Below are 72089 nucleotides of genomic sequence, written 5' to 3'. Positions count from 1 at the left end.
CGTGCGCAGGGCGATCTGCGCACGGCGCAGGGTCGCTCCCTCCCTCACTCGCCGCCTTCCCCGCCCGGGCGCGGGGCCCCCGGCTCTCTGGCTGGCTAAACCGGGACCTCTTAATGGTCCCGGTATACCCAGCCCGGGAGCCGTGAATTGGGGGCCAGAACCGTGAAAGTCCCGGGAGACCGGGACGGTCTGGCCACCCTAGGTTAGACTGAGAGAGAGACTTGTTCAAGATCACTCCAAAGAACTTCCATGGCAGAGTGAATTTTTGAACCTGGCTCTCCCAGATCCTAGTCCAAAATTCTACCTACTACCCCGTGCTCATTTGTATCTGGGTTACTATTTTGAGGTCTCGTAAGGTCTCGTAAGAACCAATACATAGCTGCAATCCACCAATCAGGAGTTACTGGGTGAAAGCATATGCATTACTTTTTATAATGCCCTAGGTTAATGCAGACAAATAATGGAAAGATAGCTCAGTAAGGATATGCTGCTTCTGAGATTCAAAAAGATACTTGGCATTGGGGTTTTAAAAACAGGACAAGTAGAATTTAAAGATAAAATGAAAAGGAGAAAAGTTGAGCAAGGTAGCTTAGGAGAATGTAGTGTAGAGGTAATCTGATTGATTGCAGGGTTGCCAACTTGAAATTCCTGGAGGTTTGGGGGTAGTGCCTGGGGAGAGTGGAATTTTGGGAGGGGAAGAAGCTCAGCAGGGGTACAATATCATGGAGTCTGTGCTCCAAAGTTGATATTTTGGCCAGTTGAACTGATCTCTGTAGCCTGGAGGTCAATTGTAATTCCAGGAAAACTCCAGGCTCCACCAGTTGGCCAGCAATCCTTGCTAGTAGAGCCCCCTATATGATGTAATTTATTTATTTAATTCCTTTATAGCCACCCTTCTTCCCCAATTTGAATCCAAATCAGCTTGCATCATTCTGCACTCCTCTTTATTATCCTTATATCAATCCCCAGGAGGCAGGTTAGGCCACACCCCCTAACATCACCATTGCTTCACACAGGGCTTTTTTGTAGAAAAAGCCCAGCAGGGACTCATTTGCATATTAGGCCACACCTCCTGACACCAAGCCAGGCGGAACTGCGTTCCTGTGTATTCCTGCTCCAAAAAAAAGCCCTGGGGGTGGTCAAAATTGTCTTAGGGCCTGGCTGCTTCTTCACCAAGTTGCACAAGGATCAGATGCACTTCCCAGGGGTGACAGCTGTGAGAGGAAATGAAACTGAGGTTGGACTTCATTGTCATTTGTTAACTACAGTTTCTGTGGAATCTGATCACTGTACCCCATTCCATTGTCTGATGAAGTATGAATGCATACGAAAGCTTACATTCTGAATAAAACTTTGTTGATTCACAGCCTTCCTTGGTGGTGTCCCATCCTAGCACTGATGAGACTGGCTATATCAGGAGTGGCCAAATTTGCTTAATGTAAGAGCCACATAGAATAAATGTCAAATGTCTGAGAGCTGTAAGACATGAATGTCAGATGTTTGAAAGCAGGCAGGCAGGCAGGCAGGCAGGAAGGAAGGAAGGAAGGAAGGAAGGAAGGAAGGAAGGAAGGAAAGAAGGAAGGAAGGAAGGAAGGAAGGAAGGAAGGAAGGAAGGAAGGAAGGAAGGAAGGAAGGAAGGAAGGAAGGAAGGAAGGAAGGAAGGAAGACAAGCAAATGGATGAGGGAGGGAGGGGGAGGACAAGGTGGAAAAAAAGCAATTTTAACCTTAAATGAATTGTCAAGCTGCTGGCTGCCATGGTTTGGAGAAAAGATTTAAAGAGACAAATGCCTTCTCCAAGCTGGTCAACAAGGTAGTGGGGGCTTCAAGAGCCACACAATACATGCAAAAGAGCCGCATGTGGCTCCTGAGCCACAGTTTGGCCATCCCTGGACTATATCATGCTATCATCCTCTTTTTACTGTTTAACAAATCTCAGCTAAATTCATCCCCTGCTTATTTGGGTTGTTTCCCTAACTGTAGAGTATGAAGCCAACTCTGATGGCCAAGCCTGTGTATTCCCCTTCATCTACAAGAGCTGGCATTCTACACCTGCACCAATGAAGATATTAAGTATGGGAGTTTCTGATGTGCCACCACTGGGGACTATGATATGGATAAGTGGAGCTACTGCGCTGATAAAAGTACAATAACTGGGCCTGTTATATTGGCAGATAGCAATCATGCCAAAAAGGAAGCATGTTGTGGAGGTGAGAGATGTTAGTGTCAGCTTGTGTTCATATCGATATTAACCAGAATGCCTAAACTGTTGTATTGCTTGTTGACCCCATGAACTGTAACTATAATTTAGCGGTGAGCGCCGGAGGAGTGGGGGGGGGGGGAGAGGAGCTTGGCGCCAGGAGCTGTGAAGGTGTTTGAAGTGCAGACTAGGTGGCCAGCTCTCAGCCGCTGCGAGGCCGCCTGCGGGGAAGAGAGAAGATATCAGTGTGGGAACTTCGCACCTCTTAGAAGTAGAATGCAAAGGTATTGTGAGAATGATTTAAACCCCCCTAGCTTTGATCCTGGGCCATAAAGGCCAGCTAGTTTGTGTGTACCTTATCACTTTCAAAGAACTCTCGTAGCAGTAACATGTATGTATCCAATAAATGAAACTTATTCTCAAACGGAAAGAGTCTGTCCATTGTTGGAGCGTCCATGAACCCTACGCTGACAGTTAGAGCCTTGAATAGTCAGTGATCTTTGAATTGGCTGAAAATCTACCTTCAAGTTTAGCAGACCTACTGCCTTTTATAGACTAGTTGCATAATAAGGACTAGCAGGGTTTTCTTTGTAGAAAAAGCCCAGCAGGTACTCATTTGCATATTAAGCCACACCCCCTGATGCCAAGCCAGCCAGAACTGCATTCCTGTGCATTCTTGCTAAAAAAAAAAGCCCTGAAGACTAGAGGGCTTAGCCAGCAGAACAAACTCAAATTAGAAGTGTCCCTGCAGTGCTGCTGAGTAGCTGAAGTTAATTCAAGGAAATCAACTGCAACAAGGAAAGGGGATGGCCCACCCCAAATCTACCTATCAAATCTTCCCAAAGGTAATATTCTTTGGTTGCAGTCTCATGATACCCACTTGTGGGCTGTAGCCATCCAGAATGTCTTGAAATATGATAGCAGAGAATACAGGACTTCTGAATGTTGTGTCAGGATGAGAGAAGCGTTATGAAGACACGATATTTATTGCTGGAATAGAAACAGACCTAGGGAGTGGATAATAGAAGATGTTTTGAGATATATTTGAACAAAAGTCTGTTTTATTTATATCAGACAGCAGCAGCTGTAAAGTTATGAGTGTATTATGTGTGTATTATAAGTTAGATGGCCACATGACAGCAATGCTGACTTTATGAATTTAGGCAGATCATGAGAAGGAGGACAGGAAGGGTTGCATCAGTGCTTAGTTCTTCTGGCCTTTTCTTACACCCCTGGGGAAATGCTGTTCACTGCTGAGACAGCAATTTTTTTCCCCAGGCCTGGAGGTTTTTTACCACTTTCTGGGCATGGAGCAGGGGTCACAAGGGTGTGTGTGGGGAAGTGTTTGGGAATTTCTTGCATTGTGCAGGGGGTTGACCCTGGAGGAACTTTCCAACTTTATGATTCTATAGTAAATGTTATAGAGTTTAGGATTTTTTTCCTGTAACTGTTGCCCCCCAAGTCGGAATAAAGAGACGGACACAATTAGATTGGTGAAACTATGGGCCACTTTTATTAAAATAACCAGCAACGGCAAGGGCAACCGAACTGCGGCCAGGTCAGGGCCAGGGGTCTCCTCAGACCGCTCCCCTGCCTTTTTCAGCGGGCGAGAGACCCGGCCCCCCAGCCGGAGCTGTGAGCCACAGCTCCCGTTAGGCAGGCCCAGCAGGGAGGCTTGCACCGGAGGGCCCAAACACCAGACGCGAGTCTCAGCAAAAGGCACCCATCCAATCGAGTCTCCAGGACAGTCTGCATTCACATACCTCGGGCCACACCAAAGGTTGATCCTGCCAGACCCCTAACTCCCCAAAAGGGGGAGGCTAACCGGTCCTCCCCAGGCCGCATGGTGCCATAAACCCCGTAAAACCTGCCACAACTAAGGCCAAGTCTCTACTTAGGGCTTAGCACCCACAGAAAGGCCCAAAGCCAACACAAGCCCTTGCCGTAAATCCCTCAGGAAAAGCATATTACCCTTTTCCGAGAGATGCACACCATCCCCTCTGTAGAGGTCGGGACATTCCTTAGAAATATCCGGATGGGGCAAATAGTGGCCCAAACCACCCTCCGAAACCTTGCGAATCTCCTTATTCGCTCTATAACGAGCCCTTTCTAATCCAGCTGGATTCCAAGCACTGCGCCACACCAAGCGCGGAATCATGGCCGACCAAACTATAATGGTACCAGGCCATCTGTTCCTTATGTACTTGAAATCATCTCAGGCCTGCAAGATCAAAGCCTTGCCTTTAATCAGCCCGAGATCATTCCCTCCCAGGTGAACAATTAATACCTGCGGAGGAGGGCCCAAACACCCATGAAATAAGAAAAGAGGGGGGGAGCAAGCCAGGCCGCTGAAGACCCCTGCTCCCCCGCCATTCAACCGTAACATATTTGCTGAGCCCCAGCTGAGAGCCAACAGCAGTTCTCCGAGCTTGACTGTGCCCGCAGATGAGAACTCTGCTCCTCCGGCCAGGAACAACAGCATCTAAAAGGAAAAACATACAAGTTAAAAAACCCAAACTTAAACTACCCCCCCCCCCCCGCTCCTAATAACAACTACCAGCGGAGCAAAGGGGCGAATAGCACTTTTGTAAGCCTGAGATCGCCAACGGCCAAGGCTGAATGGACGAAGTAGGATAACCCAGGGCAGCAGCCGTAGAGGCCGCGCCGATTCTAAGAAATGGATACAAAACCTCTCTCCAAATAACCCCGAAATTGATGTCTTGCCAGAGGGCTACCCTCAAAATGGCAGAACAACAACCTTTCGCAACCTCAGAGCTACCTTACCCCCTGATAACTTAACATCTCTACCTGAAACTAAAACTTTTAACAAATATAAACTGTCCCCCTTATGTGGGTACCTGCGAAGCCATTCCTCAAGAGGACCCACCTTCATTGAGCTGAGGCCTTTCTCCAGATTGAGAAGGCCCCCCCCGATCCTTTCTGACCCTTGCGCGGCCGGACTCTCGGGCAGTTGTTGAAAGAGTGTGGGCCGGCGCACAGGGGGCATTCGTGCTTGAACTGGCAAGCTTTACGACTGCACGCCCCCTGGGCCCCAAACTCCCAGCAGAGCAAGCGGTGCTGAACTGCCTGCCCCGCAGCGCTGCGGGAGGATACTGAAGCACTGGAAGGAGAAGAGGAATCCTTGGTTACAAGGTGACCACTGTCGGATCAATCCCCCAAATTGGGCCGAGCAGGTGACATCACCTGCAGCCACAACTGCTGGTGAATCCAATCCCAAGGGAGTGAAGGGTACAAAGCGGCCCTCATCCTGAACTCCTGGTCATATTGGATCCAGGCCGGGCCGCTGAACATCGTATACCCCTTGTATATGATGTCCATATACTGAATCAACTCTGTGTCACACAGTGGCCAAAACACCCAAATGCCATCAAGAGGTCCAGCTCCTCCTTGTCCTTTTTCTCCATTTCCCTAAATAAAAGGGGGAATACGTCCACGTATTCCCCTTTTAAGATTTTCTCCCTCGTGGCAGGCAGCAGGTGATCACCCAGTGGCAAAGCCACTTCCCCAAAAGCCATAGCACTAAAGGGGACCACCCTGTACGGAGATGGGCAACCCCAGCCTCCAGGCCAAGCTGCTGCTGCCCCCTGCTGCCCCACCCCGGGCCAATTACCAAACGGACCGAACTGACCCTGTGGCCACGTCCAGTTGCTCAGCTGCTCTAAACCTAGAGCAGAAGGAGCCCCAGCACCGCCTAACGGAGCACCTGCCCCACTAGGACCAGCAGACCCCCAAGCCCCCCAAGGCCATACAGGCTCAGAATGAGGCAAAGAGCCATCCCCCGACTTACCAGAAGGTAAAGCAGGCACCAAAGCTGATCTGGTACCGCCCGCACCGGACAACAGGCCCGCTCCAACATCAGAGCCAGCGGGCCCCACAGCTCCTCCAGCAGCAACCGCAGCAGATCTGCCCTCCAAAAGCAATAAGCGGGTCAATATATCTGCCTGCAAAGCACGCTTAGACAACCGCCCCTTCTTGGGCAACTGAGAAGGTGGAAACCCCAATGCCTGCTCAAGTGCCCGCAGCCTCTGAAAAATGGCTGCATTAACTTTGTCCCCTTCCTCGTTCGATGAAGGGGGGGCGGAGGCTTAGATGGAGGCTTAGGAGCCTTAGGGGCAGGCTGTTTCCCTTTTGACTTTCCACCGCCTTTACGACCCGACATGCTCACTGAAGAGCACAGCACAAAGCAGAATTTCTTTAATTAGCTTATCCAAGCCTGAGGCAAACAAAGTTATAAAGGTGGGAAAAAACAGCCTTCAAAATGGCCACTACCCCAGTGAACTCTAAAATGGCCACCGCCTCAACACCTCGTAAAATGGTCGCCCCAAGAGTAGGGTTGCCAAGTCCAATTTAAGAAATATCTGGGTACTTTGGGGGTGGAGCCAGGAGACATTGGGGTGGAGCCAAGATCATGGCTGTGACAAGCATAATTGAACTCCAAACGGAGTTCTGGCCATCACATTTAAAGGGACGGCACCCCTTTTGAATGCCTTCCTTCCATATGAAATAATGAAGGATAGGGGCACCTTTTGGGGGCTCATAGAATTGGACCCGCTGGCCCAATCTTTTTGAAACTTGGGGGAATTTTGGGGAGAGGCACTAGATGCTATACTGAAAATTTGGTGCCTCTACCCCCAAAAACAGCCCCCCCAGAACCCCAGATACCCACGGATCAATTCTCCATGATTTTCTATGGGAATAAATCTCCCTAGGGAATAATAGAGTTCCCACTAGACATTTCCCTCCCCTCCCCCCGCTTTCTGACGACCCTGAAGCGCGGGGAGGGTCTCCAAACTGGGGGAACCCCTGCCCCCACCTGGGGATTAGCAACCCTATATTTTCCAACCCAGACTGGGCAACTCTATCTCTGGGCTTGGCTTGCTGGAGTCAAACATTTTGCCCTTTCTGCTAGCAAGGCAATGGAGAGGCAATCACTACCCAATTATTTTTAGTGTTTTACACATGGCTGCAAATCACTGAGCAGGGAGTAAAACTGCAGCCACGATCCTTTCTCACCCCTCTCGTGGTGGCCGGCCAGCTCTCTTACCATTTTGTAGATAATTCTCCCAAGGCCCTGTGAATTCATCTGCATAGTCACTCAGCAGAACTAACAGCAAATGAATTCCAATTTCCCCTCTGAAGAGAAGCTCTCGCCCTTAAAAATTATTGCATTTTGTAAAAGGCTTGTATCCAAACCAAGCCAAAACCCTCAGAAGGCTTAAAAACACAATAAGGAAGGGGTGCAAAAAACAACTGCCAGTCCTGGGAGAGAGGGACACAGCAGTCCACACCACACCGGGCTCCGCCAGAACATCAATGGTGCCCAACCCGCACAATTCCGTTGGCGGCGCAAGACAGACCGGCGCGCCCCAAAATCGCGCAGCATGCCGGGGTCTGTCATCCCCACTGGCGCCCGAACTGCAGAGTGACAGGGGCCCGGTGGGACAAGGGAGAGGAGACCCTCCGCCGCTCTCCCCAGGCAGCCCGCGGCGGCGGCAGCAGTGGCGGCCTGTGCCTGCGCCACAGCCGCTCTCCTCAGGCAGCTCGTAGCAGCGGCGGCGGCCGCTCTCCTCAGGCAGCCCGTAGCGGTGGCGGTGGCAGCAGCGGCCTGTGCCTGTGCCGCGGCCGCTCTCCTCAGGCAGCCTGTAGTGGCGGTGGCAGCGGCTCTCCTCAGGCAGCCTGTGGCGGCGGCTGCTCTCCTTAGACATCCTGTAGCGGCGGGCACAGTGAGGGGGAAGCACCGTCCCTCCCCCACTTCCAGTTTTTTGGAGAGCGGGGGAGGAGGCTGCCAACCTGGGGGTCCCCCGCCAGGGCAGGAGGGTTGGGAAGCCTACCCAAGAGCAAGGGTGTGGGGAAGAAGCAAGGCCAAAATGGCCACCAAACACCAGGGAAAAGTACAGCACTCAAAAAATGGCTGCCCCAAGCACAGGGTATGGGGAAGAAGAAGCAAAGCCAAAATGGCCACCAAGCACCAGGGAAAAGTACAGCAACTCAACAATGGCCACCCAAAGCACCAGGAACAGGGAAGAAGCAGCAAGGCTAAAATGACCGCCAAGCCCCAGGGTAAAGTACAATTACAAGCACCTTCGAACCCATTGACCAATAGCCGCCTCTCAAAACGGCCACCGAGCCTGGCTGCTCACCACTGTCTTGGCCAAATGGCCACCTAATCCCCTGACAGAATGAAGGGGGAGGGGGTCCAAAACTGGACTGCTATTTATAGAAGGCGCTGCTACTAGGGCCCCTGCAAAGGAAGCCTCCCTCAGCCCAAAGGGCACCCTATAACCCCCCTGGACACACAGTCAAACTTTAAAGAACAATGCTCCAGCGACGCGCTCCGCTCAGCTCCGCCGATCCACGCGATGATCCCCAGCCTCCCGGCCTACACAGCCCTCAAACACTAGGAGCGTGCAAACACGCTCCCAGCCCTTCCGAAAATGCCGAGAGGACTGCGTGGCGTCAGATGGGGCTTCAGCAATAGCGCTGAAGCCCCGCCCCCTAGAGACACGCTCAAAAGCGCGCCGAAAAAGTCCGCTCTACCTCCAGGGGGGGCAAAATTCCCCCTCTAGCCACGCTGCGATGCAGCAGGCTCAAGGAGGTTCCGAACTAGATGTAAGATATTTTCCTTATTTTATTTTTATCCCACCCTCCCCACCAGAGCAGGCTCTGGGCAGCTCACAACAAAAAATCCCACAATTAAATTAATATTAAAATTACACATTCAATTATAAAATAAATATACAATAATTAAAACAGTTAAAACAGAATAAAACAGAATATTGAGTAGGTGCTATTCTGGTGGTGACGGCCTTCTTCCACTTCTCTTAAATAGCAGTGCCGAGTCAATTGAATGCCAGTCGGAAGAGAACAGTCTTGCAGCCCTGTGGAACTGCACAAGGTTCTGTGAGGCCCTCACTTCATATGGCAGTTGGTTCCACCAGCAGGGAGCTACAATTGAGAAGGCCCTGTCTCTGGTTGATTTCAATCGGGCCTCCTTCGGCCCGGGAATTAATAATAGATTTTGTGATCCCAATCTGAGTACTCTCTGGGGAACATGTGGGGAGAGACAGTCCCTAAGGTAGGCAGGTCCTAGGCCATATAGGGCTTTAGAGGTAATAACCAGCACCTTGTAATGAATCTGGTATACTATTGGCAGCCAGTGCAGTTCCCGCAGTCCCAGCTGAATGTGCTCCCTCCTGGGGAGCCTCAATAACAGCCAGGCAGCCATGTTCTGCACTAGCTGCAACTTCTGGGTTCGGCACAAGGGCAGCCCCATGTAGAGGGCATTACAGTAGTCCAGCCTCGAGGTGACCGTTGCATGGATCACTGCTGCCAGGCTGCCATGCTCCAGGAAGGGGACCAACTGCCTTGCCTGCCTAAGATGGAAAAATGCGGATTTAGCAGTGGCTGCTATCTGGGCCTCCATTGTCAAAGCAGGCTCCAGTAGCACCCCCAAGCTCTTGACCTCGCGCGCCATTGCAAGTGGTGCACCGTCAAGTGCTGGTAGGGGAATTTCCCATCCCAGACCACCATGACTCAAGCAAAGGACCTCTGTCTTCGCTGAATTGAGCTTCAATCTACTCAACCTAAGCCATCCAGCCAAGGCTTGTAGCACCAGGTCCAAATTTTCTGAGACACAGTCAGGCCGTCCGTCCATCAATAGATAGAGCTGGGTGTCATCAGCGTACTGGTGACAACCCAACCCATACCTTCAGGCAATCTGGGCAAGGGGGCACATGTAGATGTTGAACAACATCGGGGAGAGCACCGCCCCCTGAGGCACCCCGTAGTCAAGCATATGCCTCTGGGACAGTTCACCCCCAATCACCACCCTTTGTCCCCGACCATCAAGGAAGGAGGAAAGCCATTGCAAGGCCAACCCCTGAATCCCTGCGTCAGTGAGACGGCAGGTCAGCAACCAATGGTCAACAGTATTGAACGCTGCCGATAGGTCCAACAACGTCAGTACAGCTGAGCCGTCTTGATCCAGATGCTGCTGGAGGTTATCCACCGGGGCGACCAGCACTGTCTCCGTCCCGTGACCTGGGCAGAAGCCAGACTGGTGAGGGTCTAGTGACTATAGTAGTGTCTCTCTGAGCTGCAGTCTGAGCTCCCTGCTCACGACCTGAGTTTAATCCCAGTGGAAGCTGGGTTTAGGTAGCCGGCTCCAGGTTGACTCAGCCTTCCATCCTTATGGGATTGGTAAAATGAGGATACAGCTTGCTGGGGGAAAAGTGTAGGTGACTGGGAAAGGCAATGGCAAACCATTCCTTACAGGGGAGGTGCTGGGATTTTTGCCACCCCAGGCTGCCCACATGGCTGCCCCCCTCCCCAGGCTGTGTTTCCTTTCATCTGCCCAGCTGTTGGGCAGGGGAAAGGGCCCCGGGTCTGCTCTGCCTCGCTCTGAGGCTGTTTCCCCTTGCCAAGGAGAGCTTCAGAGTGATGTTGTGCCTCCTGCTTCCTCCACTTGGCTGCGGGGGGGGGGGGGGAAGGGGCTGTGGGACTGCCCAGCCTCACTTTGAGGCTCCCTTTGCAGGGGAGAGTTTCAGAGCAATGCTGCGCCTCCTGCTCCCTCTTGTGAGAATAATACCCCTATTTCAAAAACATCGTAGTCACCCGTTTGGTTGTCAGGGTGCCTGGAGACCCAACTCACACACATCTGCCAGGAGGACATGGGTTTTGTAGCAAACTGGAAGGGACTTATGAGTGTTAACAGCCACAACGTTGCAGCAGCTCTCCGTGTGTCTCAAGGAGGGCTAACCAGGAGAACAGATGGTTTCCAGTCGCTCCGTGCGATCCCCATCTTGGCCTTTGTATCAGAAGAAGGTGCGCCGCCAGGAACTGTCCAGGCAAGCAGTCTCCAGCCTTAACCACAGAATCCATCTTGGGAGGCTAACACCACCAGCAGCTGTCTTCCTGCAGAACCAGACTTCATAACAGCAAAGCGGGAGGCTCATGTACTCAACAGATGTCACCTATGCATAAAGCCATCAAGCTTATCTTAGGCGTGGATCCTGTCAGACCGCCTAAGCCTTTGTCCAACAGAACTCAAGACAAAGGCTGGTGCCAATAGAAGATCGAAGAGGAGGAAGAACATCTTCACCCACAGCCAAGTTTCTTTGTATAGACTGGATGTTACCTAGGCAGCAATTTGGCCATCTATTGTCACCTTTTTAGATAAGTTTGATAGACTTAAGTACCCCCCACCTTAATAATTTTCCCCATTCTTTCCCTTAATGGTTATCCTGGAGCCTCCCCCTTGGCCCATTGTTACCTTGAAGTCCAATCAGGTAACTAAGGCCAAGTATGTTCATTGGCTAGCTATGAGCATCCAATCAGGGACTGCCAATTAACTTACTATTGGCCACTGCATAAGTCCAGCCCTTATGGTCATTGCAGGGCCTCCCCTTTTTCTGAGGTCATGTACCAGCTGCCATCTGCCCCTGTACCTCCCATCCCTTAAGGGCTCAAGGTAGTTCTTATAACCTGTGACCCAGCTCCACACAGGTGTGCATCTAGCAGCATCCCAGTTCTGCTGTCTAGATACATCCCTGATCAGTTGAGAGTCCCCTCCCCCTAGTCCTCGTTCGTCGCCATTGGAGCCTTCCTTGAAGACTACGATCGGTAATTATCACCCTGTTTGTCCATCCTTGTGTTATCTCTGAATCTTAGGACTGTATGTATGTTTTTATGAGTTATTACCTTGTATGTGTGTCTATATTTTTCTACAATAAATTTTAATCGTTTTTAATTAATTAGTGTCCCTGATAATTTTAAGCAATAATTTCTGAACATGTATCCTGTATACATAGATTCAAAGATTCTTTTTAAGCCAGGTGCCCACCTGTCAATTCCCCAACCTCGTTTTGAGGGCATTTTGGCTTACACTCTGCCTGGCTGCCAGGTGGGGGAAAGGGCCGCAGGACTTCCCTGCCTCGCTCTGAAGCCATTTCCCCTTGCAGGGGAGGGCTTCACACCAACGCTGTGCCTCCTCCTTCTGCTGCCAGGTGGGGGAAAGGGTGGCAGCAGGACTGCCTTGCCTCACTCTGAGGCTGTCTCTCTTTGCAGGGGAGAACTTCAGAGTGATGCTGCACCTCCTCCGAGCCCGGCTGCTTGGAGGAGAGCACAAACATGGGTGCAGGCCCACCACGCTCAGCTTCCGGGGTCTGTAACCCCGTAAGCTGAGAGCAGCAGAGCAGTGGGAGAGGGCACCTGAAGGCAAGGTGGTGCCTGAGGCTGCCGCCTACCTGGCTGACTCCTACGGACCGGCTCTGACCCCGTAAAAAAGTCTGCCATGAAAGCAACGTCACCCCAGAATCGGAAACAACTGGTGCTTGCACAGGGGACTATCTTTACCTTTACATAACATGTCAAATGCTCTAAAACATGTGATCCCAGTGCAATTAATATTGGGGCCTTCTGCCAGGGGTATACTGGGGTTCAAAATTAGGTCTAACACTTCAATATAAAGTGCAGATTCTTGGAAATGAACAGGCATAGGTTTAAGTGGAATTCTTATTAAGAAAACTAATAGCACAGGAAATTAGCAAACAGAATACCAGAAAAGATTTTGCAATCACACACATTAGCTAACAGTTCTAGAAATCCTAGCTTCTATGAAATCCTAACCTCTGCAATGCTACTAAAACTTTTGACCCTTATAGAGCTTCCCTTTTTGCTTTAGCAGCCAAGAAAATATGCACTGGAGCTGTATCTAAAGAGAGTAATGTTTTTATTTGATCAATACCTTTTGGTTAGATAATGTTTATATTTGTAACTATGTTACAATAGTATGTCAGATTGCTTTATCTATGCAGATGAATTTGGCCATGAATGATAAACTGTGCCTTTCACCATTAATGGAGAATGCCTGCACAGCAATGAAGAAAACTCATCTAGAAGATGTCACACTTAAAGTTAATTGGCTATCATGGAGGCAGCAAGCTGAACACAGATGAATATATGAAGAAGGTTTACAATGAATCAGACCATTGCCCTACCAAGTTCAGTAAGAGGCCCTCCAGGATCTCAGGATGAGGTCTTTCACATTACCCATTTGAACTACTGAGGATTGAGCTTGGAACCTTCTGCATCCATTTCCTTGTCCACAGCAGCTGCACTTCCACTAAATGAGAGTGAACACACACACAAAGCAGTCCCTCTCACAAAGCAGTCAAAATAAACACAGCAAGCACACACTTTTGTGATCTCATCAAAGCAATTTACTCACAGGAGTTGCTGAATATAACCATCTGTTGTATTTCAACCAACTTCTTCAGACTAACAGGAAAATGAAGAAGAGCAGCTTAAGGGGGTGGAGTTTTCCTCCAAACAAACAGAGGGCTCATGCTCACTTCATTTCCTTTCTCTCATGCTTCACAGACATCAGGAAGACCTACATATGTCTGCCTAATCACCCCACCCATCCAGCTTTCATTTTGCTGAGATTTAAAGGTACACACACAGTCCAAAACACAAGCAGTTTGCAAGCTTCTTTTAAGCCTGCACAGATTTAAAGGCACAGAGTGGCTGTTGGGGTGGGGCTTCCTCTCGCCGAACAGCTGGCTGGCACCAGGAAGGAGCCTGCAAAACTGGGGGATTCCCCACTGGGACCTGGGGCTGGCAAGCCTTCTCCCACTGCTTCAGGGCTATCAGAAAATGGGGGTGGGGGGAATGGCCAGTGGGTGCTCCATTATACTCTATGGACACTGATCCCCATAGGGTATAATGGAGAATTGATCTGTGGGTATTTGGGGCTCTGTGAGGGTTGTTTTTTGAGGCAGATACACCAGATTTTCAATATAGCTGCTGATGCCTCTCCTCCCCCCACCCACCCCAGTTTCAAACAGATAGGAAGGCGGGGTCCAATTCTATGAGCCCCAAATAAGGTGCCCCCATCCTCCATTATTTCCAGACAAGAGAAGGCACTGGGAGACTGTTGTGTCACCACAGGGAACCATGATAAGGATAAGAAGTGGAGCTACTGCAATGCTACAAGTGCAATAATTGGGGCTGCTATATTGGCAGGAAGTGCCTAGAGGTCAGACAAGGGATAGCAAGGGATTCATTCCAGACTAAGCTAAACAGCATACTTATATGAGTCATTGGCTTATGTTGATGGAAATAGAAAAAAAAATGTTAACAAAAGACTAAGTGATGTACCCCTTACTCAGAATAGAAGAAAATGAGAAAGAAGCTTTAAAATTACTTAAAGTGGTGGTCTATTCTCTACCAATATTGAACATCCAGCCCCTAAGGTGTACGTGTAGAGTAAAATTGCTCTATCAAAGACTCTTCCCTCTCTCTTTTTTTATTCATGTGTTATCTATTAGGGATGGCCAAGTAGTGATCTACAGGTCATGTATTGCTTCAGCCTAGTTGTTTACTGAGTCTTCCAAAGGAGGATTTAATAAGGCTTATAAATCCATAAAACTCAACTTCCAGTTTTCAGTTGTGGTTTAATGCTCCTTTGATGCAGTTGTTAGCCCTGCATGTGCAAAAATACAGGTTCCTGTCATAGGGCATTTTTTGTATCAGGAACTCCTTTGAATATTAGGCAACACCCCCATGATGTAGCCAATCCTCTAAGAGCTTACAGAGCTCTTATTACAGGGCCTACTGTAAGCTCTTGAAGGATTGGCTACATCAGGGGTGTGTGGCCTAAGGAGTTTCTGCTAAAAAAAAAAAAAGCCCTGGTCATAGTATTTAACAGTACACACCACCAAAAATGGTTAACGCCACCTGCTATATTGTCCTACTTTTTTTGCTGTTGGCACAACACAAGTCCTGAAGGTCCAGCAAAGATGAATGGATTTCCCAAACAAGGGTTAGATTCCTCTAGTGTTTCCATCTTTGTGCTTTCTCTCTAGCTTGTTTTGCTCAATCTTGCCCAGTTGCAGAAAAATGGTCAAAGCTTTTTAAAAAATATGAGGGGATTAAAAAACCTGAAAATGATAGACTGTCAAACCAGGAGACCAAGCTACAGGCACTCAGTCCATTCTCCTTACATAGAGATGAACATTTTGTGAACCTCCCGTGCTTTGTTTTCACTCACAGTTTAAATCATATAAGCAAAGATCACCTGATATGTCACCTTAAGCAGAGTTACACCCTTCTAAGACACACAGGATGCCATTGTTGACAATGTTTTTCATTTGACTTAGTGATAAGTCTCTTGAGAGTCTTGCCTATATTTTCTTCCAGAAGCTAACATGATTCTAGTTCTCCGCACTAGGCTTGCCAACCTCCAGGTGGGATCTGGAGATCTCCCAGAATTACAACTGATCTCCAGGCTACAGAGATCAATTCCCCTGGAGATAATGGCTGCTTTGGAGAGTGGACTCTATGGCACTGTATTTTGCTGAAGTCCTTCCCCTCCTCAAACCCTCCCCTCCCAAGGCTCCACACCCAAAATCTCCAGGTATTTCTCAGACCAGAACTGGCAAACCTGCTTAGGACTGTGCTGAAAAGTTTAACAGTGAATCCATAATGCACTGTAAATATTAGTAGAAGGAATGTTGGTGACCTGTGGGCATCCTTAAAGAAAACAGATGCGGTAAAAGAGGTTCATAGGGACAGTCAGGGAGAGGAAACATCCACTGAGAAGAATTCTACTCAAGAGGTAGAAATTATGAGAATGCAAACTGAACAGGCAAAAATAGAAGGAAATAAATAAAAAGCCAGAACTGAAGCAGAAAAAGAACACAGCCAAAACTGAGACAGATAGAGAAAAAGAATTAGCTAAAATAGAATAGCAGGAGAGGGAAGCTGATAGAGAGCATGAAAAAGAAATGCATACTGTGAAAATGAAAGGCTCAATGAAATTTGAACCACATGGTGAAGACCTATGCTATGAAACATCCTAATGACTGGGATCAGTGACTTCTACATCTGTTATCTGGTTATCGTGAAGTGCCACAAGGAAGTTCTAGTTTTACTCCCTTTGAGCCACTGTTCAAAAGGACATCCTTTAAAAAACATGGATGAAATGACAGAACATCAGAAGCAGAACTGAGAGCAGCTGTAGCAGACAACATTCTCAGTAAAAACAGAAGTCCTGGTATGATCCCAAAGGCAGAGAGAGCGTCTTCAGGCCAGGAGATCAAGTCCTCTTGTTGAGTCCTCAGAGAAAGCACAAGCTGGAAGTAGCTTGGGAAGGACGTTTCAGATTTATAAATAAGGTTTCAAATGCAAACTATCAGGAAAATGTCAATTCTGAAGGAGGGCAGTGTAAAATGTTTCATGTAAACATGTTTAAGCCTTACCATGATAGAAGTAATATAGTTCCTATTGTGACCATTTACCGCTCAATTTGAAATCAGATCTATCAATACAAAAATCACGGATGGGACAATTTTTCTATTGTGAATTGGACTGGGAAGAGAAATTTCTGGGATACAAATGGAACACTGGGCTTGGCAGGAACATGGCCAATTTTTTAAATTCAGGGGCTCTAAATAACAGCTTGTGGAGATTTTTTTTAATGCATGACACAGATATTTGCTTTGGAGAATATGATTTAATACTTGAGGGAATTCAAAAAGTTCTTAAAGGCTCAAACACAAGGAATATAAGGACAAATACTAGGTACAATAAATCCTGGTTAGATGATGATTGTAGAAGAGTGAAAAACTCTCTATTTATGTTAGATATAGATTTGAACCAGAGTCAGTAACACTGGAAGATCTAACCCTCCAAAAATTACAGCACAAACAACTTCTCTGGAAGAAGAAGAAGAAAAAGGAGACCACAACCCTTTCATGGGATCAACTCAGACAGGTGATGAAGGATAAAAAACTCTTTGTTATTTTGGAGATTAATTACAGATTGTGTAGGTAGATCTCCTAAACTGACAAATAATATCATATTATTTATTTAATTATTTAATTTCATTTATATCCCACCTTCCCCTTAATGGGCTCAGGTCAGCTCACAACCAATAAGAACAACATCAAAATATAAAACTTAGAAATAATACTATAATTAGCAATTTTGCAAACAATCAGCAATTATCCAAGATATTGAAATGGTTATGGCGCTCATGATGTTAATACGGTATTGGCCGAGACTGTCAGTTTTGTGGTGTAGCAGCTGTCTCCCGTTATTTGCTAAAAACAAGTCAAAAAAGTTCATTTTTTCACATCCTGCGGAACTGAGAGGTCCCACAAGGCTCTGATGATCTCGGAGAGCATGTTTCACCACTTGGGGGCTGCCACAGAGAATGTCCTGGCCAAGAAATGTGCGGAAACCATTACAGGGAGCTATATGGAAATTTGGCAGTGAATAATTTCCAGATGGAAGATCTTGGTACCCTGTCAAAATGGCAGCCAGTGAATCTGGAGTTGCCAAGTCCTTCCGCCGCTATGGCGGGGGACTGTTCTCTCACATATGCTTTGCACACACAGCATGATGACATCACCTGGAAGTAACGTCATCACATCAGGGATGTTGTGTTGGGGATGCTCTAGGATTTGCGATAAAACTCTATGGTACTCAAGTTTACCATGAGTCCTACAGCATCCCTGGCATGACATCCCTGGCACGATAATGTCACTTCTGGGTAATATCATTGTGCTGGGGATGGCGTATGGTAAGGGGGCTCTTTGGGGGTGGGGATTCCCCAGTGGCCTGCTTCCTGATGGTGGGTTGGGGCCCTCCAGACTGGGGGATCCCCCATCTCTGGTGTGAGCTTGGCTGTCCTAAGTGAATCCCACAGAGGTGAAACATCTTATAGGAACCTGTAGGCCAGGCAAAGCCCTAGGTATCAATCTAATACTTCCTGAGTGAATAAAACAAAACTTAGATTGGTGAGTACCTGTCCTAGCAGCACAGTTTACAGCAATAGAAGATGCAGGGAGAAATCTAAGACACTTGGGAGGCAGCTGTTATCATCCCAATTTACACAAAGAGCAGGAAAGATGACCCTATCAATTACAGATCAATTAGCCTGTTATGTATGTGGACTCAAGGGAAGACTTTGGATGTTTCCGCCTGGCTCATTGGAGCCATACGGACTGCGCTTGGGGACTTGGGAACAAAGGGCTGCAGGATTCAAATCCCTGCAGCTCAGGACCAATCACAAGCCCCCACTGGTTTGAATGACCGAATAACATGCTTTTGCGAGAACTCATATATAAGTTCGGCCCGTGGGCCCCAATGCCAGTTTTGTAATGTGACCTTATACTATGTCACTCCTATTAAAGAGCTTGTTATCACTTACTCTGAGACTCTCCCATGCATAGAACCCACTATAGTATGCCTGTGCCAAATCTAGTTTTCCAAAAATTTTTGCTCCCGCTAAGGATGTTAACACATGGCTCACCACCGGGATGGGGTATGCATGGCCTTTCAACGCCTTATTAATCGTGCATTTATAGTCAGCACAGATTCGTATGCTGCCATTGGGTTTGATCGGGGTTACTATGGGAGTCTCCCACTTTGCATTAGTGACTGGTTCCAGAACCCCTTGGGCCACGAGGCGGTCAAGCTCCTCTTCGATCTTGGGCCTAAGGGCTAGTGGCATGCACCTGGCCTTCAGCCATATGGGCTGCACATCAGAGTCCAGTTGTAATGCTATGGGCCCCCCGGTGTCCCATTGAAAACAGCAGGGAACTCTTCGCAAAACTTTTGAAAATCTCTTTGGATGGGGGTGTAATGGATCCCCATCACTTGGATGCCCAGGGCCTGGAACCAGGACCGACCTAGAAGATTGCCGACCACAGATTGCCCTAGGAGACCGACCACAGATTGCCCTCCACCACGATGAGGGGGAGCTCGCACTTGAACTTTCCGTACCTAATGTGGACCAGACCCACTCCCAGGACTGCAACTTCTCGCTTCTGAAAGTCCCGGACAATGAATGCGGTTGGTTGTAACTGAGCTTCCCCTCCAGGGCACATCTCCTGGAACGTGCGGGCTGAAATGACTCATGGCTTGGATCAAGCAGGAGAGACATCTGGCCAATGAACAGGCTGGTTTCAGATATTCCGTTTTAGATAAAATTGGTGAGTTGAAATGTTTAGTGTTGAGAGAAAAAATAGACATTGTGAAAATTTCAGAAACTTGGTGGAATGAGGAGAATCAGTGGGACACAGTGATTCCTGGATATAAGTTGTACCGGAAGGATAGGGAGGGAAGGGTTGGAGGTGGGGTGGCTCTGTATGTCAGAGAGGGCATACAGTCCAGTAAGACTGAGGTCAGAGAATTAGACTCCCTTATGGAAATGCTTTGGGTTGAAATAGAGGGCCCAAAAGGCAATTTAACTATGGGAGTTTGTTATCGCCCACCAAATCAAAAGACAGAGGATGACTATAATATCATGGAAGGCTTAAAGATGGTGGCTAGATGAAAAAACTGTGTCGTCATAGGTGATTTTAACTACCTGCAGATTGATTGGGTCAATATGTGTTCTGGTCGAGAGAAAGAGATTGAGTTTCTAGATGCTCTCAAAGACTGTGCTATGGAGCAGATGTTCACAGAACCTACCAGGGGTGGGGCGATCCTGGATTTGGTCCTAAGTAATGCCCAAGACCTGGTGAGAGATGTAAAAGTGATCGCACCGCTTGGGAGCAGTGACCATAACATTATTGATTTCACTATTTGTATAAATAGGGAGTTGCCCCAAAAGACCAGCACAACCACGTTTAACTTTAAAAGGGATAAATTCTCTGAGATGCGGAGGCATGTGAAGAGGAAACTGAAAGGAAAGATAAATACAGTCAAAACCCTTGGGGAAGCTTGGAGGCTATTTAAAACTACAATCCTAGAAGCATAGATAAAATATATACCGCAAGTTAGGAAAGGTACAAACAGGTATAAGAGAAGACCTGCATGGTTAACAAACAAAGTAATGGAAGCTTTAAAAGGTAAGAAGGACTCTTTTAAGCGGTGGAAAGCTAGTCCAAGTGAAATTAATAAAAGGAAACACAGGCAATGGCAAATCAAATGTAAGACTGTGATCAGGCAGGCAAAAAGGGACTATGAGGAGCATATTGCAAAAAACATAAATACCAACAATAAAAATTTCTTCAAATATATTAGAAGCAGGAAACCAGCCAGGGAGGCAATGGGGCGCTTGGATGACCAAGGGGTCAAAGGATTACTGAAGGAGGATAGGGAAATGGCTGAGAAGCTAAATGAATTTTTTGCCTCCGTCTTCACTGTGGAAGATGAGAAGTGTTTGCCTGCTCTGGAACCACTTCTATTGGAAGGGGTGTTGAAAGACCTGAGCCAGATTGAGGTGACAAGAGAGGAGGTCCTACAACTGATGGACGAATTAAAAACTAATAAGTCACCAGGTCCGGATGGCATACATCCAAGAGTGCTGAAAGAACTCAAAGTTGAACTTGTGGATCTTCTGACAAAAATATGAAATCTTTCATTGAAATCTGCCTCCGTTCCTGAGGACTGGAAGGTAGTAAATGTCACCCCCATCTTTAAAAAGGGTTCCAGAGGAGATCCGGGTAACTACAGGCCAGTCAGTCTGACGTTAATACCGGGAAAGTTGGTAGAAACCATTATCAAGGACAGAATGAGTAGGCACATTGATGAACACGAGTTATTGAGAAAGACTCAGCATGGGTTCTGTAAGGGAAGATCTTGCCTCACTAACCTGTTACATTTCTTTGAGGGGGTGAACAAACATGTGGACAAAGGAGACCCGATAGATATTGTTTACCTTGACTTCCAGAAAGCTTTTGATAAAGTTCCTCATCAAAGGCTCCTTAGTAAGCTCGAGAGTCATGGAGTAAAAGGACAGGTCCTCTTGTGGATCAAAAACTGGCTAATTAATAGGAAGCAGAGAGTGAGTATAAATGGGCAGTCTTTGCAGTGGAGGACAGTAAGCAGTGGAGTGCCGCAGGGCTCAGTACTGGGTCCCATGCTCTTTAACTTGTTCATAAATGATTTGGAGTTGAGAGTAAGCAGTGAAGTGGCCAAGTTTGCAGATGACACTAAATTGTTCAGGGTGGTAAGAACCAGAGAGGATTGTGAGAAACTCCAAAGGGATCTGTTGAGGCTGGGTGAGTGGGCGTCAACATGGCAGATGAGGTTCAATGTGGCCAAGTGCAAAGTAATGCACATAGGGGCCAAGAATCCCAGCTGCAAATACAAGTTGATGGTGTGTGAACTGGCAGAGACTGACCAAGAGAGAGATCTTGGGGTCGTGGTAGATAACTCACTGAAAATGTCAAGACAGTGTGCGATTGCAATAAAAAAGGCCAACGCCATGCTGGGTATTATTAGGAAGGGAAGTGAATACAAATCAGCCAGTATCATAATGCCCTTGTATAAATCGATGGTGCGGTCTCATTTGGAATACTGTGTGCAATTCTGGTCACCGCACCTCAAAAAGGATATTATAGCATTGGAAAAAGTGCAGAAAAGGTCAACTAGAATGATTACAGGTTTGGAACACTTTCCCTATGAAGAAAGGTTAAAACGTTTGGGGCTCTTTAGCTTGGAGAAACGTCGACTGCAGTGTGACATGATAGAGGTTTACAAGATTATGCATGGGATGGAGAAGGTAGAGAAGGAAGTACTTTTCTCCTTTTCTCACAATACAAGAACTCGTGGGCATTCGATGAAATTGCTGAGCAGACAGGTTAAAATGGACAAAAGGAGGTACTTCTTCACCCAAAGGGTGATTAACATGTGGAATTCACTGCCACAGGAGGTGGTGGCGGCTACAAGCATAGCCAGCTTCGAGAGGGGGTTAGATAAAAATATGGAGCAGAAGTCCATCAGTGGCTATTAGCCACAGTGTGTGTGTGTGTGTGTGTGTGTGTGTGTGTATATATATATATATATATATATAAATAAATTTTTGGCCACTGTGTGATACAGAGTGTTGGACTGGATGGGCCATTGTTCTGATCCAACATGGCTTCTCTTATGTTCTTAAATGTGTGATCTTAGACCATTTGGTCGCAAAACATTCCTCCAACTCCACAGTGTCACAGCATGCAGGTTTAATTGATTTAAAATCAGTATTTGACTCAATCTCCAGACCCAATTTATGGGGGAAATTAAAACTCACATCTATTGATAGATACCCATTATATCTGATTTGAGCTATACATGAAAACAACACCATATGGGTTAAATTTAGTTCCCAAGGTCATCTCACAAATTCAACAAAAATAATGTGGGGAGTTAGACAGGGCTGTATACTGGCCCCCTCTTCTTTTTAATTTATAGATCAATGATTTGTAATCTTATCTAAATAACTATACTGTGTTTCCTGTACTAAGATAAAGTGCTGGGTAAATTTACAAACCTTGGGAAGCTGTATGAGCGTGTGTGCTAAATTGCTAGCGACAAACATAAGGCAAGGCAAACATTGTAATGATATTCCCAGAAGATTAAATGGCTACAAAATGTTGACTCATGAAAGATGCAAATTAAGGCTATAAAATAATCTAGAGTTGAAGAGTGAATGCCTATCTGGATGTCCAAGGGTAGAGCTTGGTTAGGGTTGCCAACTCTAGGCTGAGAAATTCCTGGAGATTTAGGTGTGCAGGCTGGGAATGGTTGGGGTCTTGAGAGGGAAGGATCTCAGCAGACTATAATGCCATAGTCAACAGAGTATAATGCCTTCAAAGCAACCATTTTCTCCAGGGAACTAGTCTCTCTGCTGTGGATATCAGTTGTACTTCCTGTCTGTCCTGTCTGGAGGCTAGCAACTATAAAATTATAATCACCAGTCTCTAAAAAGGTACTTCACAGATGTAGAGTTGCCGACCTACAGTTGGTGGCTATAGATCTCCTGGAATTACAGCTGGTCTCCAGTTGACATTTCTTCTGAAAGGGTCAAAGTCTTGATTAACTATCTTGGCACATGAGTCCCTGAACATATTTCCTGAAGCTGGAATATCTGGGCATTATCCATCTTGAGAGTCCAAAATGCCAAGTTTGAAAAGGGCTGCAATACAGAAATATCTTGTCTCATGCAGCAATCTCAAAGTGTCATCTCAAAATGATGGGCTTGTTATCAGTTGTTTATTATTATACCTTGGTGTGATATATTGTGCTCACAGTAATGCTTTGCATGATTATGTTACATTAGAGAATAATCACTACGAAAAGTTTTGGTGGTTATAAGTCTTGTCTTCATTGTATTTATTAGAGCACAGTTTCCTTCAGTTTTGCTCAACATACAGGTGGTAGTTGTAGATCTCCTGGAATTACAACTGGTCTCCAGTTGACATTTCCTCTGAAAGGGTCAAAGCCTTGATTATCTCTCTTGGTACATAAGTCTCAGGCCCCAGCACATATTTCCTGAAGCTGGAATATCTGGGCATTATCCGCTTCAAAAGGGGATGGTAATTGCAGATATCAGGTGGATTGCATGCAGCTCACTTGGTCTGTATACACGGTCAAACTGAGCAGGATAAAAGTGACCAAAGAATCTACCATGACTGCTAGCTCCTAATTAAAGAAATACAAAGGGACAGAAATAAACGGACAAGAGAAAGGATGCACCAAACAGAAAAAAGGAGGAAAAATTGTAATTATTTTTTGGTAAAGAAAAAGAGAAGTTTGAAAAGGGAAGTTTGGGTTATATGTTATTCTGCTCAAGTTATTCTGTTCATAATGTTATGGCTTGAAGAAGTAGGTAGTGACCCAATATTTATTCAGGCTCAATATTTATTCTGGTGAAAACACCAGACAGTTGGCAATGTGGAAGGGGGGAGGGAGTGGCCTTGTGAAGCTTATAAAGACAGTAAGTCAGTCAGTAATGTGTATTCCTCATACCTGAGTCCTCTGGAGCAGAGATGGCCTCCATCATGGGGTACCTCATGTACGGCTTGCTTCTTTTACCTTTGCTTACTGCAAATGAAGGTAGGAAATGTTCTCTCTGTTATTTCTGGTTTGTTTTCTTCCCTTGGTTCTCTAAATTGTTGACCGTAATTGGTATGGGCTTTGATTTGTGATTCTTTTGGAAATGCAAATGGACAGTTGTAAGAAGATATGATAGAGATGTGTTCAATCAATAGTATGATGATACCATGTAGAGAACATTATTTAGACCCACTCAGATATCTAAGATTTGGTGGAGTCAATATATAAGTAAGTATAGGAAGCAAAAGCTAGAGGGGACCTTTCCAGGAAACATTTATTATTCATATATTTAGTATTTTTTTAAAATCCTGCCCTATTTCTGAGCAGCAGTCATCAGTTCCCCATCTTCTGTGTTATCCTCACAACAACTTTGTGAGGTAGACGAGGCTGAGAGTATGTGACAGGACCAGCAGGCATCCATGGCAGAGTGCAGTTTTCAACTTAGCTCTCCCACATCCTAGTCCATCTCTCAAACCACATTCGTTTATACCTGGGTGACAACTCTAGGTATAAATCTCTAGGGAGAGCCAGTTTGGTGTAGTGGTTAAGTGTGCAAACTCTTATCTGGGAGAACGAGGTTTGATTCCCCACTCCTTCACTTGCAGCTACTGGAATGGCCTTGGGTCAGCCATTGCTCTTGCAGAGTTGTCCTTGAAAGTGCAGCTTCTATGAGATCTCTCTCAACCTCACCTACCTCACAGGTCTGTTGTGAGGGAAGAAGATAAAGGAGACTGTAAGCTGCTCTGAGACTCTGATTCAGAGAGAAAGGTGGGGTATAAATCTATGGTCGTCTTCTAGGTCTCACAAGAACTCACACAGAGTTGCAGTCTACCAGTTGAGAGTCACTGAATGAAAGCATATGTATGACCTTTCATAATGCCATAGTTTAATGCAGACACATAAAAACATAAAGTACTTGGGTTTCCAGCCTCCAGATGGAATCCAACTAATTCAAATTAATCTCCAGATGACAGTTTCTATTAAGAAGATGGCATCTGCTGAGAGTAGATTCTATAGCAGGGGTGGTCAAACTTGCTTAATGAAAGAGCCACATGGAATAGACACCAGATGTTTAAGAGCTGCAAGCCATGAATGTCAGATCTTTGAGAGCTGCAAGGAAGATAGGAAGGCAAAAAGATGGGGGGAGAGGGGAGGAAGAGGTAGAAAGAAAGCCACTTTAACTTTAAACACATTGTCCAACTTGCCAGTTGGCTTGTTTTGAAAAAGTGATTTAAAGAGACAAATGCCTTCTCAAAGCCGGCTGATGGGTAGTGAGAGCCACATAATATGTATGAAAGAGCCACATGTGGCTCCTGAGCTAAAGTTTGGCCACCCCTGTTCTATAGCATCACATCACAACTGAACTGCTTCCCGTCCCTAGGTTCACCTGGAGGTTAGTGACCCTAGCTAATAGAGTTCATACTCTGTAATCATAGTTATGTATTTGCTTCATTCATAACCCACCTGCCTCCCAAAGCACCTTACATCATTCTCCTTTCCTTCATTTTTTCCTTGTAACAACCTTGTGATGTAGGTTAAGCTGAGAGTGTGTCACAGCTCAAGGTCGCCCAGAAAACTTCCATGGCAGGGTGTGGATCTGAACCTTAGTGTCCCAAATCCCAATCCAACATTCTAACTCCCAGATCATGCTACATGGGTCTTGTTTTTATAACCTTTATCTTCTGTTGCCATTACAGTCCCCCCTCCCTGCATCTTCCCATTTATTTACAACCGCAAGTCCTATTCCTCTTGCACTGGTGACGGAAGTGGGAACAAGAAGCTGTGGTGTGCCACAACTGGGAACTATGACACAAATCACCAATGGAAGTATTGCACCCTTACTGGTGAGTTTCATGTGTGTAAATTACTGGTGTACTATGTCACATGAGCTAAAGATGAGTGACAGCTTTCTGGAAACAAACAGATCCCTGCTGCTGGATGTATAAATCTGTGGAAGACCCTTTTTTTGTGGGGGGGGGGGGGAGAGGAGAATGCAGAAGCTCATCCAAAGTGGCCTCTCCTTGACTAAGGATAGAATGGTAAATAGTTCAGTCCTGTGCAGGTTTATTTTGATGTACAATGAGACCTGTTGCCTGCTACATGTCCTTAGGATTACTCCTATTTGGCAGGATGGAGGTTTAAGAGCCTCCCTTTCTTCCTGCTGATTCCTCCCATATATCCTCTCTACCCTCACATGGCATCATAAGGCACAGATTGTCTTGTAATGCATAGGTCTGCTTTGAACATGCTTGAAACATAACCTCATCCCTCCAGTGGATCTGGTATGTCTCTGTACACATAATCTCTAAATCTGTCTTTCTTTAGAGTACGGAGGTAATACAGCTGGACAGGCCTGCACCTTCCCTTTTGCTTATAAGAGTCGGACATTCTACTCGTGCACCAATGAAGATATACAGATCGGAAAGTTCTGGTGTGCCACAACAGGGAGCTATGATAAGGACAAGAAATGGAGCTATTGTGCTGATACAAGTAGGAAAATTGTGGTGACTCAGTAGATGGATGTGTGTGCTGGCCAGGCAAGGCTGTTGGGGCAATCTATGTAGATATATGGAAGATCTGAGGTTGGTCTGGTCCTTGAGCAGGTGTAAAGAGAAATGGGGAGGGCGGACTGTGCAGGGACATAGAACATGGCATGGCTCAGCAGTGGAGAAGACATGCCTACTTCCTGGGGCATCTCAAGGATCTCATGTAGGCAGGGGTCATTTTGTAGAAAAATAGGTGGTGGAGCTCATCCAGGGATTGTTATGCAGCTGCACCCCGTATTCAATGGACAAGGGAGATAGGTGACGAGGAGGAGGAGGGGGAACCCTGAGAAAGGTTCAGGAGCTATGCTCCTGTGAGCTCCTGCTGAATTCAGGACCTGCATGAAGGACATCTTAACAGCAAGGTTAATGCTAAGCCAGAGGGACCGATGCCATGAGTTCAAAGAAAATGGTTTAGTAATAGCTAATATATGCCAACATAACACTGTCCCAATGTTTAGTATGGGTTACTGCTAACTATCAGCCTACCATGGCTACCAGTGTTTTGGGCAAACCCACTCTATACCATTATGGTTAACTTCATTTCTCCTAGCCTGTTAAGCCTCATCTCCCTGTCCCCACATCACTCACACAGCAGATCTTGGTTGATGATGTTCAACATGAAAGAGACCTTTTCCTCAACTTCTCACAGCCACTCAAATCAACTACTTGGAAATGGCCTTTCATCCTGAGATGCCTCAGGGTGGATGCCAGTTAGCTCTTCTAACACATTTGCAACTCACACTATTCCAGGCATACCTGCAAACCTGCTGTGGCATCTCCCTTCTCAGGGAGACTCATCTGTTTCCCTCTATTGTTCTGCCGGAGGGTGAAGACTTTTTAAATTTTCTTTGATGTATGTCAGTAACTCAATAATACAAATAAACGAGTCCAAATTCAGGCCTAATTTATTTATATAACATGGGGCCTCCCAGCAGGGAACCTGTGGGCACCATGGTACCTGTTGATACCTTTCCTGATACCTGCCAAGTTTTTTCAGAAAGTTGGTGGGGTCAGAGTTTTTGACTGGCTGTGCAGGCTTAAAAAACACAACACAAGGATCTTCATTGAATGATGGAAGGCAAGCTGGGTGCATGCAAGAACATACTTGTAAACATATGTATAAACAATACATCCATGCTAAAAGACAGCCTGTTAAACAAAGCTTCATTCTGAAATTTTGAAGAGGTACTGTTAGAGTTATACCAGAATTCACTTCCTCGCACTTTGTGGTTAGCTCCAGCTCTAGTGGCAGTCATTTTGTGGTTGTGCCCACCACCCTCTGTCAAAACTCCAAATGTGCTCACAATCACAAAAAGGTTGGATGCGCTTGGTTTAAAGCCTTTAATGATCAGAGAGAACATAGGTCTTCTCAGGGCTTACTTTCTATCAGGAGCTCCTTTGCATATTAGACCACAGACCCCTGATGTAGCCAATTCTGCAAGAGCTTACAGTAAGCCCTGTAAGCTCTTGGAGGATTGGCTACATTAGAGGGATGTGGCCTAATATGCAAAGGAGCTCCTGCTAGAAAATGAGCCCTGGGTCTTCTGAATGTGGGATGATAGTGAAAGGATCAGTGAAGCACTTTTGTCATAAAAGATGTCCATTGGTAATGGATCTCTCACATGTAAACTCAATTAACACAGAAAGCATCATTACGTCTACCCTTTCTCCCTTTTCCCAGGAGTGCAGGCAAACCAAATTGGACCATGTGTCTTCCCTTTTACATACAAAGGCAAGCTCTACTCCTCTTGTACAACAGCTGGGGCATCTACTGGAAAGCTCTGGTGCTCTCTCACCAGCAACTATGATATAGACCCCAAGTGGACATATTGCGATCCCTCAGGTAAGGGGAAGCCCGAGGAATAGTCATAAACATTTTGTGTGAGGCTTAGGTATTCTTTTGGAAGAAACTTTACAGATGGAAAAAAATAAGAGTAGGAAAGGATTAGAAACATTTTGATTATTTGACTACCACATTCCAAATCACGGGCATATTTTAGGGTAGGAATGAATGGAAATGAAAATAAAATAAATAATTTGTTGTTGGCAACTTGGCATGTGTATATTTTCTACACTAGCAGAGTCAAATTGAACTTTAAACTTCACCCAATATAATTAATAAAGAACCAGCAATAATTTTGAACCATACCTTTAACTTAACTCCAAGGATTTATTCACTGGGTGAAGTACCAGCTAGAAGTTAAAGGCAACAAGGCAGGGCAAGCAGCAACACACCGTAAGGTGGAGCTGCTGCCAAGGACTAAGACTTCTGACAGAACCTACAGATGCTGATTCCTCACCAACTCAGTTGCTGGTGCTCCATCGCCCATGCTCCCAGATGCATTCTCCGCCAATTGCCACCAGGGAAAGAGCTCCAGGTGACTTTGAGTATGGTGGTGGTGGGGAAGGCTATTGAGCAGCTTAGGAGGACACACAGGAAGCTGGGAAGCATGAAGGTGGGTGGGAGGAAAGAGGGGTATGAGCAAGGGGTGTGGTGGTGGCCAGAGGAGAAGACGGGGCTCTTGGAACTCTCTCTCTTCCCTCCCCTCCAAACCTGGAACTGATCCTGCACCAGGGAATCTTGATGGAGAGATTAAATATTGCAGCAAGAATGCTCTAGCTCTGTAGCAGAAGCAGCAATCTACTCTGTTACTTAGGCAATCCTTTAGATAATAAAAGCCTTACCATGGTGGCAAATCTGAGGATTTTCATTGGTTGGATGTGGGCTATGCAGGATTAGCTGCATTCTGTCTCTGCAATTGGCTGATTCTGCTCTCCCCCATCCACCGCCAGCCTCATAAGGTAAGAATCCCACCAGATGGCCACTGACATCTGAGGGAGACAGTTATCTGGTGACAGGTTCTCCTGGAGGCTTACTGATCACTACTGCCTCTCCTCGGGGCTCATTGGAGGAACTCTGGGACACTCCATCTCTCCCCCCCCCCCCAAAAAAAAAATAATGCTGCTGCTGTGAAGCAAACAGTAAATTGTGAGAGACATGTTCATGACCCAAACAGTAGCAGTTACTTCTCTTCAACTGACACAAAAGGAATATGCATTCACAGCAGGGAGGGGCCAGTTCAACAGCAGTAGATAAACAGACTGACACCTTACAATGTATCAAGCCCCCTTTCCACCTGCAAATACTCTTCACATTTTCTTTTCAAATTAGACTACATTGAACTCATATTTTAGAAATTATTGGTAGTTAAATGAAGTTCATGAAACATGTTAAAATAATCACACAGATTTAGGAGATGGGATGATTTCTATTATATTAGTTTAGTGAGGTGAGGGCTGGCTTATATATATATGATATATTTATACTGCACTGATCTCAGTGTACTATTAGTCCGTGTACTATTATGTGTAGCGTGCTTAACCCACAAACTTCAATGTTTGATATGCATTATGCAAAAGAGACTGATGTGTTTAAAAATAAATAAATTAAAAAACTTCACCCAGTGCTCATCATGCCACAATGTTTTCATTACTCTCTTCTATTATTACCTCTCTTTATTCCCCGGCTCTGTGCTTCCTCCTCAGAACCCCGCCCTTGCCACTTGCCCTTCATTTTCAAGGGGAAATCCTACTCTGCATGCACCAAGGAGGGAGCTGGTGATGGACAGCTGTGGTGTGCCACCACAGCAAACTATGACACTGACAGTAAATGGAAGCCATGTTCTCAGCAAGGTAAGAAAGGTGGTAGCAATGAGTCTGTGTTCTATTCAACCTGACATCCATAGCTTAAAAAGAAAGACTGAGTTGTTGACAAAAATCTAGCTATCACCAGCAAAAGGTCAGTCTCTATGAATTTTCAAATTTGATAAGTCAAACTAAAACTACATTGGGAGCTTAAATCAAGGCAACATGAACACCACCTTCATGAATACCACCTGGTTTGTCCAGATGGTGAGCTTTCAAACTACATCTCCATTATGACAAACTTCCACTAAACCCAGCCTCTCTGTATTCTGATTTCCCCATCACTGTAGAATATGAAGGGAACTCTAACGGACAGACCTGTGTCTTTCCCTTCATCTACAAGAACCGGACATTCTACACCTGCACCAGTGAAGATTCTAAGGATGGGAGGTTCTGGTGTGCCACCACTGGAAGTTATGACAAGGACGAGAAGTGGAGTTACTGTGCGGACACAAGTAAGTTCACTGGGGACTGTCCAGAGATCGCGGCTCTCCCTTGGCCTTGACCTCCAGCCGCCCGCCCGGGAAATTGGTGGGCAAAAATAACTGGCTGGGCAATGCCTTGATCAGCACTATTTCTGGCTCCAACAACACCCAAGGAGCGAGCAGAGCCCCCAAGGGGAACACCTGCCACATCATGGGAGAGACGGACGTCCGTCCACCCCTTGTGAGTCATCAAACATGTCCCAATAAAGATGAAGGGAGGCTGTTGGGAGGGGGAGGGGCTGTTGGGGACAGCAATTTAAATGGAGGAAATTGGGTACACCAATTGTACAAAAATTGTGCATTTTATGGTTGGTCTGCTCCTTGAGCAGGTATAAAGAGAAATGGGGAGGGCGGACTGTACAGGGACATAGAACATGGCATGGCTCAGCAGTGGTGAAGACATGCCTACTTCCTGGGGCATCTGAAGGATCTCATGTAGGCAGGGGTCATTTTGTAGAAAAATAGGTGGTGGAGCTCATCCAGGGATTGTTATGCAGCTGCACCCCGTATTCAATGGACAAAGTAGATAGGTGACGAGGAGGAGGAGGAGGAACCCTGAGAAAGGTTCAGGAGCTGTGCTCCTGTGAGCTCCTGCTGAATTCAAGACCTGCATGTAGGACATCTTAAGAGCAAGGTTAATGCTAAGCCAGAGGGACCGATGCCATGAGTTCAAAGAAAATGGTTTAGTAATAGCTAATATATGCCATCATAACACTGTCCCAATGTTTAGTATGGGTTACTGCTAACTATCAGCCTACCATGGCTACCAGTGTTTTGGGCAAACCCACTCTATACCATTATGGTTAACTTCATTTTTCCTAGCCTGTTAAGCCTCATCTCCCTGTCCCCTTATCACTCACACAGCAGATCTTGGTTGATGTTGTTCAACATGAAAGAGACCTTTTCCTCAACTTCTCACAGCCACTCAAATCAACTACTTGGAAATGGCCTTTCATCCTGAGATGCCTCAGGGTGGATGCCAGTTAGCTCTTCTAACACATTTGCAACTCACACTATTCCAGGCATACCTGCAAACCTGCTGTGGCATCTCCCTTCTCAGGCAGACTCATCTGTTTCCCTCTATTGTTCTCCCGGAGGGTGAAGACTTTTTAAATTTTCTTTGATGTATGTCAGTAACTCAATAATACAAATAAACGAGTCCAAATTGGACTTCCGGTCTGGCTGGAAGACAGGCTGCAGCTCCCTAGGTAAGGGAGATTTTATTTTCACAGTTCAGGGTATTACAGACCTCTGAGAGGGGGTCTATGCCCATTAATCCTAGTTAAGGGTTAATCCAAGATGACATTTCTTTCCTTTTAAGCTGTTGATATTGATCTGGAAGAGTGGGGGAACTCTCTCCTTCAGATTTTGATATCCGGCGTTTGGATTTGTCAGCCATTCTCTGCTGTGATAATATAGTCATAAATTTGACTTAAGCCGGTCGAAAACCAGACACTCAATGACGGACGGACTTTAACTGACTTTAACTGCATGATAACGAGCCGGGGGCGTGAAGAATCTTTGCAAGGTACATTAATCTATTTTTATCTTCACTCTGAAAGACTTTGGGAGACTTGGAAACTATTTTAACTTGGAGTGGATTATAAACAGATGAAATAAAAAGCTACTGAATAAGAAATATTATTTTGTCAAGTTGGAACTCTGAAACTCTGAGAGTAAACAGCTGTAACAGAATTTAAAAACAAGAGGGGGAGTTCCCGGATGACGCACTAGTGAGCTCTGCTGAATATCCACTCTCACAAACTGTTGAATTTAAACAAACTGAACTGAATGAAGGCATAATTGGATAAAAACCCAGTCTGTGAAAAACAGAGGCAGTAAAAACAATAGCCTTGAAAGATAACTGAAGAAAGGATATATTGTTTTGGAATTTGGGGTTGCGGTTTCTTCATGAGCTTCGGAGGCTGCGAGATTTGGATGTGAGATCAGAGCAAGCTGTAGCAGGAAGTAAAAAGGATTGGCCAATAAAATAGAGTCTGTAAGGATTATAAAAGTGGTGACATCTGACCTTTGAACTAGGAAGGAATTGAGATCAAGAAAGACCTCTCTGGACTTGAGCTTTACCATAGAGAAAGAACGATTGCCATTTTAAAAGGGGGAAAAACTGCCAAATTTGTGAAAAATCAATATTTTTGCCTAGGAAAGTGGGAGGAAGACGAAATTAGTCTCATTTAAAAGAACTCATCTTAAGCTATTGGACTGGGTGCTGCATCCTAATTGGTGTTTTTTTTCAGGGTTTGGTGACTTTGTACATGTCAGAAGGAAGAGCAACTAGGGCAAGAACCCATTCATTAGACAAGATGCAGTCTCAATTTGATGCTCTGGAGGCAAAAATGTTAAAAGCTATGGAAAAATTGCAAGTGGCAATAAAAAAAGACATTAAAAAAGAAATTGGAGATTTTAAAAAAGATATAGAGGGTTTCAAGGAAGAGATACAAAATAGAGTTGAGAAGGTGGAGGTGAAAGTGGATGTGCAGGCCTCCTCCTTGTTAAAACTGCAAGAGAAGGTTATAATACATGACTGTAAGATGATGGAAACACAAGTTCGCCTGAGAGGGGTACCGGAAATGGAAGAGGCAGACTTAATGGGATACATGGTGAACAACATCACTGAATACTTAGGTGAAGACCCTGACGAATTCAAGAGGATGCTGGATGGTGCCTATAGAGTCAACTCTGCATATGCAAAGAATAAAGGTTTGCCAAGAGACATTGTTATAAGACTAAGATCAAAAGAGATGGCAGAGAAGATTGTGAGTAAAGGCTACCAGAAAGCATGGGCTATAGAAGGGAGTAAAGTCAAAATAATGAAAGAGTTACCAAGACAAGTGATCAGTGACAGGAAGAAATACAAGAAGTTAACCGATCAGCTACGCGCAGAGGGTACAAGATATAGATGGATAATACCGGAAGGTCTTGGATTTGAACAACAGGGAAGAAGGATCACAATAAGAAGCGAACAAGAGATGCATAGCTTTTTTGAAGAAAATAAAGAATCAAAATCATAATGGAGTACAAATTACTATCTTGGAATATAAATGGACTAAACTCACCACAGAAAAGAAGGAGAACCTTTCATTGGATTAAAAAACAAAAATGCAATATAATTTGTTTACAGGAAGTTCATATACAACGCAAAGACAGTAAATTTTTGTGGAACAAAAATTTGGGGTTGGAATTTTTTTCACTAGCAGAACAAAAGAAAAGAGGGGTAGTCTTCTACATCAAAGAACAACTTGAGCCAAAATTAATCTTTAAAGATAATGATGGAAGATACATCGCTGTTGAGGTGATGATAGAGGCGAAAAAAACGCTATTACTAGGATTATATGCACCCAATGGAGCAAAAGATAATTTTTTTAAAGATATAAATCGACAATTGGATGAAAAGACATATGATCAGATTTTGATGATGGGCGATTTTAATGGGACAATACAAAATAAACTTGATAGATCAAGCCAAAAGAAGAATGAAAAAGAAGGGAAGCTACCCAAATCTTTCTTTGAATTGGTTAAACAAGAAAATTTAGAAGACATATGGAGAAAATTTAACCCTGAAGTAAAAGACTATACATTTTTTTCAGCGAGACATAGTTCTTTTTCGAGAATAGATATGATATGGGGTTCCCAAAATTTGGGCCTCATAACAAAAAAAATTGAGATTCTACCCAAGGTTTGGGCGGATCACAACCCAATATGTTGGTCTACAAAACTGCGAAAGAAAACAAGAAGATGGAGAATTAATGAGGATTTACTACAAGATAAAGACATTGTATCATTTTTAGGAAAGGAGACTGCAGCGTTCTTCCAAATAAATGAAACGGATGACATTGAATTTCAAACAGTATGGGACACTTATAAAGCAGTATTGAGGGGACTATTAATTATATTGAACAATAAAGATAAAAGAGCAAAGGAAGAAAAGTTGGCAACATTGCAAAAGGAAATAAATAATAAAGAAAAAGATGTGAAAAAAAGACCAGGGAAAAAGAAATTAATAAAAGAAATTACGATATTACAATCCCAAGTTAAGCATTTGCCGAACAAAGAGTTAGAATGGAATTTAAAAAATTTGAAACAGAAATCGTTTGAAAGTGCGAATAAACCTGGTAAATATTTAGCCTGGCAATTGAAAAAAAAGAAAGAAAATAAGACTATAAATAAAATCATAGCAAATGGGAAAGAAATAGTGGATCAAGAAGGAATTAAAAGAGAATTTTTTAAATACTATGCAAATTTATTTAAAGGTGTAAATATAAGCAAAGAAAAAATGGAAGAGTATCTACGGAATATCCAGGTGGCGCCTTTGACGGAATATATGAAAAAGAAATTAAATGACCCAATAGAGAAAATTGAAGTAGAAGCAGCAATAAAAGCAATGAAAGAGGGTAAAGCCCCTGGGCCAGATGGATTCACATCAAAATTTTATAAAACTCTTAACGGATGAAATAACACCCAAACTGTTGAAACTGTTAAATACAATAAGAGAAGAAGGGAAGATCCCAAGGACATGGAGGGAAGCTGCAATTTCTTTGATTCCTAAGGAAGATAAAGACATCACAAATGTAAAGAATTATAGACCAATTTCATTGTTGAACAACGACTATAAGATTTACTCAAGAATCTTAGCAGAGCGATTGAAACAATATTTGATCAATTTTATAAATAAAGACCAAGCCGGATTTCTTCCTAAAAGACAAATAAAAGACAATGTGAGAGCTGTCATTAATGTTGTGGAATACTATGAGAAGCATCCAGAAAAGGAAGCGGCCTTATTTTTTGTTGACGCAGAGAAAGCCTTTGACAACTTGAACTGGGACTTTATGTTTGCGGTAATGGAAAAAATCAATTTAGGGGAACAATTTATAAAAATGACAAGAGCAATATATACAGATCAATATGCAAAATTGTGTATAAATGCAGATCTTACTAAAGAACTGAAAGTGAGTAAAGGAACAAGGCAAGGATGTCCGTTATCACCACTGTTGTTTATAATGACCTTGGAAATATTGCTACAACAAATTCAAAAAGATGAAGAAATAGAAGGTTTAAAAATTAGAAGATTCTCTTATAAATACAAAGCTTTTGCAGACGATATAGTGTTTATATTGGAGAATCCGATTCAAGTGTCACCATTGTTGTTAGCCAAGATAAAAGAGTATGGAGAACTAGCAGGATTGTATATAAACAAAGAGAAATCAAAATTCTTATGTAAAAATATGCAACCAAATAAAATAAAAGAACTACAAGAGGTGACGGGTTGTGAAGTCACAACCAAAGTTAAATACCTTGGAATAGAGATAACAATGAAGAATATTGATTTATTCAAAAATAATTATGAAAAACTGTGGTGCAAAATGGACAAAGATTTGATGAAATGGAATAGGCTTAATTTGTCCTTATTGGGTAGGATAGCTGCAATCAAAATGAATATTTTGCCAAGAATAATGTATTTATTTCAAACCATCCCGATTGTAAAAGATGCAAAACAATTTAACAAATGGCAAAGGAAAATCTCCGACTTTATATGGGCCGGAAAGAAACCAAGAATAAAGATGAAGATCTTAACAGATGCTAAAGAGAGAGGAGGTTTTCAACTTCCTGATCTAAGATTGTATCATGATGCAGTTTGTTTGACATGGATTAAAGATTGGATAATGCTGTTAGATAAAAAACCTTTATGGTTAGAAGCTCACGGAAATAAATTCGGCTGGCACGCGTATATGTATTATGGGAAGAATAAAATGGATGGTTTTTTCTCTCACCACTATGTTAGAAACACTTTACTAAGTACTTGGATAAAATATAAGAAATATGGGGACGAGAGAAAACCGCTGTGGATAGTGCCAGCAGAAGTAATAAAAATAACAGCTGAATCCGACGATAAAAGAGAAATGTCATACAACCAACTGCTCAAGATTCGAGGAGATAAAATTGAATTAAAATCTTCGGAAGAGCTAGACAATAAATATGATTGGTTTCAAATGCAACAAATTAAAAGCTTGTTGGAAAATGATATAAAATCGGAAGGAATTAGACGAGAACAAACAGAATTGGAAAGGGTCCTGCTTGGTGATAATGAAAAATTGATATCAAAAGTATATAAGTTATTATTGAAATGGTCTACAGAAGAAGAAGTAGTAAAATCTCAAATGGTCAAATGGGCAGTCAATGTGAATAGAGAAATACAAATGGATGCATGGGAATACCTTTGGATGAAATCAATGAAGATATCAACTTGTCAGAGCATAAAAGAAAATTGTTTTAAGATGATGTACAGGTGGTATATGACCCCGAAAAAATTGGCTAAGATGAGCAAGAAAATGTTGGATAGATGTTGGAAGTGTAAAAAACATGAAGGTTCTTTCTTCCATATGTGGTGGACATGTGAAAAAGCGAAAGAGTATTGGAAGATGATACAACAAGAAATCTCCAAAATATTGGGTTACGACTTTAAGAAAATTGCAGAGACATTTTTGCTTGGATTACAATTGGAAAAATATCCAAAGGAAGATAGGACTCTAATTTGGTACCTGCTATCAGCTGCTAGGACATTGTATGCGCAACTTTGGAAGCAAGAAAAAATACCGGATAAATGGGATTGGACTATGAAAGTTCTATCGTGGAGTGAAATGGATAAATTAACTAGAACATTAAGAGACTATGATTTGGAGATATTTAAAAAAGAGTGGAGGAAGTTTAAAGAATACATAGAGAAAGAGTCGAATGTAAGAAGACATTGGACAATTTTTTAGTAATATTGGGGGGGGGGAAAAAACGAAGAAGCAAGAAGGGGGGGAAAATATATATATAATTTTGATTAGTCAGATGTATCTTTAGTTTTGAATTAGAATCTATAACCTCGGGGAAGTCTATATTGGAGGGAGGGGGGATTGAAAAGTCATATGGGTTAGTATTGAAGCAACGAAGGGAAATTAAGTTCTGTAACCATATGCTATCAATAAATTGGTAAAACACATAAACGAGTCCAAATTCAGGCCTAATTTATTTATATAACATGGGGCCTCCCAGCAGGGAACCTGTGGGCACCATGGTACCTGTTGATACCTTTCCTGATACCTGCCAAGTTTTTTCAGAAAGTTGGTGGGGTCAGAGTTTTTGACTGGCTGTGCAGGCTTAAAAAACACAACACAAGGATCTTCATTGAATGATGGAAGGCAAGCTGGGTGCATGCAAGAACATACTTGTAAACATATGTATAAACAATACATCCATGCTAAAAGACAGCCTGTTAAACAAAGCTTCATTCTGAAATTTTGAAGAGGTACTGTTAGAGTTATACCAGAATTCACTTCCTCGCACTTTGTGGTTAGCTCCAGCTCTAGTGGCAGTCATTTTGTGGTTGTGCCCACCACCCTCTGTCAAAACTCCAAATGTGCTCACAATCACAAAAAGGTTGGATGCGCTTGGTTTAAAGCCTTTAATGATCAGAGAGAACATAGGTCTTCTCAGGGCTTACTTTCTATCAGGAGCTCCTTTGCATATTAGACCACAGACCCCTGATGTAGCCAATTCTGCAAGAGCTTACAGTAAGCCCTGTAAGCTCTTGGAGGATTGGCTACATTAGAGGGATGTGGCCTAATATGCAAAGGAGCTCCTGCTAGAAAATGAGCCCTGGGTCTTCTGAATGTGGGATGATAGTGAAAGGATCAGTGAAGCACTTTTGTCATAAAAGATGTCCATTGGTAATGGATCTCTCACATGTAAACTCAATTAACACAGAAAGCATCATTACGTCTACCCTTTCTCCCTTTTCCCAGGAGTGCAGGCAAACCAAATTGGACCATGTGTCTTCCCTTTTACATACAAAGGCAAGCTCTACTCCTCTTGTACAACAGCTGGGGCATCTACTGGAAAGCTCTGGTGCTCTCTCACCAGCAACTATGATATAGACCCCAAGTGGACATATTGCGATCCCTCAGGTAAGGGGAAGCCCGAGGAATAGTCATAAACATTTTGTGTGAGGCTTAGGTATTCTTTTGGAAGAAACTTTACAGATGGAAAAAAATAAGAGTAGGAAAGGATTAGAAACATTTTGATTATTTGACTACCACATTCCAAATCACGGGCATATTTTAGGGTAGGAATGAATGGAAATGAAAATAAAATAAATAATTTGTTGTTGGCAACTTGGCATATGTATATTTTCTACACTAGCAGAGTCAAATTGAACTTTAATCTTCACTCAATATAATTAATAAAGAACCAGCAATAATTTTGAACCATACCTTTAACTTAACTCCAAGGATTTATTCACTGGGTGAAGTACCAGCTAGAAGTTGAAGGCAACAAGGCAGGGCAAGCATCAACACACCCTAAGGCGGAGCTGCTGCCAAGGACTAAGACTTCTGACAGAACCCACAGATGCTGATTCCTCACCAACTCAGTTGCTTGTCCTCCATCGCCCATGCTCCCAGATGCATTCTCTGCCAATTGCCACCAGGGAAAGAGCTCCTGGTGACTTTGAGTATGGTGGTGGTGGGGAAGGCTATTGAGCAGCTTAGGAGGACACACAGGAAGCTGGGAAGCATGAAGGTGGGTGGGAGGAAAGAGGGGTATGAGCAAGGGGTGTGGTGGTGGCCAGAAGAGAAGACGGGGCTCTTGGAACTCTCTCTCTTCCCTCCCCTCCAAACCTGGAACTGATCCTGCAACAGGGAATCTTGATGGAGCGATTAAATATTGCAGCAAGAATGCTCTAGCTCTGTAGCAGAAGCAGCAATCTACTCTGTTACTTAGGCAGTCCTTTAGATAATAAAAGCCTTACCATGGTGGCAAATCTGAGGATTTTCATTGGTTGGATGTGGGCTATGCAGGATTAGCTGCATTCTGTCTCTGCGATTGGCTGATTCTGCTCTCCCCCACCCACTGTCAGCCTCATAAGGTAAGAATCCCACCAGATGGCCACTGGCATCTGAGGGAGACAGTTATCTGGTGACAGGTTCTCCTGGAGGCTTACTGATCACTACTGCCTCTCCTCGGGGCTCATTGGAGGAACTCTGGGACACTCCGTCTCCCCCCTCAAAAAAAATAATAATGCTGCTGTGAAGCAAACAGTAAATTGTGAGAGACATGTTCATGACCCAAACAGTAGCAGTTACTTCTCTTCAACTGACACAAAAGGAATATGCATTCACAGCAGGGAGGGGCCAGTTCAACAGCAGTAGATAAACAGACTGACACCTTACAATGTATCAAGCCCCCTTTCCACCTGCAAATACTCTTCACATTTTGTTTTCAAATAGGGGAGGACTGCGAAGCATCCCCCTTTTGGGGAATTTGGGGTCTGGCATGAACAACTTGGGGTTTGAAGACGCAGGTTTGGAGATTGCAGACTGTCCAGGAGGCTCGGCTAGAGGGTGCCTTTCTGGCGAGACGTGCGTCTGGGTTTGGGGCCCTCTGGTGCGTGCCTCCCTGCTGGGCCTGCCTGGAGGGAGCTGAGTCGCTCAGCTCTGGCTTGGGGGCTGGGTCTCTTGCCCGTTAATGGCAGGGGAGCGGTCGTGGTGACCCCTAGCCCTGGCCAGGCCGCTGGTGGGGTACCCTTGCTGTTTATGCTGTTAGTTAATAAAGTGGCCCAATTTTATTCCAATGCATTGTGTCTGACTCTTTATTCCGACCTTGGGGGGCAATATTCATTCACAGCAGGGAGGGGCCAGTTCAACAGCAGTAGATAAACAGACTGACACCTTACAATGTATCAAGCCCCCTTTCCACCTGCAAATACTCTTCACATTTTCTTTTCAAATTAGACTACATTGAACTCATATTTTAGAAATTATTGGTAGTTAAATGAAGTTCATGAAACATGTTAAAATAATCACACAGATTTAGGAGATGGGCTGATTTCTATTATATTAGTTTAGTGAGGTGAGGGCTGGCTTATATATATATATATATTTATACTGCACTGATCTCAGTGTACTATTAGTCCGTGTACTATTATGTGTAGTGTGCTTAACCCACCAACTTCAATGTTTGATATGCATCATGCAAAAGAGACTGATGTGTTTAAAAATAAATAAATTAAAAAAAGTTCACCCAGTGCTCATCATGCCACAATGTTTTCATTACTCTCTTCTATTATTACCTCTCTTTATTCCCCTGCTCTGTGCTTCCTCCTCAGAACCCCGCCCTTGCCACTTGCCCTTCATTTTCAAGGGGAAATCCTACTCTGCATGCACCAAGGAGGGAGCTGGTGATGGACAGCTGTGGTGTGCCACCACAGCAAACTATGACACTGACAGTAAATGGAAGCCATGTTCTCAGCAAGGTAAGAAAGGTGGTAGCAATGAGTCTGTGTTCTATTCAACCTGGCATCCATAGCTTAAAAAGAAAGACTGAGTTGTTGACAAAAATCTAGCTATCACCAGCAAAAGGTCAGTCTCTATGAATTTTCAAATTTGATAAGTCAAACTAAAACTACATTGGGAGCTTAAATCAAGGCAACATGAACACCACCTTCATGAACACCACCTGGTCTGTCCAGATGGAGGGCTTTCAAACTACATCTCCATTATGACAAACTTCCACTAAACCCAGCCTCTCTGTATTCTGATTTCCCCATCACTGTAGAATATGAAGGGAACTCTAACGGACAGACCTGTGTCTTTCCCTTCATCTACAAGAACCGGACATTCTACACCTGCACCAGTGAAGATTCTAAGGATGGGAGGTTCTGGTGTGCCACCACTGGAAGTTATGACAAGGACAAGAAGTGGAGTTACTGTGCGGACACAAGTAAGTTCACTGGGGACTGTCCAGAGATCGCGGCTCTCCCTTGGCCTTGACCTCCAGCCTCCCGTCCAGAAAATTGTTGGGCAAAAATAACTGGCTGGACAATGCCTTGATTGGCACTATTTCTGGCTCCAACAACACCCAAGGAGCGAGCAGAGCCCCCAAGGGGAACACCTGCCACATCATGGGAGAGACGGACGTCGGTCCACCCCTTGTGAGTCACCAAACATGTCCCAATAAAGATGAAGGGAGGCTGTTGGGAGGGGGAGGGGCTGTTGGGGACAGCAATTTAAATGGAGGAAATTGGGTACACCAGGGAGGAAGAGTTCAGGGCTGTAGTTGTAGAAGTTACCCAGAAAGAGAGAGCAGCAAGAGCAAGGATTGCAAGAGGACTCCAGGTGCAGTCAACCTCCTCTCCAACCCAGTCTGAGGTGTGCCTTCCTCCCGCAAAGAGTGTCCTGGAACTGCCTCCTGACCCCTCCCAAGCTCCACAGCCGGGGGGGAGGGAGGTCCTGACAGGGGCTGCTAACAAGCTGCTGTGCTCAGTTAAGGGGCCATAGGTCAGTTCATTTCAGTTGGTCAATTTGTGTCTCATTGAGGTAACCAAATTGGCTAACAACAACAACAAAATATAACCATAAAATGCACAATTTTTGTCATGGTAAGGGCCAATATTGGAAAAAAGTTTTTTTAGAGTAATAAAAGTTTTAAGCCTGCTCTGGAAGGCTTGAGGAGACAGTGCTAAGCTCTATTCACTAAACCCAGTGCCATGGTTATGTCAGTACACTAACTATTGTAGATGGAAACTGAGAAGAAGGGCTGTATCCAGGGCTGGCCCTCCCACTAGGCAAACTAGGTGGTTGCCTAGGGCACCAAGAGGTGGGGGCGGCAAACTGGGCTCTCGCCCCCCCTCTGGTGCCCCAGGCAAGCATTTAGCTTGCCTCCCTTCCCCCTCCTCACTGCTGCCGCCACTAGCCCCCTCTTTGTCTCTTAACAAAACATGCAGGCATGAGCTGCTCACCGGCTAAGCTTACTTTTAGCCGGTGAGCAGGGGGAAAGGAGTGAGCGGAGCGCTGGAGGGGGGGGGAGCCGGGTGGGACACCGCACTGGGAGGTGGGGAGGGGGCGTGGAGCTGTGGGGGGGAGGTGTGGGGGGTGCTTGGGGGGGGGGGTGCCAAGCAGCAAATCTGCTTAGGGCACCCCAGGGTGTCGGGCCAGCCCTGGCTGTACCTTGGAACAAAGCAAGTGTACCCAAAGCGCAACTTATGTATCCTGTAGAGCAGAGCAGAGGTTCCCAAACTTTTTGGTATGGTGATGTCCAAATTTATGTGGTATGGTGACCCACAGTGTGCACAAATCAATAAAACTGCCAATGCCTGGGACCCAATATTACAGGCTTCACAAACCACTTTTGGGTTGGAACCCACAGTTTGGGAAACACTGGACTAGGGTATTCCATAGAGGCCATACCTGACAAATGACAATGAAGTCCACTCTCAGTGTCATTCTGTCCCATATCTGTCCTCCTTGGGGAAGTCCCCAAACAACTTGACAAAGAAGCACCCAGTCCCCAAGTTGTGATCTTGACCACTAATGTCCTACAGTGCGATTCTAAGCAGAGGTTCATCCTTGAAAATCTCTTGAAGTCAATGGGCTTCAAAAGGAGCAGCTCTGCATAAGATTGCACTATAAAACTGTAATCAAAAGCTGAGTAATCAAAGGTACAGTAATCAAACAGTAATCAAAGGTGCTTAAGGTGATAAAATACATAAGAATAATAATTATTGATAGTAAGGAATTAATGATAGTCACAGGAGATGAAAGAATTGACCATGAAAGCTGCCCACTAAATGTAACAAGCTCATAGTGTCCAATTTTATGGTTATCCCTGATGCTTTAAAGGAGAGAAGGGGAACAGAGAATATAGCTTTGCAGCATACCTTCTAATAGGGTCAGACTACCCCACAGTCCCCCAATCTTTTTGAGTCTGCAGATGCCTTTGGGATTTTGTCACAGGAGGTGGAGCCAGCTTAGGGTTGCCAGGTCTGACTCAGGAAATATCTGGTACTAACAGAATTTCTGTATTTCAGGACAACATGAAAATAATATGGGGCCCTGTGTCTTCCCTTTTATTTACAAGGGCAAGACCTATCCCTCATGCACAACAGCTGGGGAATCAACTGGGAAGCTCTGGTGCTCTCTTACCAGTAACTACGACACGCATCCCAAATGGACATACTGCAATCCCTCAGCTAAAAAAACAACAACAAGAGGATAGGACAGTTTAGTGGATGTCTAATTAGTTGGAATGATAATCTGTTCTGTGGTACTACAGTAGATTCACCCACATACTGGTACATACCAGTATAGAAACATATCTGTATTCCACTGTGCCAGTGATTGTCAAACTATGGCCCTTTGGAGGGCGACCCATGACACAGAGGAAAGGTGTTAACTTTCTGTGAAGATGATGATCCTGGAGACTTGTCATTCTTCTAGCAGCAGAGATTAACACAGCAGACAAATATCACATGCTTTGCTACCCACATATGCTGCAACTTGTAGAGAAACAGGGACACTACAAACACTTCTAACCACAGGAATTCTTCATTCTCCCTATTTTCTAATTGGATCGGTTTTTAGTAAGGTGATTGAGCTGCCTGTTGAAGTCCTTTTCTGACTACCAGTGACATATTGTTCCTCTATTCCAAAAATCCTAACTCTGTACAAAATCATCCAATTCTCCTCCTTAGTACAGTCTGTTCCACCTGACTTTTCTCCACACAGGTCCCATGAACTCCAGCATGGCATTTTTAGGTGGCTGAGGACGTTTCCTCCCTTTTCTATGAGTAGGAAAGCTTGTTGGATCCAGTCTATTATATGTGACCTTTGGGGCAATTTAGAAATGACCTGAGTTTGAATAGTCTAAGGAACATTGACTGATGTACATGGAGAATGCTTACCAGAGTATGATGCTTCTGAAGTTTAAACTTGTGCATTTCATAGAAGCATAGAATCATAGAGTTGGAAGGGACCTCTAGGGTCATCTAGTCTAACCCCCTGCGCAATGCAGGAAACTCATAAACACTTTCCCCTAAATTCACAGGATCTTCATTGCTGTCAGATGGCCATCTAGCCTCTTTTTAAAAATCTCCAAGAAAGGAGAGCCCCCCCCCCCCCAAGGAAGCCTGTTCCACTGAGGAATTGCACTAACAGTCAGAAAGTTCTTCCTAATGTTGAGCTGGAAACTCTTTTGATTTAATTTCAACCCATTGGTTCTGGTTCTACCTTCCGGGGCCACAGAAAACAATTCCACACCACAGGGTAATATTCTTTGGTTTGCAGTCCCATGATACCTCGCTGTGGTCTATAGCCATCCAGGATGTATAGCAGCAGAGAATAGAGGTCTACTAAATGCTTTGTCAGGAAACTACAGAATGGCTGTAGTTTCCCTACATGTGCACACCCAGTACACTATATACCAGTGGAAGTACACACATCAAACATGTGTGTTCTTATGTGCTATCCATGTAAAGAAAATGTCAACAGCGTGAATCAATAAGAAGAATAGATACAGTGATCTTTTTGTTTCATTGACCATATTTATGCCTCTAGAGGAGAAGCTGGAGTTGAAATCACAACAGGCAGTGTATGAATAATAATAGCAGGACTTCTGAGCACTCTCTGTTAAGTGCATCTCTGTTACTTCTGGAAGACTTGTTGTAGGATATTATCTAGAAAGTTTCCCTTTTTTTGAAGCTTCAGACCATGATTTTATTAGACCTCCTTGCTGTTTGCAAGAGATGAAGTATCTGACCACACAGTGTGTTTCTTATGCCAGGAGTCCAACAGGAACCCAGTGATGACTACTGTGATTCCAGCAATGAAATTTGGCACTGACTCGGTGTTCATGCAGCTCCATCCTGCTTCCCTTGGTACTACTAAAATTGTCTAGCCTGCCAAGTACAATCTGCCTTCCAAGCCCTGCGCTTTGTGCCCCCACCTTCAGAGGTGAGGAGGGTACTGCCCCCAAACAAGTCTTTTTCTGTGGTGGCACCTCATTTGTGGAACATCCTTCTTCTTGAGACTTGTCTGCTCTCTTTGAGGCCAAAATGTTTGTTTTTAGCCCGGCTTTTAATTAACAGCTGGATCTTTTACCAGCATTGACTTCTAGTTTGAGAAAAGCTATGCATGATTTTTATTCTCTTCCTGGATTTGTAATGCTGGGCTTTTAACAGCTGATTCATTGTTAACAACATTTATGATTTGTTTATGTTTTTATTTTGCTGTACTTTGCAAGCTGCCTTAACCAGGTTCTCTGGAGAGGTGGCATAGCAGTTTTTGAAATAAATACAATAAAACCTCACTAATAGTCTCTGACATTGATTGTCTTACTTGCCTTCCTAAACATGATGAGTTAAGGCTTCCTCTGCACCCACTTTGATAGGCCAACCTGTTATCCAAATGGTCTACCAGGGGTGGCCAATGGTAGCTCTCCAGAAGTTTTTTACCTACAACTCCCATCAGCCGCAGCCATCAGCCATGCTGGCTGGAGCTGATGGGAGTTGTAGGCAAAAAACATCTGGAGAGCTACTGTTGGCCACCCCTGGATAGAGCCCCACTTTAACATCAAGATTCACCCTGGTATACACGGACTGCAAGGTCTTGCATTATTCCTTTCCCGAGCCTCTTTTAAAACTTATTTCTCCTTCTCTGGTCCAGTTTGGGTAACACAAGCCACTGTTGACTAGGGTGCCACTGCTATCATGCAATATAGTGTTGTAAGATCTTGTATGGCACTTTGAAAGTTTTAGTTTCCTAGTTTTTTTTTAAACCCCATTTCTGTGGTTTTCTGCAAGCTTGGGCATTGCCCCAGATTTGTAAAAATATTTCCCCTTTCTGTATATGGCACCACTGATACAGACTTTCTTTTTTAAAAAAAATGCTCAAAATCCAAGATCAGAATTAGATACCTGATATTAGATACCTGTTATTTAGAAGTAGTGTGGGGCTTATAAAAAACAAGTGTTCATTCCTTATACTTCTCTGCTCCCCTCTGATGAGATGGCCTCCACTGTGTCATTCCTTATACCCATTTGGGCTCTCTGGACATCAAATGTGGACTGCTGGGGTCACTGTGTATTCTTCCTGGTGTCAGAACCTTCACCTCCATCTCATCCAAGTCTTCTACTTCTGGCGAAGAGCAGTCAGTGCCTTAGTTCAGGACATGCTGTAACACTGAAGATAAAAGACTGACCCTGGGTCATTCTAAGACATGAAAAACCCTGCTTTGCAATTTGGTTTGTTGTGGAAGGGGAGCTATTAAGGTTGCCAACTGGACAAAGAAAAAATAATTTCCTTTACTAGGATTTTAATAGGTGGAAGTGGGCAGCTGAGGCTTTTCATTGCACTGAGCAAAATAGCATCGCCTGGTGTTTGCTGAAGATCAAGCTGATATTAAAGGGGCAACTAGGTCAGTTTGAAAGTTGCCAACCATAGGAACTTTTGATTAGCGCAAGTTCATGACAAGGGAAAAATTGGAACAAAAGCACTCAGAAAACCTGGGAAAACAGTGATCAGAAAGTGAACTGATTGCTGAAGGGAGGAAAATCAATGCAGAATGAAAAAGAAAACCCAGTGGACATGCATGATGACGGCGAGGGTAAACATCTGTGTGGAAGTGGGCAGCTGAAGCTTTTCATTGCATTGAGCAAAATAGCATCAAAGTCAGTAATGTCTATTCAGACTGGTAGTGGTTCTCCTGGGTCTTCACCTGATTCTTTTAGGTGGAGATACTGGGGACTGAACCTGGGACCTTCCATGTACCAAGCAGATGATCTACCAGTGAGCCATGCCCCTTCCCACAAATATAAGGAAAGTTAGGGTTTTATGGCCTGTTACACTTCCAGTTTCAATAACACTGTCAGGAACATCAGTTATCCGCCATGGATGCAAAAGCTGGCCACTTGTTATTTAAGGCACCTGTACTACCAGCCAATGATTTGCAGTTTTTGGCAAGCAATGTCTGAAACCAATACAGTGCCAGAGAATGTGCAATTGGTGATGAACAGGACTAGGGCCAATATACTATTAGCACATTGTCTGTACCCCCAATTTTGGGTTATTATCTGAAGGTATCCATAGTAACAATTGGAATAGGGGAGAGGAGCTGAAAGATCTCAGGGACTATGCAAGATCAGAGAGAAGGATAAATCAACAATGGCTATTAGCATCCTCATTTAAGACATGCAAAGGAGTAGGAATAATTGGCCAAGAGTAACAAGGTCACTCATATATCAAAAGGAGAAATAATTGCCTAATACTGAAAATTGTGGGTCAAGAAAAAGGGAATTGGAAAAGGGAAGTTTTTTTAAATGTCACTTTGCTTGGATTATGCTCTTAAGTAATGTTCCTGTTTGAGAAAGTTGTTGATAACCCTTTATTTATTCAGCTCCTGTTGGTTGTGAAAATATCAGAAGTTTGTAATTGAGGGAGGTAGGGAGGAAAGAGCAGAACAAGTGCTGTGTCTATGCCTTATGCCTATATGAGTTCCTCAAAGGAGATGGCTTCCATCATGGTGTTCCTCATGTATGGCTGGGTTCTCCTACCTTTGGTTGCAGTAAGTGACGGTAAGGATTGCTCTTTTCTATCAGTGTAGCTGACTGGTTCACTGAACCCTGCCTTCAATGAATTCTGTTAACTTCTTGTCCAAAGTTTATCTTTGACCATTTTCATCCATCAAGATATTGAGGTGTCTTTGGCCTGGCAATTCTTATTTTCTTAACATGCAATGGCATGTTTAATAGACAAATCAATTGTGTTTTCTTTCATAATTTCAGATGAGTTCTAATTAATCTTATTAGCCATATTGCAAGAAATGTTGAGGTCTAAAAAGATCCCATAAACATATAAACTGCTTTGCTGATTTAAAATTAATGTTCCAGATGGTCCTTGGAATGAGACAAAATATGCTTCTTCTGTTCAATGATCTGGGGTAGAAAGACAGAGGCCATTTTCCCACTGACCTTACCCCGGAGCGACGTCCCTCTTCACCGCGCAGCGTCTGCGCGGATTTCCCACCAATTGCTGCACACAACCAGGAAGAGCCGCGGCTTTTGCGTCGCAGATGTAAACTGGTTTTTAGTGGTTTACATCTGCGACGCAAAAGCCGCGGCACTTCCTGGTTCTGCGCAGCAGTTGGTGGGAAATCCGCGCAGACGCTGCGCGGTGAAGAGGGACGTTGCTCCGGGGTAAGGTCAGTGGGAAAACAGCCATCGAAAGCAAATGGAATGGGAATCTGAACTTGTATAAGAAAGGAAATCTGCACAGAGAAGAGAAGGATACTTGTGTACATGGAGATTTCAGCATCTTTGGAAGAAAGGTGGAAAGATATTCAAGGAATCATGGATCTGTTGAGTTGGCAGACAACTTGGTGGGCGAGACACCAGGAAAAAATCCTTTTATGGCTAACCAGGTATTAGTTCTTGGGAACTGCAGTGCAATGAACACCAGCCAAATTAAGGAGCTTTCTAGCTGATATTAGGGTTGGATATTAGCCAATTTTCCCCCACTCATCTCACCTAGTCTTTCTCTTTACTACAGCCTCACCCCGTCCTACATGGTTTTTGATCATGCAGGTCTTATGATCTCCAATATAGCCTTTCTCACAAGAGTTCAGCTTGCATCCAATTAATCTGGAGTTACTGGTGAATACACACATGATAGTTTCTCAAGTCATTAGTATCATATGCATTGGCATAGCTGTTCATTGGTTAGCTCAACTTAGAATGCAGCTTCTTCTTTGTATAAAACAATTTTATTCCAGTAACATATGGTAACAATCAATTCTTGCATTATTAATTACTTCTTTTTATCTATCCCATATATTACTTTTCTAACCCCTCCTCCCCCCGTTACTTGACCCCCGTCGGTGTTGTATACTTAAAATACTAATATTTAAAGGTATCCTTAACTAATAAAACAAAAATTTCTATTTTTCTTTTTTAAGACTTAATCATTATCAAAAATTGTCCAATGTCCTTTTATTTTCCACTCTTTTTCTATATAACTTCTAAACTTCTTCCACTCCAACTTAAAAGTTTCTAGATCATAGTCTCTTAAAATTCTTGTCAATTTGTCCATTTTACTCCATGTTATAACTTTTATAATCCAATCCCATTTCTCTGGTATTCTTTCTTGCTTCCACAACTGCACATACAAAGTCCTAGCAGCTGAGAGCAAGTACCAAATTATAGTTCTATCTTCTTTTGGAAATTTTTCCATATATAATTCCAACAGTAAAGTCCCTGCAACTTTCTTGCTTTCATATCCCAAGATCCTAGATATTTCTTGTTGAATCATCTGCCAATACTTTTTTGCTCTTTCACAAGTCCAACACATATGGTAAAAAGAACCTTCATGTTTTTTACACTTCCAACATCTATCTGGCATCTTATTGTTCATCTTTGCCAACTTTTTAGGAGTTATATACCATCTATATATCATTTTAAAACAGTTCTCTTTAATACTACGACATGTTGAAAGCTTTATAGAATTCTTCCAAAGATATTCCCAAGTTTCCATCTGTATTTCTTTATTTACATTAATTGCCCACTTAATCATTTGAGATTTCACTACTTCATCTTCTTTAGACCATTTCAAAAGCAGTTTATATAGTTTTGAAATTAATTTTTCATTATCTCCAAGCAGAACTATTTCCATTTCTGTTTGTTCTTTTCTTATTCCTTCAGTTTTAATGTCTTTTCCCACCAAACTCTTTATTTGTTGCATTTGAAACCAGTCATATTTATTATTCAACTCTTTTGCAGTTTTCAGCTCTATTTTGCCACCTTGTATTTTTAATAGCTGATTATATGACACTCTCTCTCTCTCTCGGCTTGGCTTCGCAAACGAAGATTTAAGAAGGGTGCAATAGTCCACGTCTGCTGCAGGCTCGCTGGTGGCTGACAAGACCAATGCGGGACAGGCAGGTCCGGCCACAGTGGCTGCAGGGAAAAGTCTGATTTAGGGTTGGTGCTGTAGCAGTGCGATTCTTCCTCAGTCTCCTTTTGTCCTCAAGACCAGCTATGCGTGCGTTCTCAAAGGAAGAGACAGCCTGGTGGATGGTGTGTCTCCATGCTTTGCGATCTGAGGCTAGGTCAGACCACTGGTGATGGTTGATGCGACAGGTGCCAAGGGATTTCTTCAAGGAGTCCTTGTACCTCTTCTTTGGTGCCCCTCTATTTCGATGGCCGGTGGAGAGTTCGCCATACAGGGCAATCTTAGGAAGGCGGTGGTTTTCCATCCTATAAATATGCCCTGCCCAGCGCAGCTGCGTCTTCAGCAGCAGTGCCTCGATACTGGTAACCTCCGCCCGCTTGAGGACTTCAGTGTTGGTCACAAAGTCACTCCAGTGGACGTTGAGTATGGTGCGAAGGCAGCGCTGATGAAAGCGCTCGAGGAGTCGCAGGTGATGACGGTATAAAACCCACGATTCGGAGCCGTAGATGAGGGTTGTCATCACAACCGCTTTGTAAACATTGATCTTTGTGCCTTTTTTTAGATGCTTGTTGCTCCACACTCTTTTGTGCAGTCGGCCAAATGCACGGTTTGCCTTTGCCAGCCTGTTGTCAATCTCCTTGTCGATCTTGGCATCTGAGGAGATGATGCACCCCAGGTAGCTGAACTGCTGGACTGTCTTCAGAACTGATTCACCCACAGTGATGCAGGGAGGGTGATAATCTTCCTGGGGTGCAGGCTGGTGGAGAACTTCTGTCTTCTTCAGACTAACTTCTAGGCCGAATAGCTTGGCAGCCTCTGCAAAGCAGGACGTCATATGTTGCAGAGCTGATACCGAGTGGGAGACGAGTGCATCATCATCAGCAAACAGTAGCTCTCGGATGAGTTTTTCCATTGTCTTGGAGTGGGCCTTTAGTCGCCTCAGGTTGAACAGGCTGCCATCGGTGCGATAGCGGATGTAGACACCATCGTCATCATCTAGATCTACTGTGGCTCTTTGAAGCATCATGCTAAAGAAGATCGTAAAGAGAGTTGGCGCGAGAACGCAGCCTTGCTTTACACCTGTGCCTATTGGGAAGGGCTCCGAGAGGTCGTTGCAGTGTCTGACTTGGCCTCGCTGGTCTTCGTGTAGCTGGATGATCATGCTGAGGAACCTTGGGGGACATCCTAAACGTTCCAAGATTTGCCACAGGCCTTTCCTGCTAACGGTATCGAAGGCTTTGGTAAGGTCGACAAAAGTCACATACAGAGCCTTGTTCTGTTCCCTGCATTTCTCTTGGAGCTGCCTGAGAACAAATACCATGTCGGTGGTGCTCCTGTTAGCTCTGAAGCACTGGCTCTCTGGGAGGAGTTCTTCTGCAATGGTGGGAACCAGTCTGTTCAGGAGTATTCTGGCAAGGATTTTGCCTGCGATGGAGAGCAGGGTTATCCCCCGGTAGTTGGAGCAGTCTGACTTTTCCCCTTTGTTCTTGTATAGGGTGATGATGATTGCATCGCGGAAGTCCTGTGGTAATTTGCCTTGTTCCCAGCAGGTGGCAAGTACTTTGTGAAGTGAGCTATGTAGTACTGTGCCCCCATGCTTCCAGATCTCTGGTGGAATTCCATCAACTCCTGCTGCCTTGCCACTTTTCAGTTGCTTGATGGCTTTAACAGTCTCTTCTAGGGTGGGGATCTCATCCAACTCTGTTTTCACTGGTTGAAGTGGGGTGAGGTGGATTGCTGAATCTTGAACTACGCGGTTGGCACTGAAGAGAACCTGAAAATACTCTGACCACCGGTTCAGTATGGATGCCTTGTCTGTGAGGAGCACTTGACCGTCTGCACTACGCAACGGACTCTGAGCCTGATATGATGGACCATATACTGCCTTCAGGGCTTCGTAGAACCCTCTTAAATCACCAGTGTCTGCACACAGCTGGGTTCTCTCTGCAAGCTTGGTCCACCAATCGCTTGCGCTGGAGGTTGCTACATGCAGCGCGAAAGGTTGCTTTTTTCCCAGGACAGGAGGGCTGAGCAAGATGTGTTTGGTAGGCAGATCTCTTTTTTGCCAGTAAATCTTGGATCTCTTGATTGTTCTCATCAAACCAGTCCTTGTTCTTCCTTGTGGAGAACCCGAGGACTTCTTCAGAGATCTGCAGGACGGTAGTTTTTAGGTGTTCCCAGAGTGCTTCTGGAGAAGGGTCTGTGGGGCAACTGGGGTCCTCAATTCTTGACTGGAGTTTTGCCTGGAAGGCAGCTTTAACTTCGGCTGACTGGAGACTGACAACCTGAAACTTCCTCCGAGGGATACCTCCTCTCCTGGGTGTGGGTTTAAAGTGAAGACGGAGATTGCAGCGTACAAGACGATGATCCGTCTGACATTCTGCACTGGGCATTACTCGGGTGTGTAAGACATCTCGAAGGTCTCTCTGGCGCACCAGAATGTAGTCGATAAGGTGCCAGTGCTTGGACCGTGGGTGCATCCAGGTTGTCTTCAGACTGTTCTTCTGCTGGAAGATAGTGTTGGTGATGGTGAGCTGGTGCTCCATGCAGAATTCTAGCAGGAGGCGCCCGTTGTCATTGCAGTTGCCAATGCCGTGTTTGCCAAGTACTCCTTTCCAGGCTTCCGAGTCTTTACCTACTCTGGCATTGAAGTCGCCAAGGATGATCACCTTGTCCTCTGTAGGGGTCTTCCGTACGAGGTTGTGTAGATCAGCATAGAACTTGTTCTTTTCTGCAGGATCTGCTTGAAGGGTTGGGGCATACACACTGAAGAGTGTTGCATGCTGCTTGTTTTGAAGTGGGAGGCGCATGGACATGATGCGATCTGAGTGACCTGTTGGCAGGTTTTCGAGTTTGGAGGCAATGGAGTTCCTGACCATGAAGCCAACGCCAGAAAGGCGGCTCTCAGCCTTTGACTTACCTGACCAGTAGAGGGTATAGCCAGCACCGTGTTCTTGAAGACTACCTTCCTCAGGGGAACGGACCTCACTGAGAGCTGCTATGTCGATATTCAACCTGAGAAGTTCGTGGGCAACTAGAGCAGAGCGTCGTTCAGGGCGACCACTGTCTACTGTGTCAAGCATGGTTCTGATGTTCCAACACGCAAGCTTTAGTCTTTGCACACTTTGTGAGGCAGGTGCATGCCTTTTCTTTGTTGTTATTTTTTGACCGCAAGTAAGGATGCCCATTGACCGCGGCTAGCCAACTGGGGTGCAGGAGACGAGCTTTGTTTAGGCCACCTTTTCTAGGCCCCTCTCCGTGTGGAGCAAGCAGTGCTGTCCCTAAATAAGGCTGCTTGGTCATTCAGGGTGCTGCCGAAAAATGCTTTCGTCTCCGGGTTAGCATCAGGCGACCAATACCCTGAACCGCCTACATGCAGGATCGGGACTGCGGCTTCCAGTGGCACCTTCCACCTGCCGTTTCGCCCCTTGCCCATCGCTGCAGGACTTGATGCGTTGTGGGTTGTGTATGTGGATATGCCCTTCAGGCCTGCGCAGAGGAATTTTTTAGGTGAAGCGCAGTGTGCGTGGTACTGGCTCCACCCTTTCACCTGGGGGTCATCTGCCATGGCCCAGTAAGCCGGGACGCTGGCAGCGAGTCCTCCAGGTGGTAGGTGTTACATTAACGAGCTCTATCTGCCCGGGTTATATGACAACCACTTTTCTTTACCCACTTCAGCCGTTATTTTTATCACTTCTGCTGGCACTATCCATAACGGTTTTCTCTCATCACCATATTTCTTATATTTCATCCACGTATTCAACAAATTATTTCTTATATAATGGTGAGAGAAAAAACCATCCATCTTTTTTTCCATAGTACATATAAGCATGCCAGCCGAATTTATTTCCATGACCTTCCAACACCAAAAGTTTTCTGTTTAGTAGCATCACCCATTCTTTTAGCCACACTAAGCAGACTGCTTCATGATACAGTTTTAAATCTGGTAATTGGAATCCTCCTCTCTCTTTTGCATCTGTTAAATTTTTCATTTTGATCCTTGGTTTCTTCCCAGCCCACACAAATTCTGAGATCTTCCTCTGCCATCTGTTAAACTGTTTGCTGTCCTTCACAATCGGAATAGTTTGAAATAAATACATTATTCTTGGTAAAATGTTCATTTTAATTGCAGCTATTCTTCCCAGCAATGACAAATTAAGTTTATTCCATTTTATCATGTCTTCATCCATTTTATGCCATAGCTTCTCATAATTATTTTTAAACAAATCAATATTCTTCACAGTTATCTCCACACCCAAATATTTTACCTTCGAGGTAACTTCACAACCCGTTAGCTTTTGTAACTCCTTTTGTTTACTTACTTGCATATTCTTACATAAAATTTTTGATTTTTCTTTATTTATATAAAATCTCGCCAGTTCTCCATATTCTTGTATTTTAGCTAACAGCAAGGCTGTTACTTGAGTGGGATTTTCATTTATAAACATTATATCATCTGCAAATGCTCTCTATTTATAAGTAAATCCTTTTATTTTTAATCCTTCTATTTCTTTGTCTTCTTGAATTTGCATCAGCAAAATTTCAAGTGTCATTATAAACAACAGTGGAAAGAGCGGACACCCTTGTCTTGTACCTTTACTAATTATCATATCTTCTGTAAGGTCTGCATTTATACATAGCCTTGCATGTTGTTCAGTATATATTGCTTTTATCATCCTTATAAAGTCTTCTCCCAACTCCATTTTCTCCATAACTGCAAACATAAAGTCCCAGTTTAGATTACCAAATGCTTTCTCTGCATCTGCAAAGAATAACGCTACTTCCTTTTCTGGATGTCTTTCATAATATTCTACAATATTTACAACAGTCCTAATATTGTCTCTTATCTGTCGTTTGGGGAGAAACCCTGCTTGATCTTCCTTTATAAAGTTTATCAAATATTGCTTAATACTGCCAGTATTCTTGTGTATATTTTATAGTCATTATTCAATAATGAAATCGGTCTATAATTTTTTACATTCATGACATCTCTATCTTCTTTTGGAATTAACGAAATCACTGCTTCCTTCCATGTATTTGGTATTTTACCTTTTAATCTTATCATGTTCGTCAATTTTTGGAGTTTCGGTATTAATTCCTCTTTAAAGGTTTTAAAGAATTTAGCTGTATATCCATTTGGCCCAGGTGCCTTTCCAATTTTCATTGCATTGATCGCAGCTTCAATCTCTATTCTTTCAATTGGCGCATTCAAAACTTTTTTTCATATTTTCTGTTAAGGGTGCTATTTTAATATTTTGTAAATACAGTTCCACCTTTTCTTTCTTTATTTTAACACCCTTAAATAGTTTAGCATAATATTTAAAAATTCTCTTTTTATTCCTTCTTGGTCCACCATCTCTCTTCCATCAGCCACAATCTTACTAATAGTTTTACTTTCTCTCTTTTTTTTCAATTGCCAGCCCAGGGACTTTCCAGGTTATTTGTTTCCTCAAAAGACTTTTGCTGTAATTTTTTCAAATTCCATTCCAGTTCTTTATTTAACAAATGTCTCGTTTGTGTTTGCAATATTGTAATCTCCCTCATAATTTTCTTTTTCCCTGGCCTTTTCCTTAATTCACCTTCTTTTTCCTTTATTTCATTTTGAATATCCAACTGTCAGAACTGGAGAAACTTCAATCGAGGCCCAAACTCGTTACAAAAGTATAGGCTTTATTGAGAACTACAGAGGTAGAGGTACAAGATAACACTGATGCCAAGCCTGGCATTTGTTACAGTTTTATGCGGTTGTTGTAGCAAGACTAGAAGCAATAATAAAACCATCTTTCACACGGTTTGGAGACGACTGTCTCCTTCCCAGGGAATGTTATCAGGGGGGAGGATAGCGTCCCGCTGTGAAGGCCTGTTCGGCTTGGCTTCAAAGGCCACCTGCAGATGTTGACCAGGGGTTATCTGCCACCCTTCAGTGATCACAGTTTGTTTGAAATGCACATGAGTCTGTGTTAGTGGCCTAGCGCAAAGCACATTGGGTTAGTCTCTGGTTACAGCATGGAGTCAGTTATGCTAACAGTGCTTAGTAAAGTTACAAGTTCTGACACCAACATCTGTTTATCTTTTGCCCTCTTATATTTATTGTTCAATGTTATCAATATTCCTCTCATTACTGCTTTATAGGCATCCCACACCGTCTGGAATTCAATATCTTCTCTGTCGTTTATTTGGAAGAAAGCTTTGGTTTCATTTTCTAGAGATGTCACTATTTCTTTATTCTGTAGTAAATCTGCATTTAATCTCCATCTTCTTGATTTTTTCAATGAATTTGTAATACACATTATTGGGTTATGATCAGCTCCCATTTTAGGTAAAAACTCAATTTTCTTTGTTATAAGGCCCAAATCTTTAGTGCCCCACAACATGTCAATTCTAAAAAAAGAATTATGTCTTGCTGAAAAAACGGTATAGTCCCATACTTCAGGATTAAATTTCCTCCATATATCTTCCAGATTTTCTTGTTTAACCAATTAAAAAAAAGATTTTGGCAATTTTCCTTCTTTATTATTTTTTTTTGTCCAGATCTATCCAATGCATTTTGAATTGTTCCATTAAAGTCCCCCATTATCAAAACTTGATCATTTGTCAATTCATCAAGTTGTTGTGTAACCTCCTTAAAAATACATCCTTTGCTCTGTTTGGAGAGTACAATCCCAATAACAACGTTTTTTTCCCATTCAAATTTATTTCTACTGCTACAAATCTTCCATTTTTATCTTTAAATACTAATTTCAGATCCAATTCCTGTTTAACATAAAAAATCACTCCCCTTTTCTTCTGCTCAGCCAGGGAATAAAATTCTAATCCCAATTGTTTATTCCATAAAAATTTATAATCCTTCTGTTTTATATGTACTTCTTGTATTCAAACTATATTACAATTTTGCTTTTTAATCCAATGAAATGTTGCCCTTTTTTTGGTGGTGAATTTAGTCCATTTACATTCCAAGATAATAATTTGTAATCCATCATGATGCAAATTATGTTCTTTATAAAATCTACGCAGTGCCTGTTCATTTGTAATTGTAATTCATTTTCCCTGAAGTTCAAAGCTCAAACCTTCAGGTATTATCCATCTATACCTCATTTCATTTTCCCGTAATTTCTCTGTCAGTTTTTTGTATGTTCTTCTGTCATTTATCACTTGCCGTGGTAACGCCTTCATGATTCTTACTCTACTACCTCCTACTAACAATGTCTTTTCAAAATTTTGTTCATGATCTTTCCCACCATTTCCTTTGTCATATATCTTATGACCACATCTCTTGGTAGATTTCTTTTTTGGCATAGAATGAATTCACTCTATACATATAGTCATACATATTTTTAGTCTCTTCAGGATCTTCCTCCAAAAATTCTGCAATTGTCTTTATTATATATTCTTTCAAGTCACTTTCTTCTTTTTCAGGTACTTTTCTCAGACGTATCTGAGTCTCTATCAATTTGCAGTCATGGATTGCCACTTTTTCTTGTATTTTCAACAAGGTGGAATCATGTACTTTCATTCTCTCTTCTACCTCCTGCACTTTCTTAGATGTTTCCCCAGTCTCATTTCTGAGATCCGCAATATCTTTTTAAATCTCTTCTATAATTTCTTTCTTAGAGGCAGTTATAATCTTTTTCATACCTTTCATCATTCTAGCCTCCATTGCCTCTAATTGTTCCTGCATTTTCTCCAGAGAAGTAGCCCTTGTACGGGTTTGCTTATGCTCTTAGAGCCAGTTTGGTGTAGTGGTTAAGTGTGCGGACTCTTATCTGGGAGAACCGGGTTTGATTCCCCACTCCTCCACTTGCACCTGCTGGAATGGCCTTGGGTCAGCCATAGCTCTGGCAGAGGTTGTCCTTGAAAGGGCAGCTGCTGTGAGAGCCCTCTCCAGCCCCACCCACCTCACAGGGTGTCTGTTGTGGGGGAGGAAGGTAAAGGAGATTGTGAGCTGCTCTGAGACTCTTCGGAGTGGAGGGCGGAATATAAATCCAATATCTTCTTCTTCATCTTCTTCTCTGACATTTAAAAACACTGAAAATTTTACTCTAACCAATTTAAAATTTGACTATCAGATTCAAAAGATTAGAGCTCGCTTTTTCCAACAAGCCTAATTTCGCCACCCTCAAAGCCTCCTAGGCCGAGATATTAATTTTTAAAGTTTTTAATTCTTTCAAAATGGCGGTCGCGACTTTCTACTTCCCTTTTTTATTTTTTCCTTTAAAAGCTTCTAAAATCCATTATTAACAATAATGTCCAATAGTATTTATCTTTTCATCACCACCTCAATTGTTTCCAACAATTATTAATGCCCAGAACACCTTAAAATATTATTTTAATTTTGACCTCCTTGCAATGGCCTCCGATGTTTTTTTATGGTATTATAGTCCTAGAGTAGGCTTTTCATCTAATGCTTCCTGCTTTACTTGCCACCAAATCCCGTTTTCACTGGTAGAGAGATCTCACGATACTTGACGTACTTCCTGTGTTGACTGTGTATGCTGCAGGTCTGTGACGATGGTGCTCTTTTTTCATTTTTTTTCTTTTTCCCTTTAAAAGTTTCTAAAATCCATTATTTCCAAAAATTATTAATGTCCTGAACACCTTAAAAATATTATTTTTATTTTAACGTCCTTGTAATGGCCGCCAATGTTTTTCTATGGTATTATAGTCCTAGAGTAGGCTTTTCATCTAATGCTTCCTGCTTTACTTGCCACCAAATCCTGTTTTCGCTGGTAGAGAGATCTCACAATACTTGATGTACTTCCTGTGTTGACTGTGTATGCTGCAGGTCTGTCATGATGGTGCTCTTTTTTCAAAAATGCAAGTAGACCAAACAATAAATTCCTTCTCACTTTTTAGCACTGTCCTTTAAATTTAAAAAGTCCAAATTTCATCTCTTCATCCCTTCCAAGCTTTCTAGATTTCCATTTCCCACCTTCTGAATTTATTCTGTTTAACTTTAAATAGTCCCGGAATGAAAGATATTAATCTGTACCTTTTCTGCAAGTTATCCAGATCCACACTGGTCTTGTGTAGCTTTAGATGTTTAGTAATGTCCAAGAAGGTTAAAATTCTGTTGAGCTTATGTCGAATAAATGACTCTGGAAACTTCTGCAGATGATGAAAATGCAACTCTTCTCTGGAGACCCCTCAAAGGAGCCCCCCCCCTGGGACTCGCTTTTAGCCAAGGTAAATCTCCTCAAAGTAGTTTGTGCATATCTTGGACTAATCTCTGACTGAGAAAGTAGGCAGTAGGCATTAATTTGCCTTCCACTCCCCCAAACAGAAGTTCCAGCCTGCTCCCTTTATGAGAAGCAGCTCAGCTCGGCATTTTCCTCCCCCGGAAGTCCTCCTTAGAATGCAGCTTCTGATAAGGTTAGTGGGTGCACAAAAGATGGAGCTTACAAAAACTCAGCCTCAAAAGCAGTTGCAAAATGAATCCACAGTAGAATTGAAGAGAAGTTTTCTTTATGTTTCCATTGCAGCATGGTTCTTCTCCAGGGTGCATGGTTATCAAGGAAGATTAACAACAGGGTTACTTTTCATATATTCCTTAACACATCAATGCAAATTTACTGAGCAAATAGAGTCACACTCTCCTAAGTCCATTGGACTCAGTCAGTCTACAGGGATTTAACTCTCTTTAGGGCTGAATTTTTACAATCTTTATTTCCAAAATATTTTTGAATCTCCTTTTACAAGTTCCAATAAACTGGACAGAGGGTGAAATATTTTTAAGTCACTTCCAGTTTTGGATTTGTGCCTACCTAACATCTTTAAATGGGGCTGTCTTCAAAATAATCTTTCTCGCGTCGTTATTTCTGGTAAAGCTGAAGGACCAGCATTTCAGGAATTGCACTCGATTTCGTCCTACATTTTAATTACTAGGAACTTGAAGCCTAAAAATATTAATGCTACTTTATAATTGATTGACAAAGTAAACAGTTATGAGTATTCAGAAGTTGGGTCTTTCCTTGATTTACTTACCATAAGAAGCTAAACTATAAACCCCATATATGTTTTGGCTAAACATTAGGAAGAACTTCCTGACAGAGTGGTTCCTCAGTGGAACAAGGTTCCTCAAGAGGTGGTGGGCTCTCCTTCTTTGGAAGTTATTAAACAGAGGCTAGATGACCAACTGACACCAATGCTGATTCTGTACACTAAGGCAGATCATGAGAAGGAGGGCAAGAATGGTTACATCAGTGTTTAGTTCTCATGGTCCTTTCTTACACAGAATGGAGCCTCCTGGAGCCCGCCACATCGCGGTGTGACGAAAGGGGAAATTCCCCCCCCCCCGGAGGGAGAGCGGATGCTTCGGCGCGCTTCGAGCGTGTCTCGAGGGGGTGGGGCTTCAGCGCTACTGTTGAAGCCCCGTTTGCTGCCAAGGCAGTCCTCTTGGCGTTTTTGGCCCACCCGCCCGCCCTGTTTGTTATGTAGGCAACTGCTGGTCGCTTCCATTTGAAGGGGCCAGGTAGGAATTTTTTACTCCCCAGCTATTTGGCATATGACTGGGAGGTGTTTTTTGCCTACCCTGCATAGCATATCAGTGGATTGAGGAATTGGCTTTGGGTTGGTGCCTTGGTAGAGTTTGGTCACTTTAGGGCAGGTTTTTACGGGGTTTATGGCACCATGCGGCCTGGGGAGGACCGGTTAGCCTCCCCCTTTTGGGGAGTTAGGGGTCTGGCAGGATCAACCTTTGGTGTGGCCCGAGGTGTGTGAATGCAGACTGTCCTGGAGACTCGATTGGATGGGTGCCTTTCGCAGAGACTCATGTCTGGTGTTTGGGCCCTCCAGTGCGAGCCTCCCTGCTGGGCCTGCCTAACGGGAGCTGTGGCTCACAGCTCTGGCTGGGGGGGCCGGGTCTCTCGCCCACTGAAAAAGGCAGGGGAGCGGTCTGAGGAGACCCCTGGCCCTGACCTGGCCGCAGTTCGGTTGCCCTTGCCGTTGCTGTGTTATTTAATAAAGTGGCCCATAGTTTCACCAATCTAACTGTGTCCGTCTCTTTATTCCGACTTGGGGGGCAAAATGCTGATTGTCCCTTTGGGGTCAGGAAGCAATTTTTCTCCAGGCCAGTTTGGCCAGGGAGCCTGGATGATTTTTTGTCATCTTCTTGGCATGGAACAGGGGGCACTGATTCTATGAAATATTAGGGTTTATACCCAGCCTCTCCAAATGTAGGTAGATGATTTCAAGCTATGAGGTGAAAACAGAATCCACCTCCTTTCACCTCTTTCACACTTACATAAATCTTATTCATGTCTAACCTTCTACTTCCATTTTAATGCCCCCCCCCCCCCGGTCCCTGTATCTTCCCATTCATTAATAAGCGCAAATCCTACTCCTCATGCACCAATAGGGTTGCCAAGTCCAATTCAAGAAATATCTGGGGACTTTGGGGATGGAGCCAGGAGACTTTGGGGGTGGATCCAGGAGACATTAGGGGTGGAGCCAAGATCAAAGCTGTGACAAGCATAATTGAACTTCGAAGGGAGTTCTGGCCATTACATTTAAAGGGACGGCACACCTTTTCAATTCCTTCTTTCCATAGGAAATAATGAAGGATAGGGGCACCTTCTTTGGGGGCTCATAGAATTGGACCCCCTGGTCTAATCCTTTTGAAACTTGGGAGGGTATTTTGGGGAGAGGCTCTAGATGCTATACTGAAAATTTGGCGCCTCTACCCCCCAAAACAGCCCCTCCAGAGCCCCAGATACCCGTGGATCAATTCTCCATGATTTTCTATGGGAATAAATCTCCATAGGGAATAATAGAGTTCCCAGCAGATATTTCCCTCCCCTCCCCCCGCTTTCTGACAACCCTGAAGCGGGGGGAGGGCCTCCAAACCGGGGGATCCCCTGCCCCCACCTGGGGATTGGCAACCCTATGCACCAAGGATGGAAGTGAACATGGGAAACTGTGGTGTGCTACAACTGCCAACTATGACAAGACTCTCCAATGGAAGCACTGTGCTCTTAGTGGTGAGTTGTATCTAGGCACATTGCTGGTGTACAATATGCCACGACTTCAAGATACATAATGACTTTATGGGGACAAATAGAGCCCTCTCTAGGGCTGCCAAGTCTAGCTTGGAAAATTCTGGGAGCTGTGGGGGAGCCTGAATGTGGAGTTCAGGGAGTTATTTAACAAGATGCCTTGAGTATTTTATCTCCAATTTTAAGCAACATCTACCTGACTCTAACAAATTATTTTTTTTCTTAACATTTCTGAAATTAATGTCACTGAAACTGTGGCCAGGTTGCTTCAAGCAGCTGTTTACTTTTGTAGTGACATTCTTAAATTAATTTCAGGGTAATTTTACAGCGTTATATTTTATACTGACTTAAGTGTTTTAACTATGATAGTACCCTTATTAATGTTTTTCTGACTGGAATGTATTTCCTGCCAATTCAGGTAACTGAACTGAAAAAAACAAGATGCATTTCAAAATAAACACATTGTTTTACAATATTTTCATGCATACACCCAATTTATCTTCAGTCATAGCTTTGACTCTCAAAAGCTCATAAGCAACCCCCCCTCCAAAAATCTTGTTCTGGACTCAGCTCTAGCTGTTCTATTGCAGACCAACACAACTGCCCTGTAATATGAAAGAAAAATCAGACAGGATGAATACACATTTGCTAAATTTTATGTAAGTGTCAGTGCAACATCCATCTCCTGGATGGAGGACTATGCTATGAATGATCTTGGTGAGTATTTGCCACCCTACATCTGAAATAGGCAGGGGCAGGGGGGGAAGGAGAACAGGAAATAAGATATTCCTTACAGTTTATTTCCATAGCTAGGAGGAGCAGAGGAGAACAGAAAGTACCACTTTCTCCAGAGTTCATCGGGAAGTTCATTATATATCAAACTAGTGCAGATGATGAACACTTTCAGTGCACATAGAGGCAGAAAGGAGGCTCAAGCTTATCAGAGCTCAGAAGCTAAGTAGAATCAGCTATGAAACAAAGTTGGAGTCCAGTAACACCTTTAAGACCAACTAAGCTCTATTGAGAATGTCCGCTTTTGTTGGCATGCACACTTCATCAGACAACGAAATGGGGAACATATAGCTGGTGGGCAGTGGTTAAGCAAGGAAAACAGTACAAAGTTAGAATCCAGTGGCATCTGGATCTATCTACACTGAGAATCAGCTATGGTTAGTACTTGGATGAGAGACCACCAAGAGAGACTGGAGATACTATTCAGAAACAGGCAAAGCACCTTCTGTTCATCCCTTGCCTTGAATATTCCATGAGGGGTCCCATAAGTTAGCTGCAACTTGATAGCATTTAATTATTATTAAGCCCCCAGGCCTCCCACAGAGCACATGAGTTGTGAATCAGGATTGGCTTGTAGTTCAGTTCTAAACACCCTGTGTGATATAACTTGTTCTCCTAAAAGGATTGTAGAAAAACATTTGAACAAAATGCGGGTGTGTATCTTTACATGTAATTTCTGTCTTTATTTAGAGTACAGAGGTAATTCTGGTGGGCGAACCTGTGTCTTCCCTTACGTCTATAAGGGTCGGACATACTACACGTGCACCAATGAAGATGCGAAAACGGAACTTCTGGTGTGCCACAACAGGGAGTCATGCTAGGGAGCTACTGTGCTGATACCAGTAGGATACTTGTGGTGACTTATTAAATGTATGAATGCACTGGTCAAACAGGATTGTTGGGACAATGTATAAAGTCTGAGGTTAGTCAGTTGGTGTAAAGAGAAGCTAGGATGAAGAACTGTACAGAGACATAGATTGAGATATGGCTTAGTGGTGGAGCATGTGCCTACCTCTCAGGCCAGTTAAAAGATCTCATATCCATTACAGATGGTGTACTTGGAAAGCAAAGCAGCTTGATAAGCTATATGAAAAATAATTGTGACAGGAAGGGACAGCCCATAAGTTTTTCACCCCCTAGGCAAATAAGGATTTCAGCACCCCAACATGATGTTGGCTTATACTGAATCAGTGCCATGGTCCATCAAGGTCAGTATTGTCTATTCAGACTGGCAGCAGCTCTTCAGGGTTTCAGGCAGAGGTCTTTCACATTATCTACTGACTGATCTTACTAACTGGAAGAGTTGGGAGTTGAACCTGGGACCTTCTGCAGCCAAGCAGATGGTCCACCATTGAACCACTTCTCCCATTGAACATAAAGAAAAAAACAACATATAACATATTTTATATATATATATATATATATATATATATATATATATATATATATTCAATTTAGAGAAAGTATTCACTTCCATCTGATTTGAAGTTCTTTAAAGCCTAGTGTCCTAGATGACTTCCTGCCTTGCCCATACAATTGGGCTGGCCTTGCTGGCACAGGAAAGCAACACAAATCCATCCCCTGAAATCTTCTTTGGGAAAATACAATTTTATTCACAAGCCCAATTTCAACCCCCCCCCCCCGCAAAGCTGGGTCAATATAATTCAATGCAATATATAAGGATATACAATACAATGCAATACAGTAGTTTAGTACAATACAGTGCAATGCAATGACTTTTACAATGGGCACGAATAGGAAGATTACAGGTCTTTCGAATGTGGGGTGGTAGTGACAGGATTAGGGAAGTAATCTTGGCATTAGAGATACTCACTAGTAGGCAGTCTAATAGAAACTGATCACCTAGGAGCAAAATCCTTGTTCACATGTTACTGTGAATGTGTCTACAAGCCATGTACAGGATACACTTGATTTTTTTTCTTTATGCATATGTTGAGTAATTCTTATGTTACATTAAATGCAAGCACAGCTGAATGTCTGACTGAAACACCACATTTATCTAGGTATTGGTCCCCACTCCCCAGTTTCATTTACAAAGTGAACACATGTTACCTGTTTTGTTTTGTATTACTAACAGGTGTATGCATGTACATTAAAAATGTGCATGAGTTGACTGTAACATGAACAAGGCTTAAGTTTAACCAAAAATTTGTCTCTGATGAAGAGAGTGTGGTACCTGAAACATGTTGGGCTACTATCAGGGAGTATTTTTACACATACACAGAACTGTTATGTTTAGCATCCTTAGAGGTTATTCCCTTTTCTGTTTTCTCTCTCTCTCCTCTGTCCCTCCATCTAGGACTTGCTGCAAATTCTCAGGGGCCATGTATTTTCCCTTTCATCTACAAAGGGATGTCCTACGCATCTTGCACTACTACTGGGTCATCTACTGGGAAGCTCTGGTGTTCTCTTTCATACAACTATGATAAAGTTCCCAAGTGGACATACTGCAATCCCTCAGGTATGGAATTTTTTTAAAAAACAAAACAAACAAGAAGAATGGGAAACTATAGAATATTTTGGGAGAGCAGATAGATGGAGCAGGAAGATGGAACAGGTTATGCATTGTATCAGACTTTAAATCTGATTATCAGCTATTACATTTTGCATTATAGATTCAGAGATCTTCTGTAGAAAGTATGACTAAAATAATATACTTTAAAGCCTTCCCCCCCCCCCCCCAGTTGAAAACAAAGCTGTACAACTCCAAGAATGTCATCTAATGATTTCTGTGTGCTAAATGCGGAGCATCTTTTTCACTGGTGCAAAAAGCCTTCCTCCAGTAGAAGAACTTCCCTTCTTTCTTGGTCTCCTATCCTGTGCTTCTACAGAACCCCATCCGTGCCACTTCCCCTTCATTTTTAAGCGGACAACTGTGGTGTGCCACAACTGCCAGCTATGAGTGGGACAGGAAGTGGAAGGCATGTGCTTTGCAAGGTGAGGAAGTGCCTTTGGAAAGAATCAAAGTAGAAACCCAATTACCACTGTTCTTCAATCACCTTATTCCAACTGAAAAAACAAATGGCAGTTAATGACAGATAAGACCTGGTGTGTGAGCATACATGATTCATGGAGAATTAATTGGTGATTCAAGGGAGGGGGGGCTTTTCACTGAGATCTTTTGAGGAGGGGCAGGAACAAGTATGTAACAGTAAAAATGTGCTTGCCAAAAGAATACTGGAGTTTGTAGTGGAGTCATGAGCTGAGAATTCTCAGTTAGAGATCTCAAGGACTCCAGTCTCCAACAGCAAATACTAATATAGCAATCCTAAGAAGATCTATTTGAAATTCTACTATGCTCTATTCAATGGACTTACTCTCAGGAAATTGTTCTTTGGATTTGCTGTCCATGATAGCCAAAGGAGAACCCAAGAGAGTTCAGGTTAGCATGGGAACCAAAAATAATCCCCCTGGGTACAAAAATGTCTCTTCCTTTGAAAGTTAATTTTCTTATTATTTTTTTAAATATGGCCCAGGTATAAGCTGAATATTTTGTAAGCAAATGCGTGAACACTAGTTTCTCCATACATTGAATCCAAGAAATTCCACATCCTCTTTTTTCCTTTTTAAAAAATAAACGTCAGCTAAATGTATCCCTTTTTTGGTTTTGTCTTCTCTACATATATAGAGCATGAAGGGAACTCAAAAGGTGGGATTTGTGTCTTCCCTTTTATCTACAAGAACCAGTCATTCTATACCTGCACCAATGAAGATACCAAGGATGGGAGATTTTGGTGTGCCACCACTCCATATTATGACAAGGACAAATTGTGGAGCTACTGTGCAGACACAAGTAAGATAATCTGGGCTGAAACTTGGTCAGGCAGTGCGTGTTTTTAGATGTCAGGCAATGCAAAAAACACTGGGCTGGATCCTATCAGCTTTTCTACTGGTGAAAAAACCAGAAGCGATTCCCTTTGATCACTCTAACTGACTATCGTGGGGATCTTGGGACTTGCATAGATCACAGCACTGTGAGATAGGAGACTGTAGAGAGAAGGAGAGCTAGGCATGCTTGAGTGAAAAAGCTGGCTAGATTCAAACCAATGGATGTTGCATCTAGACAAACCTGTTAAGAGATTTTTATTGTTACATTCACCGGTATCATCAGAAAGTTGAAATAACTTGTGTGTAGGGAAGAAAGGGGTGCATGCCACAGCACTAAATGCCATATTCCGGCCTTGAAAGGAGCAAACAATGACCCATCGAGTCATTGTCTTTCATTGAGTAGCCATATGGTCAACCAAAGGTGGTACAGCACTGGAGAATTAGATGCGGTTGCACGTAATGCAAAGTGACTCAGTTTAAGAAAATGAACAAGGGAAGGTAACAAAAACCCCCAACCAGCAGCTCTTCCCAGGGCAATGTGATTGAATTGCAAACCAATACCCAGTTGTGGGCTGTAGCAGCACTTCAGGTATTAAAGAAGCATGGATAAAACAGCAGAGAATATAAACCCTCTCAATGCCATGAGCATCCATTGGAAAGCACAGCTGAGTTCAAGTCCAGGAGCATCCTAAAGACCAACAAGATTTTCCAGGCCATAAGATTTAAAGAGTCCAAGCTCCCTTCATCAGATACCCAAGGAAGCTTGGACTTTTGAAAGCTTATACCATGGAAATCTTATTTAATTTTTTAAGGAGTTCCTGGGATCAAATCCAATAGACCAGGGTTTCCCAAACTTTTCTTTCCCGTGGCCCAGTTATGTTTACACTTCTCCTTTGTGACCCACTAAAATTTGGGGACGGAGCCAGGAGACTTTGGGGGGTGGAGCCGGAAGACAGGAATTATGTCATTTCCAGTGGTGTCAAGGGCCAAGTGATGTCACTTCTGGGGCACACTGAACCAAAACTCCACCTTTTCCTGTGATGTCACTTCCAGAATGTCCACCAGTGGGGCCAGGGCACTAGAAGCCCTCCCACTGTTGCTTCCCTCCCTCCCAGCACAAGAATACAGACAGAGCATCACTTGCTGGGAAAGAAAGACAGAAGGGGGGGCAAAGGAAAAAAAGCCTTACTCACCATCAAATGATCTCAGCCAGCAACAATTCTGCCTAGGGGTCTTTTGGTTAAAAAAAAAAAAGCTACTGGAATGCCCACTCCCCGCCCCTCCCAGCTGAAAAAAACACACACACACCCTTCTTTGCCGCCCAGGCCTCCCGGGGAAATCTCCCCAAAAGAACGTACTGCAAAGCACATGAAAGCTCATACCTTGAAGAACACTTCATGGGTCTAAAGTGCCAGTGGATGCCAGCTTTTCTCTCAAACACTGGGAGGGGGGGAGAAGGAAGGAAAGGCAGCCCAGCTCCTCTCTGGACAACACAGAGATGGGGGAAGGAAGCCAAACAGAGCTCAGACTTTGCAGCCTGTGTCAGCCTTCAAGGCTAGCTTTTCTTTGCACAACAGAGACACAGGGAAAGGCAGGAAGCCAAGTGGAGCGCAGGCTTTGTAGCCTGTGTCAGTCTTCAAGGCTAGCTTTTCTCTGTACAACAGAGAGGCAGGGGAAGGAAGGAAGCCAAATGGAGTGCAGGCTTTGCAGCCTGTGTTAGCCTCCAAGACTAGCTTTTCCCTGCACAACAAAGAGATGGGGGAAGGAAGGAAGCAGAGCAGAGGTCATGCTTTGCTGGGGGCGGGACTAGCTTTGGCTTTTCTTATGACCCGTTAGTGAGGCTTCTGTCACGACCCTGCAAATGGGAAACACTGCAGTAGACCAACATGACTGCCCACTTGAAGCTATCATCAAGAGCAGAGAAGCTTTGCTGTTGTAAGAGTTATCCATCATCTCTTTAAATCTTTCCCCACCCCTTCCAGTACTAGATGCTCATCCCACCGGACCATGTGTCTTCCCTTTTATCTACAATGGAAAGTCATATCGGCATTGCACAAGATATGGGGATGCCAGCGGGGAACTCTGGTGCTCCTTCACCAGCAATTACAATGTCGATCCCAAATGGACCTACTGTAAACCTACAGGTAGGAAGGTCAAAGTAGAGAAGATAAAGACAAAGCTTGGGTGAGGGTTCCCTGGTGTTGTAGGCGTTTCCCATGTGATGGGGTAGACAGAACCCCTTTTCTCAGAGTTAATTACCTGCTAGACAATGTATAGTACATCCTGCATTCTTTCCAGCTCTGCTCTCCCCTTCTTTCTCTGCATTTTTTTGATCCATCTCTTTGGTTACCAGTTCCAAGGACTATTGCCTAACATGTAACAAAAACTAACCCTGAGGCCTCGTCTCACCTTTGCAAGCAAATCTGGGCCACAGCTACATGCAATGGCCCATGTTTAATGCATAATCTAGAATAGGGGTGCAATTCAAAGGATTAAAGTCACCTACTGTAGTGGTGATCATTTGTTTTGAGAAACCCGTATTGCCAAGAAGCAAAAAGTTTCATTTCCACTAAAGGATTCAAAGGCAATAAGCACACCATCTATAATAATGAAATATCAACAAGTCACAAGAATTGACAGAAAAATAAAACAGAATATACCCATACTCCTTCTGCTGCTAGAATGACAGCAGGTGGACTCCAGGTGTTGGCCTGTGTGCTCAGCACTACTTCATGGCCCAGCCTGACCTTATTTTTATTACTTCCCATTTATATCCCGCCCTCTCCACAAGTGGACCCAGGGCTGCTCACAACATCATAAAAACAATCAATCCAATAAAACATATAAAACCATAATTTACATATATTAACTTTAAAACCATTCTATAGCGCTATTTCAGTCCAGTATAGGCGGTATTGACTTCTTGACCAAGATCTCCAGCATTCTGTAAGATGTCCGGTGGCAGCCTTTTTTCAATCAAACCGCAAAAGCCTGTTTGAACAATTCGGTCTTACAGGCCCTGTGGAACGCAGACAGATCCCGCAGGGCCCTTATAGCTTCTGGGAGAGTGTTCCAAAGTTCTGGTGCTGCCACCGAAAAAGCCCTGGATCTCGTTATACATAGCCTGGCTTCTTTTGGGCCAGGGGCAGACATGTATGTATGTGTATGCATAATATTCCTGTACCTAACTTTGGAAGGAAATTATACACTGTGACACCAACTGCGGCACAATACAAAGTGTCTAGTAAAACTAGACACAGGGGTCCCCAATGTGGTATTTGTGGGCACCATGGTCCTCACCAACATCTTTCCTGGTGCCCACCAAAGTTTTTTTAAATAGAGTGGGACCAGGTGGGGCTTTTCCAAGCAGAGCTTCTGACTGGACGGTAGAGATAGGGTTGTTAAGTCCCCACTGCAGAGCAGACTTTTGTGCATGCGCAACACAATGACATCACCCAGAAGTGATGTCATTGCACCCACAATGCCGCTTGCAGCCACTCTAGGCGTTTCTGGGAAAACTCTATGGTTTTCCCAGATGCTCTAGCCATTTGGGAGGGGGAAACTCTATGGTATCATAGATTTTTCCCTCCCTAGAGAGGCCGCCATGCGACATCACTGGCGTGATGATGACACATTTTGTCCCATTCCTATCCAGATGGATCCTGAAGATAACAAGGTTTCCTTTCTTTCCCCATGCATTAGGTCGAATTCCCCTTCCTCCAAGGTATGGCTCTTAGAACAGAACAGCGACTCGTAAGAAAACTCCTCAGCCTGCAAGCAAATTTATACTTCAAAGAAAACTCAGACCAGCTTTTCTCAGCCAAATTTGGCAAGTGACTTAAAGCTGCTTTTGAAGGAACAAGAGTGACATCTCCTTACGGGTGCATGCAGAGACGACCTAACGGAGGAGTCTCAGCATCTTCACTATCCTTCGTTGTCCTGAAAGGCATCACATGGCTGCTAAAGAAGGTTGACCCTGGTTTCACTATCCTGCTTCATCTGCTTAACTCATGTCCAAAAAAAAGATGGTCACAGGAGCCCCTAAATTAAGTCACACTTTGTGATTTGCTATGCTTTATGCCTGTGTCCATTAATGAGGGGCAGGGCTTCTGAGAATCACTGTGGGCCCTCAGACAAAGATTCCATCTGTCTCCCACATGACTCTCATCCAAACCAATAGCATAACAAAACAAATTGCTTGGCTTGCTGCTACCATGTATCTGTAGTAATAAAACAATCAGCCTGCCTGTTCATCTGTTTATTCATTTATTCTACTTATATCCTATCTTTCTCCCCAATAGGGACCCAAAGCAGCTTACATCATTCTTCTTTCCTCCACTTTATTCTCAAACAACCTTGCAAGGTCAGTTAGTCGGAGAGGGTGTGACTGGTCTAAGGTCACCCAACAAGCCTCCAGGTCACAATGAGGATCCGAATCTGTGTTTCCTAGATCCTAGTCCTACACAATGGCCTTCCTGCTGATTCCCTCTTCCAAATTTTGTCCCCCTCAGTCCTCCTCCAGGCTGTGGTGGGGGCCTGGCAGGCCAGATTTGATCTGCAGATCATCTTCTGTTCACATTCCCAAATGACCATTAAAAGTGCAATTCCAAAATACTTTCCTGGACCCAAGCAGGATTCTGAGCTAGGCCTGTTTAGAGATATTCTGTAAATGTCCCACAAAATGGTGTCCAAAGCTGCACACCTGCATTTGAGATAGGAAAGTAGCAGTAATTTAGTAGATAATTGAGTCAATGCTATATATGTATTAGAGCAATAAAACTGGCACTGATTTAGCTGCTGTTAAATATAAACATGATCTATATAATTTGTTTTGCAAGTTTATGAATTACAAATCAATTGTGAAATTATGAATTAAGACATAGTTCTTGTGTTA

The 72089-nt window shown here is 43.8% G+C and overlaps 1 protein-coding gene and 1 long non-coding RNA gene across 2 annotated transcripts; both read left to right on the top strand.

The window, feature by feature from the left end:
• The first annotated feature begins 23948 nt into the window (after positions 1-23948).
• LOC132583601 (fibronectin-like) lies at positions 23949-43842 on the top strand. Its single transcript, XM_060255222.1, has 10 exons — positions 23949-24056; positions 25754-25900; positions 26382-26546; positions 28284-28445; positions 30149-30295; positions 30598-30788; positions 38615-38756; positions 40955-41101; positions 41404-41568; positions 43655-43842. The coding sequence occupies exons 1-10, from the start codon at positions 23990-23992 to the stop codon at positions 43840-43842; spliced, it is 1521 nt and encodes a 506-aa protein (XP_060111205.1). The 5' UTR covers positions 23949-23989.
• Positions 43843-66234: 22392 nt separating this feature from the next.
• On the top strand, positions 66235-71013 carry LOC132584399 (uncharacterized). The gene is made up of 4 exons (XR_009556247.1): positions 66235-66304; positions 66996-67160; positions 69178-69339; positions 70898-71013. It is a non-coding gene; the product is annotated as an uncharacterized LOC132584399 (long non-coding RNA).
• Positions 71014-72089: the final 1076 nt, after the last annotated feature.

This window comes from Heteronotia binoei, chromosome 15 (assembly GCF_032191835.1).
Source record: "Heteronotia binoei isolate CCM8104 ecotype False Entrance Well chromosome 15, APGP_CSIRO_Hbin_v1, whole genome shotgun sequence".
Taxonomy (NCBI): domain Eukaryota; kingdom Metazoa; phylum Chordata; class Lepidosauria; order Squamata; family Gekkonidae; genus Heteronotia; species Heteronotia binoei.
Note: the sequence above shows the minus strand (reverse complement) of the source record. Positions and strands in the feature narration are given on the sequence as shown.

What these genes read in the sequence shown, in the direction of transcription:
- LOC132583601 (XM_060255222.1), top strand. Translation starts at nt 23,990, where the DNA reads ATGGCCTCCATCATGGGGTACCTCATGTACGGCTTGCTTCTTTTACCT. An exon ending in TCACTGGGGACTGTCCAGAG is followed by an intron (nt 30,789 to 38,614) that starts ATCGCGGCTCTC and finishes GCAAACCAAATT; the next exon opens with GGACCATGTGTCTTCCCTTT. An exon ending in GACATATTGCGATCCCTCAG is followed by an intron (nt 38,757 to 40,954) that starts GTAAGGGGAAGC and finishes CTTCCTCCTCAG; the next exon opens with AACCCCGCCCTTGCCACTTG.